Here is a 71,179-nt window from a genome sequence, read left to right as displayed (position 1 = left end):
TTTTGACAGGTACTCATTATGATCATGTAGCATATCTCACCAAGTGCCATTTGATTTTTCACCAGAACCAGCAGCTCTGGCAAAACCAAGAATCTTCAGCTCATATGAGTACCATGACAGATTCCATGTGGAATTTGTGGGTTGTGGGTGCAAGCTGTGCTGCTATATCAGGAATGACTCTGCTTTGGTGGCTGAAGAAGAGAAATTCAGCAAAGGTAAGGCCTTGTGAAAATGCCAGTTATTGCATAACTATGGCTTTTGCTTATTATTGGAAGGTGCATTCAGTTATGGAAAAGCATTATGTATTGCCATTTTTCTTTGCCACATATTATGCTTCACTAATGTTAACATCTATTTGAGGTTTCAAAGTTCCTTGCTGTAGCCAGCTCGGTGACACAGCCTAATAAGCCCCCCACAAGCCAAGGCAAGTTATGTGACCCCGTCAGGCGGCCTGCTATGCCCAGGCTCGGTGCTGAGATTGCGACATCTCTGGCAGCCGGAGTACTACGCACGGGTCGAGCGGCGTTTGGAGCTGGAGCGGCAGCGACGTGTCCAGTTGACCAAACACCTTCTGGTTGATGGTAACCTGATCACCGAGGAGAGGATGGACATCCTGGAGCTGCCTCTGCTGCAACTGATCGAACAGTTGCAGGTGGGGCAGTTGAAGGCCGTCCAGGTACTCAGAGCTTACCAGGCCAAGGTGAGTGTTTGGCAAGTGTATTTCTAAGCTCTGGTGGGTGTATTTCTGTGCTCTGTCTGAGACCATTGATATGTAGATGTTTCCATTTGCAGTGTACCCATCTGAGGATGATGTGCTGTTGAACATTGACATAATTTGTTGACTTTGTACTTTCTTGTGTGACATACATGCACTATTTTCAGGCTCTGCAAGCATCAGCAAAATACAACTGTGTTACAGAATTTGTTGCAACTGCTGAGGTGAGACTTGTACTATAATGACAATGTTTAACACCTGTATGCTTTCATTAATCAAGATGATGTTTCCTGACACTTCAATTCAAAGTCATCATAATTATTGTAAATGTCGTGAGGGAAGGATGAACACAGGGCAAATGACAATGCAGTGCAGATCTGACTACCAAAAGTGAAATAATATACTAATCACCTGATTGAGTGACTAAATTTGCTCAATGGCACACCTGACCAATGAGTTGTGACTTGTGACAGTGCTGCACACTGGCCTGTGCTGGTACTCGTGACCTGGCACTCTGCCGCTGACTGGTGCCGATGTCGCTAGAGCCGGGCATCGGTGCTGGACCGCCTGCCGGCGGCGGCGCGCGGCCCTCTGCACGGCCTTCCCTTCAGCGTGAAGGACTGCGTCGACCTGGAGGGCTACGACTCAACAGCCGGGCTGGCCAAGCACCTGGGCCAGCCGGCGTCGCGCTCGGCGCCTGTCGTGCAGACGCTCATCGACCTGGGCGGCGTGCCCTTCTGCAAGACCAATGTCCCACAGACCATGATCAGGTGAGCACTCGCTCGCCGGCCGGGCGAAAACGACAGCGCGTGTGCACCCACACGTGCGCGCGTCCGCGTGCGTTAGCGTGCGTGTGCACGTGCTAGTGCGTGTGCGTATGCACCACCTTACGGTGAAGGTCTATGAAGAAACCTTCGCGCCGCCGACACAAGGTGGCGAACGGCAGTCGGCCGGCCGGCGGGAGAGGCGGCGACAAGCCGTGCTCGAGCAGGTGCAGAATGTCATTAATAAAGCAATGTGGTGGAGAACAAATGCTCGGCGTGCATGCAAAGAGCTTACTGGGGGCCTGACGGGCACAACTTCCTGCAGTAGTAGGTGCGACCGTCTTGTCGTCTTCCAGTCCGAAAATTGGCTTTCTTCATGCGCTCCGCGTGGGTGGCGGCTGCTTGGCTGAGAGTCGCCGCGTGTCTAACAGCACCCTTCCCTGCGGATCACCTGCAATATCGCCGAAACTGTTAAAAACGTAGCACACGTGCCGGTATGTGAAAATTGTAGAGCAGTGCCGGCCGTTCTATCGCATTTGGGTCCGAAAATCCCGCTAGAGAAGTGGTTGAGGCGGATGGCGGCCGCCTGACCGAAAATTGCTTCGGGTCTAGTAACGTACCTCCTTGCAGATAAGGCAAAACCATCTAGATAGGTAGAGATCTGATGCCTTTCTTCTCGCCTCCATCGAATCCACCTGGAGTCTAGTCGAGTACAATAAGTTAAGGGTTGAGCTAGACGAGGTGGCTATAACCAACGCTAGATACGCCTAAAAGGATTTCTTACTGAATTTCACTCACTTTCCTCTCAGGATTCGAGGAAGTGGTTCGCAGCCCTCCCAACTGAGTAAAGCTACGCCCCTGGAGTCGAGTTTTGTCTTGCGACCTCGACCCCCCATTTCACAGGTCCGGCTGCAGTGACCGGAACCCCTTGCCTTTGAACCTAACTCGCTTCTCGCAGGTTCGGCTGTGCCTACCCGGCTTCACCTTGTGACCCCTACCTGGGACGCATGGCCTTAAGTTCTCACCGGAATTTGGTACTGTAACCCGATATACCCCTGCCTCGCAGATCGGTTGCAGCACGCCCGATGTACCCTTGCCTCGCAAGTTTCGGTTGCCGTAACCCCATGTACTCTTGCCCTCGCATTGTCGTTGCAGTAGCCCGATGTACTCTTGGCCTCACAGCTTCGGCTGTAGGTAACCCAATATACCCTGCCTCACAGGTTCGGTTGCAGTAAACCTGATGTACTCTTGCCTCGCAGCTCGGTTTGCAGTAACCCGATGTACCCTTGCCCCCGTAGTATTTCGGTTGCAGTAACCCGATGCACTCTTGCCTCGCGATTTGGTTTGCAGTAACCAATGTACCTTGCCTTGCAGTGTCGGTTGCAGCTAACCCGATTGTACTCTTGCCCTCGCAGTTCCGGTTGCTAGTAACCGATGTATCCTTGCCTCGCAGTTTTGGTTGCAGTAAACCGATATACCTTGCCTCACAGCTTCGGTTGCGTAACCCGATGTACCCTTGCCTCGCAGCTTCGGTTGCAGTAACCCTGATGTACCCTTGCCTCGCAGATTCGGTTGCAGTAACCCGATGTATCCTTGCCTCGGCAGCTTCGGTTGCAGTAACCCGGTTTGGGGCGTCACGACCACATCTACGACGGCCGGCGCGTACCGGGCGGCTCTTCGGGCGGCGAGGGCGTGCTGGTGGCGGCCGGCGGCTCGCCCCTCGGTGTCGGCACAGACGTGGGCGGCAGCGTGCGCGTGCCAGCGCTCTTCTCCGGCTGCTACGGCTTCAAGCCCACCTGCGGACGCCTCAGGTCAGTCGGCGTCTGCTGGCAGGCGTGCGGGCGTCAGGCGAGGCTGTCCGTGGCGAGAGACGGTCTCTTGCTGTGACAGCCCTGTCGTGGCAGCTCAGGGCCCATTACCTGACTATCAAGTGGTGAACAGAGTCCCCGTACTTGTCAGCTTTGCTATCATGTGATAAACGGATTTTCTTTCCTTTCCACCATGTTTTGGAGGCTTTGTGAGAGATCAGTCACATTTGTTTTGATGAATACCTTCTAGTGGCCAGCTTTTTCACATGAGTTTGTTTGATCTCCGACGCATGCCCAACCGACGTGGTCATGAGCTTCCAGCCCTGCACATCGGCTGTTACAACGGGGCCAGAGCTAGACAGCATTATCATGCACCGAATTAAAACTCACCCCGCGATCTAAAGGCCGTTTTGCTGCGCCGATCGCGGCTAGTTCTCCGTGTGTGAGCGTGGCCTGGGACGGCGATTTGTGTGCAGATGACCACGGGGCCTGCTTAGATGAAACTGCCCCACCCGGGCCGTTGTCTCGCGGTCTCTGGTGAAAACCGGCGGAGTCATTCGAAGCTACCAGTCATTTGCGTACGTGCCAATCGTCACTTCTAAGCAGCGCGGGGCTAGCCAGATGCTGTCAGACCGGATCTGCACGCCGCCCTCGCTGGGCAAGGCGTTTTTGTGCTGGCCGATACAGATGACGCCGGCGTGCCGTGCTGCCGCAGATGGCCATGTGGCTGGGTGTGCGGCGCGGGCCCCGTGGCTGACGGCCGGTCGGTGTGGTTTTCAGCTGCGTCGGTCTGCGCGCGGTGCTGCCGGCCACGTTCGGAGGTGAGAGCGCCAGCCGGTGCCGCTGCCCGCCGCGTGCGCGCCCGTCTCACTGTCTCTGCCGCAGGGCGGAGCACGACTGTGCGGCGGGTCTGGTCTCGTCTCTCTCAATGGCTCTGTCCACCAAAGCCAGAACTGATGTGTTGTGTGGATTGGTCAGACCAGTCGCGTGTGGTCAGACGCTTCTGCGGCAGGGCGGTGATGTAACGGATGTTCGCACCGGCATGCCACCTTCCGTTTGATAGCCACGCATATGTATCTACAAATGCTAATGTGTGCGTGTATTTGGCGTCAAAAGGAACCGAACGCTGCATATGTTTTTTGTGTTGTTGTTGCTGTTGTTGACAATTTTGGTCCTTGTCCCCCGCCCACAATGAGTTTTGTGAACTTAACATGTGCTAACAAGTGTTTACACTGTGAACCAACACTAGAACTTACGTCGAATCGTAGGCCAGACTGTTGAAAGGCATTATCAGAGCCTTTTCCCGGAGCACCTGATCCAGGTGTTTGCTTCGGGCAGAAATGTGCATTTATACACGGGTGGTTTGAAGACGGAAGCAGGCGCAGGATGTGGTTTGATTTGCAGCGGCTGGGCGAAGGGTGTTGCACTCCTCAGCCTCGCCCAGTTTATACTTCCGAACTTCATGCAGTTAGAGAAGCGTTGGTTTGGGCGGAGGAACACCGAGTGGGGGGGGGGGGGGGGGGGGGAAGGGGGCTATGTTTGACCGCATCAGACCGTTGAGGCAATGTTTCATCCATCAAGCACCTGAAAACTGAGCAAGCCCTACTGAGTAAGATCTGACGACAGGTGATAGTTCTTAACTCGGTCGAAAAGCGCGTGGTCTTTGTTAGGGTACCAGGACTGGTTGGTGGTGAGAAGGCCGATACTTCTGCCAAGGAGGCCGCAGCTGGCCCACGACCTAGTTCTGCTCGCGCACCACACTCTGATATTAAACAGCTGCTTTTGACAGTTACTTTCCGCCCTTCTGAAAGAAAAAGGGCAACAATCTGGGGACCAGGGGAGCACAGACAGCCATGGCGATGCGAGAAATAGGCTTAGGGCAGTACAGGACAGAGTGGTTAACTGGACCTCCGCACACCACAAAAGCAGGAAGGAGGAGGTCAGTCTCTGTTGCCTCCGTATCGGCCACACCTACGCAGCGCACGGTTTTCTTCCGTCCGGAGGTCAAGCGTCATCGTGTCCCAGATGCGGTAACTCACTGTCAGTTGGCCAAGTGCTCGTGCAGTGGCCTTACCTAGAAGCTGAGCGCCAGTGTTATTTCGGCCCCCACGCACGGTGGAGACTGTCTCTGCTCGCCTTCATTGGGAAGAACCGGTCGCTTACATTAAGATCGTTTTATATTTAATCATGCATGCAACTTTTGATGCAATCTAATCACCTCTTAATGCCCTGTGACTGTGTCTGACTCTAACTTTGGTACGCCTAACTTAGGCTCCGCGACTTAGACCGCTTAACGCACGGTACGCACGCCTCGCTGAAATGAAGACCGTCTGCCCAAGTCATGGGCGCAGAATAGCCGCTCCAACCGACGCGCCCATGAAACCAAAATACCATCCCATACTACTTCGACGCACGCGCCTCTGCACTCACTATAAAGGTGTGTAGTGTTGGCTGCAGTTGGGCCGACACGCCTCACGCCACGTCACGTGCCCACTGTACGCGCCACAGTCGGCTTTCTCAGACGCCTGACGGCACGTTACGTGCCCACGGTACGCGCCACAGTCGGCTTGCTCAGATGCCTTACGGCACGTCACGTGCCCACGGTATGCGCCACAGTCGGGTTTCTCAGACGCCTGACGGTGCGTCACGTGCCCACAGTACGCGCCACAGTCGGCTTTCTCAGACGCCTAACGGTGCGTCACGTGTCCACAGTACGCGCCACAGTCGGCTTCCTCAGCCGTGAGATAGCCGGCCTGCAGAAGGTGATGGAGCTCCTGACCTCGCCACTCGAGGCGGCGGACATGTACCGGCTGGACCCACTGGTGCCGCGAGTCTACTGGAACAGCCAGGTGGGGCAGACGGCCATCGGCTGTCGGTGACGGTGGCTCAGCTCCAATGGCGGGACTGCCGGTGGCGTCAGTATGGTTCCAATGGCTGGAACTGTTGGTGGCGGTGGCTGGGTTCCAATGGCGGGACTTCGGTGGCGTTGGATGGGTTCCAATGGCTGGGACTGTCTGTGGCGTTGGGTGGGTTCCAATGGCGGGACTGTCTGTGGCGTTGGCAGGGCTTTCATGGCTGGGACTGTCAGTGGCGTTGGCTGGATTTTAACGGGTTTGCGGGTCCAGCACAGGCTCGAACGGGGTATTTGCTCTGTCAAGCTTACACCCAGTGTGTTGATTTGGTGTGGTAACATTGTGAGATATTGGTTGGTTCGAATCGAGGGCCCCTTTTGTTGTGCGTGTGCTGGAGACATCGTTGATACAGACGTTGCTTCCCTGTCTGGCCAGCTGACCCATTCTTCGGATCACACACTTGGCGCTTCCCGAAGCGCGCAAATGGCCAGGCGTTAGCAGCCACCATAGCTGGTCGGCGGGGCGCTGCCGGTGTTGGCAGCCACTATGGCTGGTCGATTGGGAGCCCTGCTGTCGGAGCTGTTGTTGGCAGCCACTATGGCTGGTCGGCGGGGCCCTGCCGGTGTTGGCAGCCACTATGGCTGGTCGGCGAGGCCCTGCCGGTGTTGGCAGCCACTATGGCTGGTCGGCGAGGCCCTGCCGGTGTTGGCAGCCACCATGGCTGGTCGGCGGGGCCCTGCCGGTGTTGGCAGCCACTATGGCTGGTCGGTGGAGCCCTGCCGGTGTTGGCAGCCACTATGGCTGGTCGGCGCTGGCGACGGCTGACAGTCGGTGTCGCTCCGTCGCAGATGGCCGGCGGCCGGCGCCGCTGGCGGGTCGGCTACGTGGCGGACCTGCCCACGTTCCCGAGCACGCCCGGCTGCCGGCGCGTGCTGACAGAGACCGTGCAGGCGCTGGAGGCGGCCGGCCACGAGACGGCACCCTTCCACCTGGAGGCGGACCACGCCGCCATGGATATTATCATGCGGACGGTGATACCGGATAACGGGGTCTACATGACGCGCGCTGTGTGAGTGGAAGGGAGGGATGCACGGGAGGGGCGGGGGGAGGGGGGGGGGGAGCATCCTTGAGCGGGAGCACCACCTCAAGGGGACCCATCTCACACTTGGGTGGTTGCTACCTAGCCGCCTGTAAGCTGGCTGAGGCAGGCTGTCAAGTAGGAGGCTCTTGTGCGTGTACAGTCGCTCGGACTGGACGGCCGCCTGTGAAGGGAGGCGTGGAGGGGGGAGGGGGGGGGGGGGAGGCGTTGTGTGGACACAGCGAATGGGAGCACCGGACGAGCGGAATACTTTTGTTTTTTTGGGGGGGGATGCGACAAAATGGGGGGGTTTCTCGACGATTGGGGTGTGGACAATGGTACTGTGGATTTGGCCTCCTGCGTTACTGGGGCGTAGGTGAGGATGGCACCTTATGTGAATACTGAGTAGAAGCTCATGCGAACCGTCGCAATTTTTGACAATCATGTCACCTTTTGGTGACGGGGATGAAAAAGGGATCCTGCATCGCAGCACTTCTACCCTATCCTCTCCCGTCTCCCTCTCCGTCTCCCTCTCCGTCTCCGTCTCCGTCTACATCTCCCTCTCTCTTTCTTCCTCCCCTCTCCCTCCTCCTCCCCCTCATCCTCTTCAATCCATCTCCCTCCCATCTCCCTCCCCTCCCCGTCTCCCTCTCTCTCCCTCGCCCTACCCCGCTTCCTCTCTCCTCTCCCTGCCCTCCTCTCTCACCTACTCCCTCTCCCTCTCCGGCTCCGTCTCCGTCTCCCCTCCGTCTCCTCTCGCCTCTCTCCCTCCGTCTCCCTCCCCATCTCGCTCTCCCTCCCTTCCCTCTCCCTCTCCCCTCTCCCTCTCCCTCTCCCTCTCCCTCTCCCTCTCCTCTCCCTCTCCCTCTCCCTCTCCCTCCCCTCCCTCTCCCTCTCCCCTCCCTCTCCCTCTCCCTCTCCCTCTCCCTCTCCCTCTCCCTCTCCCTCTCCCTCTTCATCTCCCTCTCCCTCTCTCTCCCTCTCCCTCTCTCCTCTCCCCTCCCTCTCCCTCGCCCTCTCCCTCTCCCTCCCTCCCTCCCTACCTCCCTCCCTCCCTCCCTACCAGTGGCTGCGCGGGCCAACCGCCCGGCGGTGGTGGTCAGTGGATGGACGGCCTTGCTTCGGGGCGTCCCTCACCAACCGCCGTCGCCCCCGCAGCGGCTGATGAGGAGGCTGGACAAGAGCATCGAGACGCTCGTGGCCATGCTGCTGCGTCCCGCGCTGGCTGCGCGTCCTCATCGCCTGGGGCACCAGCAACAACTTCCGCTACCTTGGGACGCGACTGAAAGGTTGGTCTCAGGACATCACGTGGACGGCAGGATGGATTGGAGTTTTCGGACGCTATGTTATTAGAGCGTACAATTTTAGTGATGGAAGGTTACGTCCGTCGGGTAGCCTGCTGCTGAGAGTGACGGAAAAATCAACAAATGATTGGACAACCAGGGGCATAGTCAACCAATGTGCCCCACATATTGTGCTGGTTGCTCGGGTTATTTCAAGCTACTGCCACAATCACTTCTGAAATTTGGGTGAAGGAGCATGTGCGTGTGTGCGTGTGTATGCGGTGTGTGCGCTAGCGTGGCCTGCGTTTGCGTGCGTGCGTGTGGTGTGCGTGCGTACGTGTGTGCGTGCGCGCGCATGCTTGAACAACGGCGGACGTAAAGACTGGGTTGCATTCTGAATCCTTCTACGAAAGAAAGCGGTGGTTTTTATCAGCTGCCCCACGCTCTGCTGCTGTGTCCGGGGCCCGTGAGAGCGCGGGGAATGACCAGGACCAGGGTAACCGCAGCGATCGGAGGGAGGGGTGGGGGACCGACGGACGGCGTTTGCCTCGAGTAGCGCCGTGCATCGCTTCACTCTTGTCCGGATTTCGGAGTCAGCTTGTGCGAATGACAGAGTTTTGTTTATATATATATATATATATATATATATATATATAGTTTATATATAATATGTTAGAGTTTTGGCGTGGCGGAAGGTTACCGGAACTGAGTCAGGTTCGCAACCGCCTGTCAGCGTTGAGACATTGCGAAGACAGTTATTGACACGCACTGACACGAGACACTTATCCAGAGTCGACCAAACTAATTGCACCCGTGACCCTCTCTGACCTGTCCTTGATAAAGTCTTACTGACACTAGCGTGTCGTTTTTTATATTTGTTAGCTCGCTGTGGTCATGTTGTAAAACCTCAAGAGGACCGCCAAGTCACAAGCGATCAGATTCGGATTGCCGCTAGCGTTGCACGTCGTACCTCGCCCTGCCATTCAGGAAAACGACCCCTAACGATACGTCTCTGCCTCCAGGCCTTTCGCTAGAAACATTGCCTACGTCAGCCGAATGAGCAGAATTACCGTGAGACGCACCATGCCCGGAGCGAACAAGTGCTGACCAGCTCACAGTGACCTCGTGCATGCCACTGAGTCGGAGTCGGTCCAGTTCAGCCTCCTCTGCCCTGGCCCGACAGCCTGGACGGGCACCACGGTGGAGGCGGTGCAACTGAAGCTCGCCTGGAATCAGCTGGTCGACCGTACTCTGAAGCAGTGGCGCGCCGCCCGCCTCGACCTGCTCGTGCTGCCCGGCTTCATGTGTCCGGCGCCGCCGCATGACATGATCAGCAATCTGGTCGGTGGGTGACGCTGCGGGCCAGTGGCCGGGCCAGTTGACTGAGCGCCAGCGGCTGAGCGCGTGCGGGAGGTGGGGTGGGGTGGAGTGAGATGAGATGAGATGAGATGAGATGAGATGAGATGAGACGATGAGATGAGATGAGAATGAGATGAGATGAGATGAGATATGGGATGGATGGATGGGATGGGATGGGATGGGATGGGTGATGGGATGGGATGGAAATGGGATGGGATGGAAGGGATGGATGGGATGGGATGGGATGGGTGTGGGGGAGGGGGGGGGGGGCTGGATGACGTGGCACCGGCAGGGTGAGTGGAACACCCTCAGGAATTAGGTTTTATGAAGAATAACGTGGCCTTATGAGAAGCAAGTTGCTTTAAGACGTTTGCAAAGATCTGAGTTGTACCTGGAGTTTTGATTGCTGGGCCCGATGTGCCTGTATCCCGCATCTGGCTTGTCGTCAATGTCGGCATGTCGGCCCTTCTGCGTTTTCAGTAAGTGATGGACCTTGGCGCCGGCTGCCAAACGTACTGACACATCACCGCCATGTGGCCGGCAGTGGGCGGTGTCTACACTTTCCATTTTCAACGTGCTGAACTTCCCGGCGGGCGTGGTAAACGTGGGTCACGAGACGGCCTGAAGACCAGACCGCCCTGGAGGAGTACCCCACACCCTCACGTGGAGCTGCGCTGGGTGGTCGAGGTGAGGGATCGCGGACTCATCAGCTTCTCCCCGGTGTGAATGGTACGAATGGGGTCCTGGCGGCGACCACCCTGTCAGTGTATATCTTGATATATATAATATATTATATATATATATGTATATATATATATATATATATATATATATAATATATATATATAGTATATATATATATATATATATATATGTATATATATATATATTTATATATAATATATATATATTATATATATATTATTATATATATATGCATGCATGTGTTACGATGCCTTTGACTTCTGTACTTTGTAATTCTATTATTGCAATTACGTTCTGTCCAGTCCTGAACACGCACCTGTGAAAGCCGCTATTGTGTCTTTTGGATGATAGTCACGACGTTGTCCATTTGCTGAGCACAGTATTGTACTGGTGTATAAGTGCATCTACAACTCTGCTGCTATTTTTGCCATGCCGCAGCGCGTCGGCGAGCGCGGCCGTGTGAAATAAGACTGTGATTTAAGCTATGGGATGAAGGCAGGGGATGTGGCTGAGCCCTATAAAAGGCCATCAACACAAGCAGCCGGGACGTTGGATCACGCAGCACTGACGAGTTATGTAACTCGTCGAACAGCACTGCAGCCTTTGTGTCTACTGAACGCGTACCCTGTGTGGGCACCTCACCGTCTCCGCCGTGTGGATCCAGGCCGCACCGGGCGTGTCTTCGGCTGGCCGGTACCTTGTCCGGGCCCGGTCCGACACCTGACCCGCGACCGTGTCCGGCAGCTGACCACGACTGTGTCCGGCTGGCTGACCACGACCGTGTCCGGCCAGCCGACCACGACCGTGTCCGCAGCTGCTTACGGCCGTGTCCGGGCCCAATCTGACACCTGACCGCGACTGTGTCCGGCAGCCGACCACGACCGTGTCCGGTAGCTACCTACGAACCGTGTCCGGCAGCTGCTTACGGCCGTGTCCGGCAGCTGACCAGCGACCGTGTCTGGCAGCTGCTTACGACCGTGTCCGTGCCCAGTCCAACACCTGACCGCGGACTGTGTCCCGACAACTAACCACGACCGTATCTGGCACCTAACCACGGTGTCGCCGTTCTCAGGCGACGCGGGGCGCACTAGGTCAGCCACTGGGCGTGCAGGTGGTCGGCCTGCCCTGGATGGAGAGACAGGTGCTGGCCGGCATGGCCGAGGTGGAGCGCGCGCTGGCCGAGCACAAGCAGTGGAAGCGGCCGGGCGGGACCTGACGGCCCAGGGTGCCGTCGGCCGAGGACGGCTGGACATGTGCCTGTGAATTTGGGCCGAGTGAGGACGGGCTGGGTGCTGACTGACCGATAGATAAGGCTGGTGGAGGGGTGGCTACCACATGCGTTAGGCGACCGGAGTCGGGAATGGTATATTTTGATAACTGTGTAGAGGTTGCTGGGTGTCATGGTGGTTTGCCCTCATGTATGGGAATGCGTTCGGACCAGTCCATGGCGCTGTATGGTCTTCTTCCCTGCAGAAGCACCTTATTGGCGACGCGCTTTTCGACATTTGTCCGGTCCCAGGACTCAGTTGTTGGTTGAGCGCCTATCTTCCGATCTTCCCACCCGTGGGGTGGGTTTGAGTCGGTTAAGACGCTCGCTGTTGCACTCGATATGTATGACATGCGACTGATGGCAGCGGCCGCACTAAAGGTCAGGTGACGTCAGAGGGCAAGGAAGACCGTGTCGAGCGTCGCGGTGCGTTCAACCTCCGCCGCCACGTCGCGTGGCTGGCCTACGGCGTCTATGCCTGCGCTTATGAGTATTCCGATGCTTGAAAAGCTAAATAATCGGGCCAGAAGGGTTGTTGATATGAAGTTAGGGGTCCTTTCACCCTGCTTTGACCTGAAAGGTCACATGATAGTGTAAATAGATTGGTATTTTATAGTCTCTCGTGCCATAATTAATCATCGCACGTAACCATTATATAGCGAAGTCAGAACTCGTCGCTGAATAAATCGCTGAATAAATCGCCTGCTTTAAGGATATTGTATTTGCGACACAAATGTCTGATAGAATTGGAGACACTCATTCCCATATGTTGACACCAAAAACAGACATTTGTGGTTTCTGTGAAAAAACGTTCCTTTTATAGGAGTTGCACAGCAAGTCTTCTGCTGGCTGGGTGGTGGTCGGAAACCCCCTGTGGGCCAATCACGAGCGGTGGATACGACACTCACATGTCCTTTCTCGCCTCTCATCACTGAAATCTGCTTAAAGCACACAAAAACATTATCCTAAAGTACCGAGAAGGAAACAACGACACCTTATACGGTTTTACTGTGAACATGCGGCAAAGCTTCGTGAATATTGGCATGTGAAGATGAAATAGTCCGCTTTTCTGAAAAATGGCATTTTACGTGGCCTAGTTCGGTCAAATATTTATCCAATGGCGCAATGACTTGCAACGTCACTAGAAAAGACAATAACCCATACGGCCCCCCCCCCCCCCAAACCCGCTGTCTCTCATACTGTCCCCAAAACCCGCTGTCGCCACAATGAGTCGCCCAAATGTCCCATCTCCTACGGAGTCACTTTTGGGGAGCGGTGTAAACACCTAGTCAAGATGTAATCAAGCCGTTTGACTACCAAAAATACGGCCACCAAAACCCCAGTGGCAGGGGCGGCAAATCGCTTCCTGGCAATGTCTTTTTAGGGAGAGTTGTCACCTCTTTAAGGAGCATAAAGGCATACTGTGACAATAAGGTGGTTGTCCATTTGACCTGCCAATGATACCCTGAAATTGGAATACACTGTAATGGGTCGCGTTTGTTCACCATTGCATTCCCGTCATGTGGCCAATCGACCGTCAGAGCTATACAACTTGCATTTGTTTTGATCAGACATACGATGTCAAAAGATGAGGGTGTATTTTTACTTTAAAACACCAAGCCCTGCCATTCTTAAGACGTAAGAGCCGTCTAGTTTCTGAGATACTTGCTCGGGAAGATGTGCAGCCTATTTTCTGAAGCCATTCAGGCATGCATGACGCCCGTAGCAACGCCGTTCAAATCCATTTTTGCCTAGTTATTGTGTTATGTGTGATACAATATAATAAGACTTGTCATCAGATAACTTAGGAAAAGCGCCACGGCAGAGCATGCAACTGCAACACAAAAATCCTTAACCTCGCATAATACGCAAGGAGCCATGAGAAAGGGTCAAAGCATGAAACATAACAATATTTTTGGGCCCAGCGAACACTTTCAGCACTTGTGCTGCCATCCTCTCGATGGGCTTGAAGTGCTTCAAGTGAGTGCAACGGTGGCTGGTTTGGCAGCACGTCAACGCCATACAAACGTTCCATGACGCAATCAAATAATGCCAGTGCAGAGCATATTTATTTCAGGCGAACTGCTTTCTAGAACAGCCTTTTCCCTCCTAAAAGTATGCAAAAGTTATAAGTGATATAATTCGTCATACCCAATGTTAACTTCGATATCTTCCAAAGTAGGACACTTCCTTTAACGGAATGTTTCGCATTTGGAGATATCAAATCTAGCGTCAGATATGATGAAACAAGCTCTCTTTTACCCAGTTGTACGCTTTTTAACTGGAAATGACTGCTTTTAGGCAACATCATTTTGGTCTTTAGGAAAATGCGCTTCTCAATACGCCATTGTTTAATTACGCCCATCGTACCTTGCACATCATTGATTGAGAGCCAGCTGACGGCGGTCATGTGTGGAAATCGTGCTCGCGAACACCATATATGAACAACTCGGCAAATGCGCTTCGTGGCCTTGATTCCCGCATGGCTATGTATGGAATTCGGCCGGCGTTATTTTGACGTCATGGGTGCTTGGGGTAACCTGGAAATAGTCCCCCCGGAAAAATTCTGCTTATCTTCGCGGGCGTGTATCTCAGAAAGTAGACGAGTTTAGGACATAAGAAGGACAAGAATGCCAAATTGCACCGCATGATCTTCAAGATTGACTATTTCAGTTCAAAAACACCGTACAAATGTGGAACACTCCTTTATTTTGCGTGATTTTGGAAAGGCATTCTATAAGTAGTTACTTCAGGTTGGAATGGTAATGACAAAAGACTCCCTACATATGCGTTTCTAGAATAATTGAGACGCCTTTTTAGAAGCTTTGCTCCCTGGGAAGTACGCTTTTGCCGCTGCCGTTGCCGTTGGGTTGCCGGTGCAAATTGAAAAGGACCTCGATTGCTGACATCAGCTGCTTGCCTGCGTTCACTAATGTATTCAAACATTCCTTTTGCGTTAGCGCTTTAACTGTCAACAGACGTCTTGTTGTCCATAACCAACGTAATTGTCTTGCGTCATGAAATACCAACAACGACACGCGGCATCTTTAACGCGAGCACCTCTGCGACCCTCCGTGTCTTTGATTGCTGCGTTCTTGCAACCACACTCTAATTCATACTTCCGAGCCCAATTCAGTTCCCATTTGAACGGTATCGATCGTCGAGGAAGCCTCGTTTAGTGTCTCACGCTTAAAGCAAAACCAACATCTGTGGAGCCCCGGGAACGAATACACGGATGAGTCTAGCCAAAGTTTTGCACGCCAGATGGTAAAATCACAGCATTCATTACCCGCCGGTCGCTCGGCCCAATGAAAACACTGCCTCCTGATGCTGTATTTTGTGAACGACTTGAGCGTTACCGGTTCCTCAGCCCCTTCGGAGTGTTCTCCTTCCCCTGGTCCGGGAGTCGCCGTCAACTGCTTGCATCATGTGCCTAACCTTACCCCACCCCCCCCCCCCCCCCAGCTTCGTGCTCGGTGAATCCACCTCACGGTCGGCTGACCGCAGCCGTCCCACATACACTGCCAGATATAAAATCCGTGGCTAGCCGGTTCAGTTCGTTGCAGCCCAGCCTGTCCGGCGAGGGGCGCCACCATTCCGACGTCTCCTTCGCTTTTCCTCGGCTCAGCAGCGGTGCCGTCTGGACGGGGTAAGTTGCGCAGCATGCTGGATGCGCTGGGTTCCGTTGATTGCGGGAGATGTGCAGGAGTTGGAGTTGGCCCCAACCCAAGTACTTGTCAGGTTTTCAGGGAAGAAGCTGCTAAGATTTGTGTCAGCAGGAGGCATGGTTTCGCATATATGATGTAAGGGTGCCAGTAGTGTAGTGGTTAACGCGTCTGCGTCAACCACTGCGCGTCTGGGAAACCAGGGGTACGGGGTTCGAGTCCCCGCGGTACCCGCCCTTCCTGCCAGGGTGAGAGACAGGCGACGCAATATAGCCTCAGCAGCCGAGTGCGCCGTAGGGCATCAATGACACACATCAATGACACACGATGTAAAGCTGAAAAGCGCGGTTTTCGCGAAAATCGGTTCTTTGACCTGGCATAGTGCGATATAAAACTAGCATATCAAACTGGTACCAATCGCAAGATTTCGTTGAGACCTCTCTGTTAGTTTAGAAACGCCGGAGGTCCACATCGCCCCCCCCCCCTTCCAGCCAGTCCGCATCATGCAAATCGGCGGGGGTTGAGTCAGGAACACGCGAACGGAGTAAAACATGGTCTTGTAAAACAAGGATGCATTGCCTCTCCTTGTTGATTAAAGCTATCTGCTTAGCTGCATATTGATGGATCTGCATATCATTGATGTGTGTACTGATCACTTGCCTGATTACTTGGCTGCACACTTGATGTTTTCAGTCATTGATGCGCCTTTATTGAAACCTCTGACTGGAGTAACTTTATGCCAAATACGAATGAAAGCCGATCAAGTGAAAACTGTGTACTAATTGCAGTGCAAGTTATGCCTGCGGTATGCGTACGTTCTTTATTTCTCCGGCGCAGCTTGATCATGACCCAAGAACTCCACTACAGTTTGTCCCACGATGAACTTCACTACTTTGGTCCCATGATCTGAAAATGATGTTGATGCGGTCGATCATGACAAAACATGTTTGCGAATGTGGGTGTCATAAGCTCCTCATGTAAGAACGGTCGGACATTTTTATCTGGCTTGACCTTTAATAACCTAACCCGCCGACTTAAACAAAAACATTATCGACATCACGGACATCAAAGTAGATAATATTTAGAAGATGACCGTCTAACACATCCCAGCTACCAGCAAGTGAGCCGTTTGGTCAATTTGGCAAAGACACCCAACTGATATTGGCCTCCACAATAGTACATGGCTGACGACAAAGTCGACTAAAAACAAATGTCACTAGAGGATGCCCATGGGCATTTACATATTGAAGAGCACCACAATACGAGTTTTTAAAACAATAGTTATCATGCCGTTCTAGGCCGCTCTTTTCATACGTGGGGTCATCAAGATGTTTGGTAGTGCGCCTCCTAGCCGTTCCGGGATTAAAACAGCTATGGTTGATCACATATTCCACCTCCAACATGCTTTGCATCCAATAGGACGGCTGTTATTCACTTTTCGCATGATTATCACCCCGTCACAAACCGTTTCGGCCTTGCAATCAAGATACGGTCACTTCATACCGGTGACATGTATAAACACACGGTCCGCTCGATCGGAGGAAAACGTCCGAGTTTGCAGCCAATAAGCAGGCGACAGCGGCTGTATTCAATGTCAAGAAACGCACTGGGAATTTTCCTGGCCGGATGGACCGGAAAGGCACGTACAATCTGAGTCCGCATAATACCGGTGGTGGGAATGCCTGGATCTTTTTTCAATACCCGCATGCACTTGGAAACTGAGGCCTTCCAACACATATCTTGGGTACAAATCCCGTTTTTAGACTGCTCCGTCTGTGCACCGCCACAGCCAAACCTACGTTAAGTTGTTTGCAATCTTAGGCCAATGCAGCTATGACGCAAAATTCATGGTAGTGAAGATGACAACTGTGTAGACGCTCAAATGCGGTTAAAAAACGACGACCGGGCCTTCGCACGTCATTCTAGTCAGATGCTGTGTCCAGGGTGCTTAGATAGATAGGCTTGCAGCAGGGGCAAAGGGGTTCCGCTGTAGAAAAGTCTCAAAGCATATGTTGCATCCTACTTCGTTGACCGTCAGTCCCCACTTCGAGCCTACTCCGTCGTGGTGGTTATAGGGGGGGGGGGGGGGGGGAGGGGGGGAGCACCAAGGACAACGGAACTGTTGACAGTGTCTCAGTATCTCGTGCGGGGGACCAATGTCCTGCGGAGGACGAAGCCTGCCGATCTGCATCGATGGCAGGAACGGCTGCTGGACTTCTGAGCACTGTTACTGGTGAGGCGATTTGGCCTATGCTGATGCTCACGAGTCTATCGAGGAGTGGAAAAGACATGAAATTGATGTAAGAAGAAAGGTCTTTAGCTCCTGGTTTTGGAAATTATCCGTTGAAATATTGCGTTGAGTTAACGACCCGTAACGTATGACATTTTGAACTCAGATATTCATTTTTAAGATCATTCAGCACAATTGACGGCCATGCCCTTTTAAGACTTAAAACCCTCTGGTCTTCGGGCTTAACGCCCCTGCACTTCTGCGGGCAATTTCGTGTAGGCCATTTCAAGGCCATCCAGATACATATCCTCTTAGAGACGTCCCTCGAATACTGCCACCTCATTGGCCATGTAGTGCTCAAAGTCAACGAAAACGTGATCATCGAATTATTCAGATTTGGCTTACGTCAGCGCAATTTCTGCCATCAACGGACATCTGTAGATTCTCAACCAATAGCATTCATTGACTGCAAGTTTCGGATACGAGTCACGTTTTGTGCTGCATAATAAGAACTGGGCAGAGGTACGAGTCATGAGAAAATAAGACTGAAAGGATAACGCCGAGTCCAGCAAACCCAGCGGTATTCGGGTTCACCAAACACTCTCCAGCAAACACGAAGCATTACAAGTGGATCAGCCCGTCCGACACAGTGGTAATTCTGACACAGTCAGGCCGGCCGGGACTCTGACGTCATAAAGACTTGAGTCTTTTAAGCTAAAAGTATACTAATAATCACAAGTTAGCTTATTTCATCATGTATGATGCTTGGTTCAATATATTCTAGTGTGGGACATTTCCTTTACAGGAAGTATGTCGCATGTTTTGGTACTTTTCACGAATTGTTGGATCAAACGCTTGCAAATTGATCAGCCATACCAGTTTCACGAAATCCTGCTGACTAGTTCCGGATTTTGATTTGAAGTAGCCACTTCTGCGCGGACGTTCAAATTGGGGTCACTGCTCACCACTGCGAGAGTAATTCATTTAGTTGCCCACTTCGATCGTGTGTTTTGTTGTAATGTTTGCAGCACACGTATTTGCCAAAACGTTTTTGTATGAATAAGATGACAAGCTTGAAGCACTGTTTAGCCAAAAACATAAGCAAACATGAAGCTATTATCCCGCTATTAGCTATATTCCTAAATTGAAGCTATTAAGCTATATTCCCGAACACAACGAAACGTCCCACTATGACTTTTGATTTCTCTCCTACGGCGTTATCCGCAGTGGCTTTTCGAGGCTCACATTGACTTTGGAAATGTTATTATCACATGGTCCATAGTGACGTACTGGTTCAAACTTCAACCAATGTGTTCTCGACAAAAGGCCCTTGGCACTCGCTGGGCCAATCACAAACAGTTTTTTATTCGCACCACAAGAGGTGCCACGGCGGGTGTCATGACGTAACTGGCCTTGGTGGTTGTGACAACTGCAGCTGCAATGACACTGTCCAGCGCTATTATCAGACATAACTGGCCTTGAGATTTTTTTTTTAAAAAGACTGCTTTTGAAATATGCCCCACAGGTGGGACCTTCGCGTTAACGATCGGCTGGCAGTGCAGCGGTCTTCCGCCATCTCGTTGCTGCCATCTTAGTCTGCCGGCCGCGATCGGTGTATTGATGCTGACCGGTGTGTGGGTGATGGTGTGCGCGGCTCGATCAAAACCTTGTGGTGGCGTTTGTCTCGCATTTTCGCGCATTGCGTGCGGCGGCGACCGGAAACTAACAAATCCATTGTGCGAGTGCCTCGGCTTTCGCAAGTGTCGAGGGTATCCCGCCACTATTGGGCTGTTATGCCTGGGTAGGGCTATTTTTAAATAAGTATTATGTGTCTTAAGAGTATTAAGCACCGTTGGTTTGCAGCTTAGCTAGTTTTTAATAATGCGACCTGTTCCGGGACTTACTCTAAAATCGTCTCTCCGTTCTTGTCGAGGCTATATGCCAGCTTTATCATGCTGGAAGACGAATGTGCTTGCTTCCGCATTGACCAAACCTGTACCCAGTGAGCAATTATCACCTTGTGCTCTACCAATAGCGAAACAAAATTGGTATGGATAGGTCAAGGGTTGGGCGCTGCATGACCTACAGCAGTCGATGTGCCCTAAAACCCCAAATCATCATCATCATCGGAGAGTTCAAGGGAGTATCCCACATTGGTATGAGGTTTTGAGCTGAGATAGCCATCCTGAAGATGCATCTTGAAGATTCTAGACATTCGGCACAGTTCGTGGCGCTGCCCTTCTTAAGACCAAAGCTCCTCTAGTTTCTGAGCCGCGCGCCCGCGACGATGTGCAGACTTTGTCAGGGAGACCGTTTCAAGGTCACCTCGGCATCCATGACGTCATAATAACGTCATTTAAATCATGCCATGTCACTAGCCATGCGGTCATCAAGGCCAAACAAAAAAATGTAGTCGTCGAGTCGCTCATATCTGACCTTCGTAAGCACATTTCCAGACACAACGGCAGTCAGTTAGTTGGCTCTGAATCAGCGCCGTGCAAGATATGGTGCCGTATCGAACACTGCCGTATTGGGAATCATATTTACTGAACAGAAAAACTGTGCTGTTTAAAGCAGAATTTTCCTTGCATTCTTGTAGTACTACCGAGTATCCTTGGGTAGGCTCCGCCGCTTCATGTGCTGAGGAAGGCCACAACGGTTCTGCAGTGCACTTCGAGAAATTACGCGCTTCGTGATGTCCCTACTGCCGTCTCTGGCAGGTCGATGGCGCGTTGCCAACGCTTCGTCGGCTATCCGCAATACGCTGGCAATCCATCCGCATTACAGCCGCTGTCACTGGGATGAGCATCGGCCAGCCAGGACATCTTCCAATACCACATAACTTCTGCCAAAGACTCCGCATGCTTTTCACTTTATTAAAAAAGAAGCATCCATGCACATCTACAGCAGCCTCAGCTCCCAGCACCCTAGTGCGGGACTCAACACCGCCCCCGAGTGTCTGGAAACAACCAGACACCGATGAACAACACCGCCGTACAACAACGCCTTGCGCATCTGGAAACGTGGACACGAAGGCACGGTCGCTCACTGAAGCACGAGTCTCCAAATGGGGGTTGGACAGTTTCGGAAAATTTTGTACTGATAATGAGCGAGACATTGATAACGATGAGACCTGAGTATTACGTAAGTCAACGATTCATTCAAAGTGCAAAAGGAGCCAACGCATCGGAAATAAATCCTTTCACTCGTCCCTGATCAGCGCAGACAGTACACGGTTGCGTGGGGGGGGACACAGACCACCTCCTGCATTCGCAGTGCGTCGTCAGCAGCCACCGGCCCTGCCAGCCAGCCTCAGCGACCGTCTCCCACTGGTGCCGGTCCGCCTCGTCCGCCTGTCGCCCTCCTCGGACTGGGCGTGACCGAGAGCCGTGCTACTGCAAAGAACCGCTGGCGTCTCCTCGCACGAGGCCGACTTCTTAGTCCGCTTAGCCGCACGCGTGCTCTTCTCAGGGTCGCTTATTTTATGCGGGATCTTAGTATTTTCGCGCGATGAGACCTTGGCACGTTTGTTCACGAGGTTCTTGGCTCGATCCGAATACTCAGGCTCCTCGGACTTCGGCACCATTGACGAAGTCCTTTTACGCGAGTTGCTAGCCGCCTTCGTCCTTTTGCCCGCTGCTGCTTTGGCACCTCTTTGCACGAGGTCATCCTCATTGTTTTCCTCCCCTCGCTTCTTGGACTTCGGAACCTTGGACGAAGCCCTTTTCTTCGGCGAATGGCGAGCTTTACCATCTGACAAAATTGGCAGACAATTCAGACGATTATTCACGTAACAAATCCAAACTTATCGTAAGCAAAAAGCTTTAAGTCACTTCGCGTACGCAGTGAAGCGTGCCAAACAGCCTGTCACGCGGCACTATAGACAGCAAGCAATCCAAATGAAGACGTTGCACACAGCGCCCATGGTTTCGCTATAGCAACAAGGGCCACTCTGGTAAGCCTCCTGCAGTTTTCCTGGGTATCCAGTGAGTGCGCACGGCAGCTGGTCCCCTGCCGTGCCGCTGCTCAGAGGAAGCGAGCGCCTGACGAGGCCGGTTCGCACCGCTGCAGCCTTTAGGGGCGGGCGCAACAGCGGCTGGCACCCGGAGTCGAGCCGGGCGTGATGCGTGCAACAACTTTAGCCCAGGTGTGCTTGCAACTAGAAGTCGGGGTCTCTTGTGATACTGTGTCTATATTGACATATTTCATGAATACCCACCGGTAGAGGGCACACGCAATAAATAACAACGAAAAAACGGATGCAAGGCAGTACCTTTAGGCGCTCGTGGCCCAGGGCTGCCTGCGAACCATATCGTCCTGCCGTTATTATCCACCAGATTCTTCATGCCGGGCTGGTGGTAGCACTGCAGCCAGGCCTGAAACAAAATTAGCGCGCTTCGAAAATCTCCCGACGTCAGGTTTGTTGGTGTAAGCGTGCCATTTTCCGAGCGGGTTCGAACCTCAATGATGCCATGTGCCTTCAGCGCCAATATGGACGCTTTAGTCGCTTGTGCTCCAGAAGGGGGGGGGGGGAGGGGAGGGAGCGGCGGCGCGCATCGAGTTTCTTTTTTTGCAGAAAAAAGCGACGTGTGTTCGTGGGTGTGCTGGCGCGCCCGTAGCAATTCTTGGTGTCAAGCTCGCCTCAAAGCATCTCTCCACCATTCCGAACGCCAACCAATGCTTCCCAAGGAAGCAAGGCCCCACAGAACTCTGCACCCTCTCACCTCGAATGCGTCAACCTCATCCCCTTCTTCCTTCTTGACGGCCGGCTGCGGTTCCAGCGCCTCCAGCTGCACGTCGTAGCGTTTACCGCCGCCCATGGTGACCACCTCGGTGGCCAGCTGGTGGCACATGTGCAGCACGTCCGTCTGACCCACCTTCAGCTCTAGCGGCAGCGGCGCCAGCACGTCCCGTGCGCTCTCAAACGGGCGTACAGACAGCCTGGTCAAACAGACAGGTGGGTCACGGCGGCGGAACGTAGGAATCCGACTGGTGTGAGCAAATATGGCGACACATAGTTAACATTTTGGCCCAATCGGGCTACTTTCTATCCTTTTCTTACTTCGAACACCTGTTTTTCTCATTTCGGCGTGAGCTGGTGGGGTACATTCAGGCTCGGCCTTTCCGAAAATACATTATGTAAATGCCTCTGCATGTTTCAACACCTGGTCTTCACCCGGTACCTGAAGCATTCATTCTTCGCCGTACGTTTCACCACTCGGTACCCAACACAGCATTGTCTGTACACCATTTGTCTTAATTCTGCATTTCAGGAACAGACAGTAGCTACGCAACAAAATAACTCCATTAGTTTTGGCGGGATTAAGTCGTATAAAAACATCAAATCATGTTCTGCTAGCCTTTTTGCAAGAGTTTCTGTAGCTGGTTTGAGCTACGACCAGACTTGCGCCAGGCTCCTAAGATTTCCTCCCGGTATACGTTCCTAGTTCTAGAAGCAAGAATAACTCAGTACTGGTTTGGAGTGAAATCGAAGGCCTAAGCAAAGCCAGGATCCAACACTGAACTTTGTTGAGGGAACCAGCGGGAACCAGGATCCAATACCGACCACTTCAATTGTTCTGCAGGAAACAGCAGGAACCAGGATCCAGCCTGACACTAAACCAGGGATCTTGCAAGAACCAAGATCCGACTTGTAATATGCACAAGAATCAAAACGAAGTAAGGCCCAGTCTGCAATTATGCCGAGATATCTAGCAAAAACCAAGGTCCAACACGGAATACGGCCTGACGGCGTGTATCTGGCAAGAACCCAAATACAGCCTGGAATGATACTAAAGACATAAGAGCCATGATCCACTTTACGCTCAGCGAAGACAGCAAAAACCAGGATCTCACCAAAAATTCCTGCCAGGAACCAGTGTGCACCGCTACCTGTACCTATATTTCGCGCGTGGCACGAGTAAATATTACAGGACATATGCAGGCTATCTTATATTTCAGCTGGCATGCCTTCCATCGCAGGTGATAATCAAAAGATAACCCATGCTGGCGGTTGCGAATGAGCCAACGAGTCTGTGACAAACCAATCGTAACCAGGAACCAGACCCTAGTCTGTGTGAAGGAACTAGGATCCTTGATTTGTTTATGAAAAAAGCAATGGAAATCAGGAATGAGTGACCGGGGTTTGCAACACGGTCCATTGAATCAAGGAGCCCGGAGGTTATAGTTACCAAACAACCAGCTGAAATCAGGATCAAAGATCTTGCGTCCATTACGTAAATGTGGAAACTAGGCATACGTCTGGTTGCACACAACCTCCAGAACTGATTACGACTAACTGGTTGTAAAGCGCCCAGAGCTGGTATCGTCATCCCAGCTCGAAAGTTATATAAGAGATGTTGCGGATGCCGAGGCATGTAGGGAGCAGCATATTGCTGGCATCACGGCGTTGCTGAGACTACATGGCGTCGCCTGTCCCTCGCCCTGGGCAATAAAGGGGCGGGAGTAACGCAGGGAATCGAACCACGTCCCTCTAGTTTCCCAAACGCGCAGCTCGCCCGATGCACTACCACCATTACCCTGCCAAGATATGAGCGGGGAACGTCTTTATCTTGATCGATGTAAACAACAATGCTCGTGCTCATGCTCAAACGAGCTCATGCGTTATAACAAATTACGGCATTTTAGAAATGATGTCAGCCAGCTCTCGTTCTAAACATGCTGGCTCAATGCTCAGTGCTCCATGCCAAGACTAAGGGATTAGCATGCAACTTATCTTTAAATTTTGCTGCTTCACTTTCCTACATTGGCCTATAACTTGTGCAATCCTCGGAGTTTTACTAAGTTCCGCAATTTTCGTCCCTAGGACTTTCTATCAGCCGCGTCTAACCACTAAAAACGAGCTGTCAGAAGGTGCTACAGCCAGTTGCTGCCAACCTTACTACCAGGCCGCCACCTCACGTTGCCCACCTGTGCAGGACCTCAGCGCGCAGGTAGTTGCCGACCCCGTTGAAGTAGCGCTGATCCAGCATGGCCTCGCATATAGGCTTGTTGAAGACGGAGACGGCCAGATTGTCGAGCACGTTGGCACGGAAGAGGTCGGCCTCCTGCAGGATGCACGGGCCGCGGTCCTTCGACCACTCGGGACTCGCTACCCACCGGCCGAAGCCGCGCATGTCCACGAAGCTCAGCGTGTAGGACGGCTCGCCGGCCGTGCGGAAGCTGAAGCAGCAGTCGCAGTCGATCTCTGCTCCGATACCGACCCTCGGGCCGTGCGAGGCGCCATCAGTGATCAGACTCATCTTCTGAGACGAACTAAGCACAATACTATTACCTGTGCGTTGGTGAAACGAAACAAACAGCGTTGTTTCTATCGGGGAAACCCTTTGATAAAACGTGCACCCGTGCCCACATAACACCCCCACTGCACTTTTTAAGGTCGCGTTTAAGGATTCCGTCCCTCGTAAGCTACGTTACACATGGATAAAAAAGGGGGAAGAGCACGACCGAAACGGAACCAGGGGCGATGGGCGTTTTGGATAACATAACGCTACACTCAGGTGTGATTACAGCTCATGTTAAAATACTTTATATTGCACATCTTAAAAAAACGGTTTACGGACGACAGCGCATGACGCTCAGATTTAATCTAACTTTCAAATAGGTGTAGAAGGACCCTACGCCAGCATTCCACGAGGTCCAAGCCTTAATGTTACCCGAGGTCACTGATTTAAGTTGACTTCAGTTAACTACTTCGGGCCATGGGCCAACTCGATGGTATTTTGGGACACTGATTTCGAATTTGACTCCTATTACATATCATTCTCACCCATTCATCTTTCTATCACAACCACATGACGTGATGTTAACTTTAACGCCATGATGTGGCGTTAACTTCACGCCACTACAAACTAGTCATGCGTTGTTATCTAATCTGACCTGTTAATTAAAACGAAATTATGCTCAATGGCTGCATTAGATGCGCAAAGCTTCAATGAGTCTTGCGCATCTTATTGCTTAGTGGTCATCCACAGAGAGTGCTTCCTGATATTTGGAAACAATACCTGCTGCAGGACACTACCTGCTAACCTCGAAGCTTTAAGTTGGATATCGGCAAATCCCACCACGGTAAACAACACACTCTCCTTCGCCCCGTGAATCTTACCTACGGGGCGATGTCACACCGTTCCCGGTAAGACGATGGGGAATGTCAGGATAAGTGCTGCCCTTTCGCACCGCGTGTGGCACTTTCGGTCAAACGCGAGACAAAATTCTGGTTGTGCCAGCTGAGTGACCCATTCCGTCAATCTAGAATCTCTGCAAGAATGATTGGCCTGAAATGTCGGTGACCAGCAAACGTTAGACTACAAATGCCACTTATGATGTAAATTGAGACCAGACAAAGTGTAACTTGACAAAACATTTACCTTCCGGGAGTTTTGAGCACTTCTCGTGGTCGGCTGGAATCAATGACCAAAGTGACCTCGGGTGACTCTTTTGACCTCGTTTTATCTCCAAGGTATGTTGGACGCGGATTCCGCTTTGAAAACCTATTTCGGACAATTTCCACTCATCTGGCCAACGTTACTCCACTTCTCAGGCCCCATTTATATGACGTGAGTATGTGACACAAGTCTACATGAATGTCAATTTTAATCATGCTGAAAATATCTCCGAACTACGATCATTCAGGTTGATGACGGGTCATTTGCGCATGATGGGGCAATCTGATGTTTTGCTTCAACTTACCATACTTTGGCATGCTTGGGTGTGTCAGCAGTCTTCGTGAATTTGAAGCACCCAGTCATTCCAAAATTGAAGCGAATTGTCCATTCCTCCGGTTTGTAGGATGCATTTGGATATTTCGATTTAAGTGGCTTCACTGTCAACATAAGCTCTTTCCCTCGAGACCATGACGTCAGAGTGTAACACGCGTTGTCACCGAGGCGTTTGTTGAAATCCACCAGCCTTGGCTCTCTGTTGGCGGGCAGCCGCTCCACAATTTTGCCGATGAATGATTTTGAATCACTCACTCTCTTGATAAACAGCGAAGATAGATGGAGCTCCGGACCTTCAGGCATGACTGCGTCTGTCTGGACCACCCTGGAACATGAAAACGCTTGGTAGGTTCTCATGGCAACCATAATTGAAAAATACTCAAAATAATAGCATAACTTAAACATTTTTTCAACGACCAGTCCTTGCGGTGCTAAGTGAAGGAGCTGACACACTGAACACGCACGCAAAGACACCTTGCGTTGAGTGGACGATATAAGTGTGCATTATTTTTGGATGCCTTTAACATCATAACAGGTTTTTCTGACTGATCCGACCCCTGGCTGCCGGGATACCTGACAGGAACCGGGTGTGATGTGATGAGTACCAGGGACGCATGCGGGTTGTCGGAAACAAACTCCATGTTGGCGACCGCCCTCCCCCGCCATGGCGTGTAATGGAACCTGATAAAAATGCCGGCATGGCGTTTACTGATTTTTTGTCATAAAATAAATACGTCGAGGCTATTGAGGCGCATGTAGCACCATAATTAATCTAGAAGACTCTTCTCAGGCATTTCTCTGAAACCAGCGTACGACCTGCTTACTAAGACAAAATCAGCGATCGTCCAGCTGTCATATCTTGTTCTCCAAGTGTCCACTGCAAGGTCAGTGTCGTCAGACATTCTTAGGAGTCCAAGGAAACCGCCCATGCTTCCATTGCCAGAGCCGGATTAATGTTCGCCTAATTTCGCCACTACTATTGCCAGCGCCGCTGTAATGAATCTGTCTTGTTTCCACAGCGTACCTCGTGAGAACAGTGGGCGTGCTCTTTTGCCGTAGCAGCGGGCTTCGCTTAAAAATGACTAAATTTCGCGACTTCTTATTACACTCGTTATAAATTATTCTGGGCTGGATATGTGTGGTCTCCCTGACATTCCTAACAGCAAGAATTTAAGCAATGCGTTCAATCGCCACTGGCGCTCACTTTTTTCGCCACAACGAATGAATAACTTACTTAATAGGTTACGTAGCCTGAGTAGGTTACTGCTGCCGACCGCAGGCGCGCGTGCGCGGTTCGTCGCTCTTACTTAAGACGCTCGCCGACGGCGACCGAGCTATCAGCCGGCGACATTTTGATGACGCAAAAATGTGCAACGGCAATCTTATAGCTGAATTAATCCTTGAGCGGGATAGCGCACAGAGAGACGAATAAGTACATGGTAAACGCGGAAAGTAAGTCGGCGTATGCAGCGATGTACATTTCGCGGCGACCCTGGCTACAGATTAAGCGACAGCCTGTTGCATTTGATACCGTTTTTTCGAGATGCGGATACTCCTGCCGTACCTGCCGTATTGCTGGCGCCATGAAAAGTCACGCGAATTCGCGTTGATCCCATGAATTGCGGACGGTACGTTGGTCGGCGCTCCGAAACTAGAATTACGCATCCACCCTTACTGGCTGCCAAGCGCGGTATGAAACGTCCGCCAGCTGTGGGTGCCGAGGTATGGCATGGAACGTCCGCCAGCTCTGGTTACCGAGGTACGGCATGGAACGTCCGCCAGCTGTGGGTGCCGAGGCATGGCATGAAACGCGACACCCAGCCAGCACAGGGAAACCGTCCTAACCGCTTCCTTGCACGGGACATGGGACCCGAGCGACGTGAATCTGCCACCACGCGTTTTCCTTTTTATTACCCAGCACTATGTGCCAATGGTCGCTCCGACCTGAGGTTACCGACATGTGGGAAGGGCTGCGAACGGCTGCTTGGCTGTTTCGCGCCACTCGCATTCCACCGCTACCAGTACAAAACCAATGGACGAAGGAGCACCTTGCTTCAAGTGCCACGCGCCAGCCGCCAGCCGCGTGCCCAAGAAACTCGGCACGGCGCGGTATTTCATGCGCACGTGCATCATATCCGAATGATGCCATTTGCCGACTCGCCGTGCGGCCCGAGCACGACGAAGAATGGGACAGACGGGACAGATACACGCCAAACCAAACAATATATGGACAAAATTGACCCACCCCTTCGCTGGACAACTGTTGATCTGGTTTGGGGGTGCGCTTACTATTACCTGGACAGTTCTCAGTCAGCTAATTGCTATTATTTGTCAGATTTACCTAAACACGACCGGAAACATGACTCCTCAACCTCTCGTCCTGTGTTGATAGCATATCCCGTCTAGCTTAATTACCACGCTTCGTTTGGTTTACAATAGTAATTTCACAAACTGACAGGACAGCTTAAGTAAACCTTGATTCAATAACTCACAGCGTAAGAAGCGGAGAAACATATAGCGAAGCGACGAGCGATATTCCATCATATTCCGCCTGGCACCATGGATGAATGGGCAGCGGAACTCCGACTAAAATAGAGTAATTTTGCTGACCACCCGTCGCAGCGCGTGCTCCGGGAACGTTAACACGGACAATGAGGCCTGATTATTGTTTCTGAATGACGCCGTAGATGGATGGAGATGGCACCAATGAAAACTTGGGTTGAACGGTTCCATAGAGTACACAGGTGCCAATCTTGGTCTTACGGCCAAGCCGATGGGGCACCAAGCCGCCATGATACGGAAATACTTTATGTAATCATCCGAGGATTACAACTGCAAACGTTACATGACCGAATTCCTAGTTCCGTGTTCAGCTTTCATATCAAGCTCCCAAATTCCTCACTGCGGTTGCGGTTGCCGCTAGGTTTCGTTGCGCACTCCTGACCCTTAAGAAATCCGCTCTGATCGTCACTGCCCACGCCGATTCAGCGTTGGCAGCAACAGCATCCATAGATGACTGTAGACGCTCCCCAACGTCGCCGCGAAGCATCTGTCGCTCTCCGCAGCCTCTTCAAAGCGCATTCCGGCGCATCCCTTGAAGTTAGGTACTACAGGAACGGAACCTTCTTTCAAGGTAGGCAACCCGAAACAAGCCCAGGGCGGCTTACTTCAAGTATTCGGCGGCGGCGACTCAACGTAGATCGGTGGTATTCGGCTACATGGGATAATACACGGAACGACAACTGGGTCGTAAATCCGGGCAATGAAGCGGCGCATGTGGTGATGTAATGATCCAGATGATAGTTTCGGCGACAGCGTGGTGCGTTCGCCACCGCTTTTCGAAATGCCTACAATCCCGACTGATTACTGGCGCAACCGTGCGTCGCGCAGTCTCGCGTTCGCCACACAAATCGTGCAGTGCGTTGGTCAGCGCTTTGAAGTTAGATTGAGTCACCACCGGCTTTAGCTGCCGAGACGTAGCATTAAACGTGGAAAACCAGCTGTCGTAAACGGGCAAATCTAGATGGACAGCTCGCGTGCGCGTGATGTCCGGTCCGTGCAATCGCACACCTGGCCTCACCTGGCGCGTGACGCCAGGTGTAGTGACGGCAAGCTAGGGCAAATGTGGTCAGTTCCTTTCCAGCAAATCACAGATTTCACATTCAAAAGCTTAGACCGAATCACACATGGCAAATCCGACCTGGCTTATCAAAGATGACCTGGCGTAGCCGAGGCGATAGTACCGGAACGTAAGTAATGCGCTGCGGAGTGGCATAGATACAAGAAGCCTGAGACGCTCTTACGATTTTCCTAAGACAAATCAGCGTTATTCAGTGTTGAATCTCTTTGACATCTGGGGGGAAAACGACACCTTTTCATTGTTTTTTATGCATCCTCACACCATTTGTTCCATCTTTTCCACCAAAAAACAGATCAATAAACATTTTTCTAAAGGCACTATTGACTGCCATTCAGAGCTTAGCAAAGGATTTGAGCTATAGGCTAAAGTTCCCACATTTCATATGGGCAATGTTTGCATCATGTGGTGCATTCAATGGCTACGATCTGATTTCACGTTTCAGGCGATCCAACAGAAGAACCAGGGCCCATACTTCATGATATCCCGCATCCTGCAAAATGTCATCTACAGGAAATGGGGGGGATGCTGCCTACTCCCTGGACCATCATGCTGTGCATCCTACATGTCTCATGCGGTCTTTGACCTGACCTGACCTTGATCTGTGCACCATAATATAATCCTTAGGCCCAATGCATCTTCTTTTAGTTCATGACGAATTTAAATGAGCCACATGCCTACAGAACATGTATTGTAGGCTCACATAGAGAAACATGCTAAAAATGAACAATATTTGATGACAACAAGGCAGCAAGCATCAACAAACTCTATCAGCATGGAATGAGGCTGGAAGCTGCAATCTACATGCTAATAGCATATCCAACATCGTTGAAGTGTTCTATCACATCACACGGTCATGGGCCATGGAGATACAAACACACCACAAGGTAATGACGGGGGTATTTATTATTTGGAGACAATTGCAACCAGTCCAAATGCAGTATAACTTAAAATGTCACTGATCAGACGCGCTGGTGTAGTTCTAACGTGCCTTGATCTGTCCACAACCCACCGATCCACAGCCACGCTCAAAGCAAGGCGATATACAAAATAAACGACTCGGGATCGTGACACGAGCGCCAGATTAGCCCCCCCCCCCCCCCCCCCGATAGTTTCATCCACCCCGACAGCGAATGTCGATTGCCACCCTAGACGCGGCACCGACTTACGCCTGTCAGCGAGACCGGATGAAGTTCTTAGGCGTATGAAACGATACCTCGGAGTTTGGTCATGTAGTTCAGTAAAACTGAGTCAAAATAATCGTGGTTTTATACGTACATTTACTTACCCCCTAACACCATGCATTTTTTGTGGTTTCCGGCCGCATTTTTTCAGATGAGTAGGGGCCCGTTTTAAAGCTGCTCTTTGTGGCTTATATGACTGAACTGAAGCCAACTACAGGCTAACAACATTTTATCGAAATGATAAATCACGTTGCATAGAAACCGTTGAAGTATTGTTTTTGCCCTAACTGTAATGGGAGGATGCATCTTTTACCATTCGTCGCTGCTGCGTTCAAGTGTCACCCAGACCTCCATCCTAGGTTTTTATCGGCTATCTAACAGCCATTTGTAAAAAAACAAACTATGGATCAAAGAAAGTGCGTTACTGTTTTCTCTACGTCTTTGAAATGTCAAGTTGTTCCACGCGAGTTTTGGGGCACTACAATGACTTGTGACAATGACAAGTGGATTCTGACAAAATTTTGATTTAGCAGCACTGGATGCGACCTGAAAAAACGCGGGGCGCACGTTGAACGGACGTACAGATTTGTGTGGGGTCCTGCATAGGTGAAAGGTATAGTGTTTGATTTATGCAATGGCACATTGGTGGAACAACCATCAAAATGTGCCCATCCATGGTGCCCTTGGTTAAATTTTCTGAGACCTGGCGTTGAGGAATGCATATCATTTAGGTGAATAGTTTACTTAAACGACGCCTCCGGGCCGCTTGTACACAGTCAGGTCAGGCCCCCAGCCTCAAAGACCATAGTGCACCATGCACACCTACGAATACGGGTGGGACGAATACTGAGAGTAGGTCAGTGCTGGGCTGTGAGCTGTGTGTGGATGCCATTTTTTCAACCGACCTCAATATAATAGGCATGTAGTATTCTATGCAGCGGTGGAGGCTCCCCTAACTTGGTTTCGGACTGTGCACCCAATCTTGTACAAGAGCATGCGGCATGGAAAATCCATCTGTGAACATATTTTGTGGGAACATTTGGTTATTTCTCACTAAGCGGTCCTCCCCAACATGTTTCAAAATTATGTCCGTCATATGTACATCAGTTTTTGTGTAGCCAGTGAGTATCAGTATGTTCCAGTATGACCGGAACATACGTCAGATTTGAATATTACCATCGCGGAAAGCATTCGGAATACAATTGGCTTTTTGGACCATCAGTCGATGGTTTAGATAGATCCTTTGCAAGCAGCGTCCACCGAAAGCCCAGTGACGCCGGCAAATGCCTAATTGGTGGAGGTAGACGTCCCGACAGGCACCGACCCAATGTGACACGGGATAACATCCATCGTGCCATTCAATACTGCCTGCCATGGCCCCTCGTACACAGGAGCTTATGCGAGTCCAGCCAATCCCTGCCGCCGATTATGACGAGCGTACTGTGGAGGATCGCATCAACCGGCCCACGTCACAGTCTGTAGCACTGAAAAACAACAAACCAAAACAGATCACCAGAACACGCATCGAACGTCCTTAAAAAAGACAACGATGCCCTTGGCTTCAAAGCTGGTGAGAAAAACTGCACAACGTCGTCCATCACAACTGCCAAAACAAAAGATCCAATTGATATCTTCCAATATAGAAGTTATTACCAGTCCAACTACAACCCCTCTGGTCATGAAAGATCAATTTTCCCGTGATACGGCTCCATTTAAAGAAAACGACGTCACATATCATCTTCACTTTGACCACATGCGCGTAAAACCGTTAATCTGTATGGACGTGTTAGGATGTCCTAATGGTCCTAATTTTATCACGTCCATTAGGACGTGTAGCACCGGATCGTCGAGTGTTTTTTCTTTATGTCGCTGATGAATGCCGTTGCCTGTCACAGACGTGCGTATGTGGTCCACGAAAATGTAGGCCTGTATTGCGATATACATGTGGTATGATTGCATTATGTCTGCATTGCAAAGACTGATAAGCCTACGCGTGGAATCTGTGTTAAACCTGTACCGTGATAACTTGAATGTTGCAAATATGTCATTATATCAACTCTGTCCAAAACAGTCACTACAAAAAGCCGAATGCAGAACGGAACGTTGGCCATGGTTGATTCTTTATGGTTGGCAATGTCATACAACATAACAACCTATGCCTTCTTTTTGCAAGAGCTTTGGTGACATTTTAAACGAAAGATTGCAATAAGCGTACGTAAGCCCGTGCATAAACGTCCCGTGCAGTGGCTCGAATCTCATCAAAGATCATAAGAGATGACATCTGCGTCAGATCGTATATCTTAGATATCAGATACAACCATCAGATCTGATATCTCCATCAGTCATCAGAAAGATAGCCATCTGATCGATCCAAAAAACTTCCAAGAAGATCATCCATGCTGAGTCCACCGTCTTTTTTAATGTATGCATGATATACCCATAACATCGTGCTTGAGGACTCAACGGGTTGGTTAACTCATGTGAACCCATATGGAATGGAGGGAAATGATTACATTGGGTAGTGTTTTGTAAGACGAAGGTCGTGGGCACAGGCGGGTGTGGATGGGAGGATGTCGGGCTTTGCGCCGTTTGCGCCGCTTTCGTTATAATCGGTCCCACTCATACACAGCATGGTAGACATGCTCTTCAGCCATGATAAACGTAAATAAATAAGTCTTCCGGCGTACTTTACTGAAACTTGTCCATTACTTGAACTCAAGTTCTGGAAAATGCAAACGGCTGAGTAGCGCGTGAGCACAGCTGATTAGGAATGGGCAGCGGGTGGACGTGGGCACACCGTGGGTGGCGAGCGAAATCGGCCATGGACATTATACCCGTGAAAGTCCACAGTACACACGACTCTGGCTGTTGCTACTTTGGTCAAACTACTTTATTTGTGCTCTAAGGGCGCGTCGACTATGCTGGTCATTTTGTGCCCTCAATGAGCTATCAGACCATGCATTTGGTCAAGTCACGAAGTATCCTTCAGTCACGTCACTCTCAGCAAACTAAAATTGAGATAAAAATCAAGTGCCTTCATGCACGAATGCAGCTTCACATATATGGAGTCTGTCGACAGTGATCCAGGACGTCTGCGAATCCCACACATCGACGTAAGATAACAATGCTACGAGGAGTTTTACATCGCTGCAGGGAGCTTATCCAGCCAGCTGCGCAGGGGCCGCTGTCCAAAAGTACTGCACCTCACTGCACCGTTTTCACGGAGAGCTACTACTACGTCCTCGAGCGCGAGCCGTTCATCGTACCCATCACACACTGAGGCGCGCTGGCGCCCGGAAGAAACGAACGGTTTGTGTACGCCTGGCCCAGTCGCAGTCTACCTAGACCTCCCATCTGCTCTTGCGGTGTGAAGCGTCCCACTCGTTAGGCGTTTAAATTCCTTCAAGGGGCTGCTGGTGGCATTCCGCCTCCTCCGCCGCGTTTTTGCACACCTTCCGTAACAGCCTTCTGCGGGTCGCGGGCTGGCGGATCAATAAAAAGTGGACGGCACTGACTGCTAGCCACCAGCGCAGCCTCGTCTGCACGTTCGTTCACAGAAATTCCAGCATGGCTGAGAATCCACATGAATTTAACAAAAAGCCCTAGTCGCTCGCAAGTCGAAAGCCGCCCCACATTGAGCAGACACGTGGGAATAACCGCTTGACTCGGAGGTCGGGTCTAGAGATAAAAGTGAGCCCGTCGAATCACTGAGGATACAAACGTGCTTCGCGATATCACTAAACCTGCGGCGCTGCAAGAATGGCGGTGAACTCAGTCGAAAACATAGCCATTCGAGATGGTGGCCACGACAACTATCACCTAAGACAAGAGCACATCCAGTTCCAGCTGATCCCATAAAACCATCCGTAAAAATCTTCAACAGATCCGTCCTTTAAGGAGATTCCTTCCGCTGCATGCTGCTCAAACCTCACCCGGGATGAGGATCCTCTCTGGTATAAGCGTAGGGTCTGATCACACACTGGACATGAAAGCACATTGATTAAAGGCGGCTGCTGCTGATCTGATGGCATCATCGCGATCTCGTATATCTGGATGCCTGTCTCCTGCATCCCGCCTCTGATGTGAAGAAGCATCGGCTTTGAATAGCTTTTTCGCCCTCTCCGAAAGAAGACGAGCAGGCGCGAGAACAACAAACCATACACCAGGCGAGCCTGGAACTTCGCTTCTTTGACCGCGTAGTCAATGCAACTCTCGCCCCAGAGCCAGGGGTGGCTCTTTAGCTTCCACCAGCGAAAAGAAAAGGCTGTCTGAAACACTTAAGCTCGCTACAGACACAGGAATGGTGAAGAGTCTAGACGTTTTCCTTTTGGTTTGAGGCGCTGTCATATACAATGCAAGCATAACCGATCATTGGACGAACGCGTCTCCTGCACAGCTTCAAGAGACTATATCTGTTCCGTACGTGTTGCGGGAAATTGCTTAGCTGGCAAGAGCATGCATGCGCTTAAAGCACTTCGCCCTGAAGAGCCCAATATGAGGTTTGTACACAAGACGACGATCCAGTGTGAAGCCCGAAAACTTCGCATTAGTCGCAAACCAGGAAGGTCAGTACCATATCGATATGGTTCAGGGCTCCTGAGTTCTTTCATACGTACATAGAAGTGATTATGGTTGTTTTTTGCGGTCGAAAAATGGAGCCATTCGTCAAGCTCCGCTTTATCAGCGTGTTAAACCACGCCTGCAGCTGTTTCGCTACACATCATATTAATTCAAAAACACTAAATGGCAGCCATCCACAAACACAGCGATGAAAAACGACCATGAACCCACAGGGTGAAGCCCTGGCTCCCACGTCACGGAACCCACACGTAAGACGTTGGCAGAAAACACGTCCGTCCTAGCGCGCTGCCACGACAATATAAAGCTTGACGTGCTCGAAGCAGTGTGTCTGAGGCATAAGCCCATCCACCAACTGACGCATGCATCTGTGTTCCACTCTGTCTGTGTATGATAGCTCGCTCCGGGACGATGTTGCGAAGTGAAGTAAGGAGTGCAAAAGCATCTGCAACATGTGGTTTGAACGAGTGTGTCCATACGTGGATTGGATTGCACTAAAATGTTTACGGAATGGTAGTGTTCTTCCCTATCAGTGAGGATATACACGTGACGTTTGAGAAAAGGTGTCTTTACAGACATTTCTGAAGCACAACATCGCATTATTCAGGTCAACTATTCACACTTCAACTTGAAATAAAAGAACGAATCAAACCTCAATTAACGTCAGCTGCATGCTGACTGCCGGAAGACGGTATTACAGATCAATGAGATGTTGCAGCACGGCTTTGGTTCCATGTTGTATGTACTTGCGCGCCTGAACGAAGAAAAATAGTGAAGTCTATTAAATAACTTATACTGTCGCTTTCTAGATGATCTGGGCTATTGTGACGCACTAACATGCTTTCATGTTCTTGCCGCACAACATCTCCCATTTCCGAGTTCTCCGCTTTACGTGTTGTCAGCAAACACATGCCGTCAGTGTAATGTGGTGTAAAACACCTTGAACGTCTCCAGCAAAGGCTATGGGTATACAATGTATGTAAATTTCAAATGAATGTACCATTGCAACACCTGCGTCACTCCATCTTTGATCACTGGCTGCCAAAAACGTTATACCAGGTTGTATACACCAAACATTTTCCCTGCAATGTACCCTCAATGCACACCTAGTGAATTTCTAGTTTAATGCTTGAGTGCTTTTTTTTTACTGAACTTTGTTCCACCCAGTACCTTTTAGCCTGGGGCCAGATGTGCTCCTGGCTCCCGTGGGGTGCAACTGCTGGGGGGGGGGGGGGAGGGGAAAGCGGTGACAGCATGTACCCAATTTTCACAAAATGGGATATTATCAGATCCAATTTTTTCTAAGCAGTATTTAAAATGCAATGTTCTAGTCAAACTGTCCAATCCAGATTCTAGTTAGAACCCTCCCATGCCAACTTGTTTTCTGAATGCCAAAAACATGGCTATATCCATGCTGGTAGCTGGTCCACACTCCCCTGTCCATGATAAAAATAAAACCCCTGGGTCCTTGGTTTCGCTGACTTTTACAAACATCAGCTCCTGGTTCCATGATCTCACTGGTTGTTTTGAGACACCAAACCCCAATTTCTGCACCCCACTGGTTCCTTGTCACTTTTTCAAACCCATAAAATAAAGTTTCTGTGTCTCATTGGTTTCCTGACAAACTATAGGTTTTTAGTTCCTGCTAGCTCCTTCATGAAGACCAGAATCTGGCTCCTCAGATCCTTGTTCATATTGGCTTCCTGCCACCAAACACTTCAAACTAATTCACAGTGGTTCAGCCATGAAGCACCACATCCATGATGGGCCTTAATGCTTGCTGAATCCCTGTGCATATTCCAAGCACAACCTTGAATAGTGTCAGGTCTGATAGCTTGGTGTCAAACTGTATTTCAGTTCTACCTGGTTTTCCCTACACACTTCAATGCAAGATCCTGCTTCTTTCTGGATTTCTGGCTTGAATGCTGATTTCAGGGTTATTCTGGTTCCATACCAGGAACTGGTTATGACAGAAACCTCAAGAGTGCTTGTGGTGGACTCATCCAAGCACATGCTTGGATGATGGTGCACCACAAGCAATCCTTCATCAAAATGGAATGAGCACATCTTCATCTGTCAGTGTTTTCAATTTGTCAGTCTCAGGTAGCACAAACTGAATGGCCAGCCTTTAAACACTATCTCAGACCTGTGAGCCCACACATCTAGCATGCAAAAATGCATCCTTGTAGTTGTAGTAGGATATGTGTGAGACTGATGCATAAAACTTGATGCTTGTATACAACAAGCCTGGTTTTTTACATTGAGCTGAATTATTTATATTTCACACCCGTGAACAAACAGACCCAGCCTGTGAAAACGTATTCTTGCAGTAACACTGATGCATGAAACATGATGCTTGCATTCAAGAAGCCTGGTTTTCCTTAAATTGAGCTGAATTTTAGGATCATTTTGCATGAAAATGGCATGCTAGCATATCTTGGTGGTATTTTGCTGAAAATAACAATGGTGGCATTATGATTCCTTAAAACATCAGCTCTTAATGCCCCAAATTTATGGTCTTGCACCTGTAGCATACTGAACCAGGCGCACACACAATAAGTGTACCAACCTAACTCAACACGTGACAAATCTGAGTGCAAATAGGCCACAACATCGCACTACGCCAGATTGCCCCGTCCTTTTGCAGTCTGACCTTGGGCTCAATGTGTTTAGCACGTGCGCCCACGTGGCGCCCCACACTCCACAGGCACGGACGTAGCCAGGATTTGTCTTCGGACGGGGAAGGCCACCTGCATGATGGAATTTGCAACGTGAACTCCAGCCCCATTCACGGCGACACACTACACACTCAACAGCTGAGGATGTCCCACACCCACCTCTCCCGCGGTTATTTCGGAGGCACAGGGCCTCGCAAAATCCTGCGTACGATGGAGTTACCACGAGATTTGTTCACACTGCGTGAGCTGCTATCTGACGTCACTGGATTCACTTCATCGGCGACTTGCCACAGACACCAAAACGCGCGGTCCGACTTACCAGATGCCGGAGATCGGATCTTTTCCGGACTTTTCCGGCTGTCGGCTGTTTCTAGGGCCAGAGTTTTTTTTTTACTTAGGGGGTAGCGGGTTTCAGGTCCCATTCGCCCCAACTTTGAGAAACAAGTGGGCCAAACTTGGAGAAAAGCCTGTTTATTGGAGAATTTTGAGGGTAGGCTTCATCGTTTTTCACGGTTCGATCCCCCAGGCAGACGTGGATCCACGATTTTACAAGGGGGCAGGCAAAATTGCTAGACTCCCCTAGACTAGACTAGACTAGTCTCCTAGACTTCAGGGCCCCTTCCACAAAATCCTCGGATTTCGGCGATCAAGCCATAAGGTGCTAATGTATGCTATTGTTTATACGGAAAACCATCTTCCTTTGCACAGCCATAGAAAACATGGCGTGATAAATATGGACACACATGATGGAGCACGTTCACTGAAGAGCCCGCGACCAACGTGTAAGGCCCCTGAGTCATAGGCAGGGGACGTCACTTTATGCTTTCGAGGGGGTGAGCTCCACCCAATACAGACTTGAGCCGCCTTGATGCATGTGAGTAAAGAGGAAATACTTGACCAAAAGAAACACAGAACACTTACCTGAACTATTAACATACTGGGTGGTAGGTAACTAAATACATCACTATCAGTATCAGCTAATTTTGGGCCAAATGCCGTGCAGTAGGTACCTAATGTTTTTATTACGCTAACTCCTTCACATGTTAGACAGTATACAAATGTTTGACAAGGTTTTCAAATAATAACGCCTATGTTGGGAAAAAAACAATTTGCTGCAATACATGTTAGCTTGAAAAGTGCAGAGAGGCCCACCTTAAAGTTAACGCATGTTTTCGCCAACAGTGGGAGGTGTTTCGTCGCATAATCGTGGCCGCGGTGGTTGCACAACACGATCAGCGGCAGTGGTAGCAATCAGTAGTCGTCGTCGTCAGTGGGGCTTTACGTCACACTCCGGTGCTGAGGCTTTGTGGCTTCGTCCGCCTCGCAGCCTGGCGGGAAGGGAGAATCCGCGGGATGATCGAATCATGTGTCTCTGGTTTTCCCAGGTGCGCAGTGGTTAGCGCAGACGCGTTAACATCACTGATCCTTTACTAAGGTTTGCTAAAATGTTGTTCTGTGAATTAAGCGCCGTTCTAAGCTTTTCACAGAAAGGCAACTCACATTAACTTGAAATGGGAAGTTATTTCTTCGCAGAGGGCAAATTTTAAATGTACAAAATAGTGAAACAAAGCTGGTTATTTCAGCATCAAAAATGTCAATTTTACTGGCCGAAATCCGGCGAAAATCATGTTTTGGGGGTCAGGTTAGGCTAATTCTTTCGGCTGAGCCCCCAGCCGATTTTAGAAAGTGAATAACCTGAACATAGGCGTAGGAACGTTTCAGAACGGGGGGGCAGGCCCAGAACATACTTGAGAACATTGCCCTAGAGGCAGAGGAGAAGTGCTTGCGTGGTGTGAGGTTAAGTGACGTGCTTACGATTGCACGCAGGCACGCACATCCTGTGCGTGTCTGAACTGACCAACAGTGACTGGCTGTCGCCAGACAACGGGTCCATGTCCCACAAGTCGCCACGTGTGGGGATTATACACCTGTGTGGAACCGCACGAGATCACGCAGTGACCCTTCTGCGCCCTGATGTTAGGCCCCTGTGTCGTTTGCCACAGTTCCGTCCCACACGTCGTGGCCTCCCGTTTCCGAGGCATGGAACCGCGCCATTGCGATGATGCACGTCATGATGGTGGACGCGATGCTGAGCACGCGCCGTGGATCACTGCAAGCGGAACAATGCCGCGTCGCCCCGGGTGTCCAGATCGCGCAGCACCGACCTCCGGACCCGGGCCGCCTCGCTACTCAGTTCGGACCGCTCCCAATCGATCTCCAGTAGCAGCTCTCGGCTCTCGCCAAACAGGTTCAAGATCCGCTGGCTGGCTTTGCACGGCCCGGCCAACGTGCCGGCGGCGAGGAACTGACACAAGATGTGAAGGACAGCCAGGTAACCGTTTTTCCGTGCCGAAAAAGGTTGACCAGAGATATCATCAGCGTGATCTAAATAATGATGGCAGCCGACATGCTTGCGATCGGCTCCGCTGTCACGGCGCTCGTGAGACGAGAGAAGTTTTGTGAGGGACGCCTCTGCAGAAGGCCAATCTGCTGGAGCTAAAGACAGCTCGGCTGGCGACCCACGACGATCAGGGCCCTGATCTCGGCGTTCACGGCCTTGTAGCCGGTCGTCAACAGGTTTGCGGCAAAACACGAACTTGAACGGAATCAGCATGGTTCAGAACGAGCTGATGCCGTACAGCACGGCAATTGTCAAAGCCTCTGTGCGTTAAGAGTTAGCACCTGGCAGCTAGGTAAGCCTCCACTGATGACAAACGAAACGGCCATGGTGAAAGCAGCTAAAGAAGCATGCATGATGTGCAGATAAATGGCAGTCTGTTTGGACTTGCTGATCTTTTCAACGTACCGTAGCATCTGGACCATTTGATGGAGACAGGCGTGGACATGACCCACAGCAGATTGGTAGCGTTGCCGTCCCCAAGTAAACACAACGGTAAAGGCAAGCCATCTTATCACAAATGAAGCCTTCGCGCCACCCCTGTGACCTGGCCAGGCCGCTGGGTCGCCTCCCCGGCGCCGTCTCCGTCTCCGGCCTGACTGCAGGCGCGCTGCACCATAGTGACGTCACAACAACTGATCCCGATGCGTTGGGTTAGCCACTACGCGTGCTTCCGTCGCCGATAGCCTGCTATGCTGGCAACAGCGCGTATCAGATGGATGGCTCCAGCTTCAATCCACCACCAGCCGGCTACCACCAGCGCGGCGCGAGCTGCTCTCTGGCGGCGGCTGTGTGCTCGGGTGGAGATCGAGGCGGAGAGAACCCGTCCCGCGGCGTGGGCTGCTCTCTGGCGGCAGCTGTGTGCTCGGGCGGAGATCGGGGCGGAGACAACCCATCCCGCGGCGTGGGCTGCTCTCTGGCGGCGGCTGTGTGCTCGGGCGGAGATCGAGGCGGAGAGAACACGTCCCAGCCGCGTACGAGTGCACCGTCCTGATCACCGTCCCCCAGCCGTCTCACACCGTCTCCCATTTGTCTGGGCCGCGTGCCAGTGGCGCGCCCTTCGGTCACCAGGGCCATGCAACGCTGCTGCGCCAAGCCGATATGCGATGTGAATAAAGCTGTTTGCGATGCAATTTATTAGCCGCTGTGGCCGTCGCGAATAATCTTTTAAACATGCTCTGACAGCTGGCGGCAGCAGGGATGATCGCTGATCTTGCGCATGCTCTGACGGCTGGCGGCAACAGGGATGGACGCTGATCTTGCGCAAGCTCTCAGTGGGGAGGACGCTAATGACGTATTGTGTGTGCGGGCTCTTTTGAAGGCTCCACCACTTGCCCCGTTTATATAAGTCGACCAAACGTGTTCTGTTCTCACCGGCTGGACCTTAGCTCGACTCGCTTAGCTGGATCTCAGCTTCCGAGCCTCGCGAGTAATAGTCTCGTCGTTCCAGGATGAGACTGCGCTGACCATGCAGACGAGCTTCCATCGTGTCGATAATAGTAGTCAGGTTGGCATTCGGAGCGGGCTGGAAACTGTACAGAACTGTCCGTGTCCACTCGTCGTCATGCAGCGACATCAGGGCCGCCTTCATTTCCGCGACGAGCAGTCTCCAGACGGGTCAGGAGTCAAGTCGGTGAACCTCTGGTGCCATGCGCCGAATTCCTTGAGGGTCACGGACGAGGTCAGGTGTGCTGCGACCGCTGCTGGCTGGAAAGCACTCGCTCCAGCATGGAGGTGAGCCGCTCCTCCCGCTGCGCCGCATGCTCGGATTGCTGCATCATCAGCTCCGCCGAGCGCTCGGGCTGCTCGCCTCCACTTATGACTGATGCGAGCGGTCCAGCATGACTGCACGTAGGTCGCTGGTGACTCACTACCGCTTAAAATCGGCTTTACGCAAGCACACAACCGATTGTCGTGCCGACCGCGCATGTTCTGTTCTCATCGGCTGGATCTAGGCCAGACTCGTATATTACCTCATGACAGCGATCCCCACGCGCGGCCGTCCGGATGAACACTGCCGCGCAGGCTCGGGTGCGATTTGTCTGGTGAGAACAGAATAAAATGGGCGATTTTACGGCGGTCGTAAAACGACGCGTTTTCCGCTCCTATAAACGTGCTTAGCGTCACCGTGACAATCACGTATTGTATCGTGAGTTTACGATGACGGAAGGTGAATTTACGATCCGCGTAAATCTCACACAATGATACGCAACGCCTGCCTGAACATACATTTTTTTGGAAAGGGACCCAGGGCTAATAAAAACTTACAAAATAAGAGAATAACAAGCAAACAAGTTTACTGCAGTCTAGTTGGCTTCACTTCAACCTGAAGTTTTCTGAGTTTTGAAATTTGAGCATGTCCCCATCGTTATTTTCTTTCATCGTTATTATCTCGCCTTGTGTTTCCGGACTGTTCACCAAGCTCGCCAAGATACAGCTGGCCTGTCAGCGTTGATGCTTCATGCGTTTTTTGTGAGTGTGCAATGCAATCGCTACAACAAGAGAGGATGGTGCTGGCGATTGTTCAGGAGAACAGACTTTTGTCGGCCATCGACGTAAGAAAAGTGCGAAACGCGCAGGTTTAGTATGATCATGTGGCACGCCCACAACAAGTCCAACAAAGAAACAGAGAAAGCGTAAACTGCAATGTGATTGTCAATTCAGTGCGGCTGACGGAGCTCGACAACCTTTAAAGCTTCGTGTTCGTACCATGTTTACTACAGCGTTTCGTGTTTTTTCGCATTCTACATGTTTTAATTGCAAGGTTCACATGTCTTGTTAACTCTGGTATAGTTGCGTGTTATTGCCTGAATGTTTTGGAATCATTCATCAATGTTCAAGTATATATACTGCAACAAGCTGCGATCGATACAATATTTCACCACGACGCGTTATCGGAGAATTAAAACATACCGGTCGAATATGAGCAGCCAAAAACGTAACGAATTTACTAGACGCTTCGTTCGGAAGTATCCTTGAGATGTGCCACCTCCACTTCGACGTGGGTATTCCACGAAACAGTACGAAATCCTGCCGATGGACACCACGCGACAACACCGACAGCGCAAATCGTCCGACAATGATCAGCAAAACAACAGTAATTCATGACAGCCTTGAAAAGCCGCGCACAACAATTCGCATCCTTTGTTTCCGAACCAATTTACGTTCAACAACGTCTAAAGCCACATAACATCGACCCAGCGTGGGTTGCCGAAATATGGTTTCGACCAACAAGACCCAACCAATGATAACGATGCCAAACGACACCATCCTACGGCGAGATAGAGCGCGGAAATATATTCCTATTCAGCTGGCGAAAACTCTCTGACTCTCTAGCTTTGGGAGGAAATTAGCTCAAATCCGAGGTGAGACCTGTGTTTAAGTGTATTCTAGGGGAACGTTTAATCATTTTTCCCGCTCAGTGCCCCAAACCTGTTTTACGAAACTAAACCTCTGTGGTGGAGGCTCCATGGCCGCCGTACGCGACAGATTCCCACCACACAGTACCTCTCGCCCGTTCCGAAGCACCGCTCTAAAGTGGAAAGCGCCTGAGTCAAGAGGCACGTGGATCGAAATCACTGTGAGATGATCGCCAGCTGGCACGCGGCGATGTCACATTGGCGATGGATTCATATGAATGTATGCTCTTGAGCGATCGAAAGTGTTTGACCAGATGGAGGTACAAGGTGGGTCATCCGAGCAAGTCTGAGGTGTCCAGGACCAATGAGGCGGGCGTCCTGTGCGGTGAAGAGTGCCTGTGTAGAAAGAGTGCTCACAATAGTGAAGTGTCCTCTGCAGAAGAGATCGACTGGAACGTGTTCTAGAGCAATGGAGGGGCCTCCAATTCAAATGGAGGGGCCCCCCCTTAGCTTCGAGTGCCTCGGTGCGTTAATTTAAATGGGCCCCAGCAATAGCACAGGTCTTTCCGAGCAAGTGGGAAAAACCCGAGACCGATGTGAAGGGTCCCTGGGCAACCGAGAGTACCCCGTCTGGTAAACGAATGGGCTCCCCAGCACTAGCGTAAGAAGCCTTTCGAGTAAATAGAAGGAATCATTGGAGGGCCCGTGATCGATCAAGAGTGTCCTGGCAAGTTAACATATTGTCAACAACAAGCAAGATATCGACAACAGCGTAGGGCCGTCCAAGCAGATGCTGAGAAATCAAGAGCAGCGCGGAAGGCTCCTTAGCGATCGGATTGACCCGGCAAGTTGACACATACTGCTTCCAACAGCAGCGTAGGGACCCTAGACAGCGAAATAAGCCTGAAAACCTCGCGAATACCCACTCTCTCAACCAGCGAAAGATTAGTTTTTGCCTGTTCAGAGGCTCTTTAATGTCATTTACGTGCGTTCCGTACCTGGCGTACCATCCGGTACGGAGGTACCTGAGCGATCCGACGCCTGCGCCGCAGCAACCGACCGTGACCGGACCAGGACCCCGCCGCCGTCCGTTCACGTGCACCCACCGCCCTGCCATAAGTCAGCGAGCACCTCGTGGTGTGCCGGCACGGACCGACTGTGGCCCGTGGCCTTGGGCGGGCGAGCGGGCACGTGCTTAAGACTTGCGTAGCTCCAGGAGACCGTGCGCGCAGATAGGGCAGGTCGGTTCGACCACAGCCGCAGGCTCCCAGTCAGCTTTTCATAGGTCCGGCCGGTCCCAGGTGGACGGACTGGGTGGGGGGAGGCCGGGTGCCCAGCATGGCCCCAGATGGCTTTACAAAGGTCCTTACAGCATTTTTGTTGACGGGCTGCGGCGTGGCCACTACTGGGCTGTCTGCCCGCTGCCTAGCTGCGCGCCACCCGGGCACATGCTGGGCGAGTACATGAACATCAGCTTGGCTTGGGCAGGCGCTGGGCTCCAGCTGACACCCGGTCAGGACCCAGCTGTTATATACGCTGCGTTCCAGCTGGGCACAAGTCCGTGCCAGGGTTGGACCCAGGTGGACTGGAGGCAAGAAACCAGCACATGCGGAGCATGACACACGCTGGGCTTGAGAAGGGTAGAAGGTGGACTTCAGCACGACGTCATCTGGGCTCATCCCAGGGGATGGCCAGGTTGCCCAGGTGGGGCTCAGCCGGGCTTGGCCTTTTTTGTTCAGACCGTCCAGGGATAATTTCTCACGTAGTGCACTGCTGATGCCGCTACTTGACATTTTCAGGCTCGAATGAAGAAGTAAATGCTTGGAAATTGAGGACTGCGGGTGTCGATTTGTGATATTTTGAGAGGCCCTTCCTCTTATGGAATCGCCTTCCCCCCAATGATGAGTTGCTCCCCGCCATGTTGACTCGGGCCCACTAAATGTTTTTGGCCTAAAATATCATTTTTGGGAAGGATTTCCAGGGGGCTTCTGAACAAAACGAGACCTCAAGGTGGTGGTGGGGGGGGGGGGGGGGGGGGGGGGGGCTCCTGGGCAGTGCCATATTAAAGGGGAGCAGCGCCGAGGAAATATGCTCCCTTATCAAATTGTTAAATGCATCATATCTAGGTAAATAAATGTTGACACTTAACAAAATCCAATAAGGGGCCTTCCGACTACTCACCTATGGGTCTCCACCATCCTAAAACAGGTTCTCCTGTTCCAGAAAAGGGCTTGCTGATGCATAGAGAGACCTCTTAGTCCAGAACAGGGTGCTTCCAATTCACGAAGGAGCCTCCAAATCTAGCCAATGAGCCTCATTATCTCCAAACAGGGTATCCTGAAGCGGAAATACGGTCATTTGATACATGAAAAAGTCCTCCTGTTTTAGAAATGGGGCAGGCACCACCTTCTCAATAAAGGTGGTGCCTCCTAACTCAGAACAGGGGCCTCCTGGTTCCTCCTAAGGGCCTCGCTCGACAGCATAGGGACTTCCTTACCACAATGTTGAGTTTACTGATCTGAACTGTGGGCTACCTTGTTAATAAACGTGGCCTTACGATCCAGGAAAGCGAGCCTCTTCATGTCGGAAACGGCCTTCTGAGCCCAACTTATTGCCCTCTAGCCCAGTTATGAAGCCTCCTTGATCGCAACTGGGTTATCTTCGGGTAGCTACAGTGCCTTTCGTTTGGGTAAAAAGGCCCCCCTTAAATTTGGAGGGGGCAAAAGCTTTCTCTTGTTCACGGTGCCGCGTCGCCATCGGCGGTGAATATTGCTCACCATCGAACTACAGGAATGCGGGACTTGACGTGTGTACCGCGCGAGAGCAAATCGAGGCTTGACCGCGGCGCGTGATGGTGCTGATATGTGGCACATAGACGGCAGAATCATCATACGATGCATTCGATTTCTGTCGTATACTGGGCGCTTCAGCCTACAGGTTCGGTTATTCTGCATGGGCGTCTTTGAAACTTAAATGTATTCTTCCAATACTTGTTTGTCTGGTATGTGGCGTGTTTTGGAAACTTGAACGTCTTGGAAGGCTTTTCGTGCGTATTTTTCAGTCATCATCGGTGTGCTTTCACAAAACCCGTCAGCCAAAGCGCTCATGTGACCCTTGGGGGCACTTTTATTTCTTAAGAACATCTTTGCCGCCCTCGTGACACCTTCAGCCGCCGAGGACGCACTTTTAGTGTACTGAGACACTTATCCAGAACTGGAAGCATCATGCCAGTCCTTATGGCGTTCTAACCCAATGGGCAATTGACGGACTTTACGGGAATGACTACATAGTTTTGCCCAGGTTTTTCCCGTCTGCTTAATACTCAAGAGTATTTTCCGCCCCACGGGCAACTTTTGAGCATTTGGCTGACACCCCAAGATTGTTTCTTGAATATGTCCTTCTCACCATCGGGACACATTTCCAAACCTCAGGGATGCTGTCACAATCCTAATGGGCGACTCAATTTGGGCGCCCTTCTCTTCTCTTCTTTCTCGGAACATGCTCCTCCCCAAAAGTTATTTCACTCTAAAAAAAATGGTTTGCATACGTCAGTTGCACCCTATGGGCCAAGCAGGAGCCCCTCCAGATTTTGGGAAACCCAGCTCTTCGAGGGGGTTATTCTAGTCCTCGAAGCACATGTTCACCCCCTAGTAACCTATGTTGAGTCCTCATTGGCGCTTCTTTATGGTGCGAGACATATTTTCATGCTTAAATGTGTTTTAGCCTAGACCTCAGGGCATATTATCATCCCACAGACACCCCATTTAAGCTCTCAGGCATATGCCGCCAATGTTTGGGACCATTTTATTTTTTAAAGGCCTGTAATCCTGTAATCCTGTAATCGTGAATAGGCGGATGTAATCTCAAGACACGTTTTGGATGCTAGCGGTAAACTTTGAGCCATCGGCCTCACTCCCAGCGTTTGAGCCACCCTTCTATTGTTTGAAACATTACGGTTGAGACTAGAAAAGTCCGCATCGTCGTTGCTGCTGACACGATCGTTGTACATAAGCGTAGCTCGCTTGGAATATTCTCACTTTCCATGGCTGTTTTTCCTTCTTGGGACGAGAAAGGGGTACATGACTAGATTGACGAATACCGCGCTCGCATTTTTCATGATTGTGGGAGAGCTGAGAACGCAAAAGCCTTGACTCACGTTGGTGAATGCTTCGTGTAAGAGGCATGTATGAAAGAAGTCAATAAACTTTTGAGCATAATGGCAATCAAACCGTCGCAGGAAACATGACCAAATTTACGTCGTCCGAAGATCAGCCTGGCCACAAAGTTCAACACAGTCTATAATTTGACAACAGTTATGCTGTTCGTGTGTCCATAAACTTGAGCGCAGTAACTGGCAAGGAAGAACACAAGCGCTTCAGTAATGCGTGACAGGAGACTGGCGGGAAACACGTATTTGACATTCAGAAGAGCGACAAGGGTGCCAAGATCAACGCCAAATGACATGGCTCATATACAGATCCCATGGCATTGCATAATCCATGATCACGCCTACATTTTTAACGCCGTCTGAGCATCGCCGACACTTATCCGTAGACGCGACAGCGGGCGACTCAAGGATCTGGCCGAGTTGGCGCCTGACTCCTCATGGTAAAAATTCCGCCCTATCAGCTTTAGCCATCATGCCATGCTGGAAAAACCACGTGCACGTTATATCCAGGACAGTCTCCAAGACTTGCCGCAGATTTGACAGCCTGCCACGTGGTTCAGTGACGGCGATAACGTCAGTTACGTCAGTTCAGTTAACGTCAGTTCGGTTACGTCAGCGTAACGGATGCCGTTACACGTCAGCCAGTAATGTCTGACGGTACGTGGTCAGAAGTTCATTACTTGTTGCCTTGTAGACCGAAGGGCCGAGAAAGGAACCCTGGAATGCGTCATTACTGATGTTCAATGAATTAGAAAGCGTTTTCCCGCTCTCACGCGCCGCGCGTGGCCGTCCAGATAGCTCTTCATTCATCCGTTTAAATATAGGCCCACTGGAGCTTCGTAAAAAGGGTAGAGTGATTCCCCACATAGCGATTCCCCACAACAGCGGCTTATGTATGTAAGAAGCATTCCTTCGGATCGGCCGATGTCATGCAAAATTTCGCCTTTAACACTTAAAGGAGGATACAGGTTGAGTGACATTCCATGGATCTGTGCTGCACGGCGCTAGAAGGCTTTGGTGCCTCAGATAAAACGTGAATTATTGGTGAACGAGCTTTTCCACAATTTTGCATATAGCTGAAATCGGCGCGATGGACCTAAATTTTGCAGCTGCACACGGATGGTTTGTTATGAAGTGATATTACAATGACGCTTGTCCAGCTAACAGGCACCATTTCTGAGACGGTACAGTATTTACAATGCGGAGCAAGATCCAACCGATCACGCTGAAACTGATTTTCAAGATGTTAAGTGGCGTGTCACATTCCACACTTGATACCTTGTTTGGTTGTGAAAATTCATTGCACCCGTGCTAACACGAGGGAAACGGATGCGTAATTTTTCGCGTCCCAAACGACGAAAGGCGGAGATGGCCTTGCCCTGAGTCTCGGGATCGATGGAAACAAAAAGACATTCAGTTTGTCCGGTGTGAGATTCACAGGTTAGATGGGTAGGCCGTTTAGGTGCTATGGCAGGCTGTAGTTGACAGCACGTCATCGATGGAGGTGCACAATTTATGCGCTGGATGACCACTTCTCGCGAGCATCTTGTAATGGTTCTAATGGCTGTTGGGGGGGGGGGGGGGGGGGAGGGCGGGGGGATTGCTGAAGGCTCTCACCCGCAACTGAACAGGAAAAAACTATACCCTAGAGCGAGGAGATCGCAAGGAAGGTCACGCACTCGAGTGCTCGTCACATTGTTTTTTTTTTTTTTTAAACAGGTCGGACGGCTCGGGACAGCCTTTTTCCGCGAGCGAGTGGAAATCCTTCCAGCGATGCATCTTGCAACTTGTGCGCAATGTGAGCGCGGTCACGTGACCGTCTGCAGTACTGCGCTGGGGCTCTGGCGTGGGGCATGCGATGTCTAGCACGCGCTGGCCTGGGCCACCGCGCGCCAGATATCTCCAGCACACCGCAAACTCCCTTTAACTGCCGCCCGATGTCGACACCGGTCACCACGACAACAACGGAAAACGGCGCGGATGTGTTCGTTGGGTTTCTGGTTTCCAATAATTATGTGAGATATTGCAGAAGAAATGTAAAATCTAACATTGCGAAGTTAAGTTTATGTGATGAACTATTATTAAAATGGCACCCCCAAAAAGTATCAGTTCTACCAATGTCGTACCCACGGCTCCCATTACTCCACAAACAGATGGCCTCACGGGGACGACGTCGGGCTGCCGTTGGCCTTACGTCGGGATGGCGTCGGCCTTACGTCGGAGCGGCGTCGGCCTTACGTCCGGGTGGCGTCAGCCTTACGTCGGGGTGGCGTCAGCCTTACGTCGAGGTGGCGTCAGCATTACGTCGAGGGGCGTCAGGCCATTACGTCGGGCTGCGTCTGGCACTTACGTCGGGCTGCCGTCGGCCTTACGTCGGGCTGCGTCGGCCTTACGTCGCGGTGGCGTCGGCCTTACGTCGAGGTGGCGTCAGCCTTACGTCGAGGTGGCGTCAGCATTACGTCGAGGCGGCGTTGGCCTTACTTCGGGCTGCCGTCGGCCTTACGTCGGGGTGGCGTCGGCCTTACGTCGGGGTGGCGTCGGCCTTACGTCGGGCTGCCGTCGGCCTTACGTCGGAGTGGCGTCGGCATTACGTCTGGGTGCCGGGTTGTCCATTATACTGGGATGCCGACAGCCGGCTGATGTCGGCCCGACACAAGCATGGCGCTTACGACATCTCGATGTCACCTGACGTCTGCTAACGTCGACATGTACGCTGGGCTTGCAGTGTCTCCAAAACGGAAATTCTCGCAAAATAAATGTTAATGACACAAAACAATATTTCGTTGAGACAATTGGCCGTTGCCAGCTCATGTCCCGCAAATCCCAAGCGACACCCCATCCATTTAGACAGTGATTTGAGCTGGAGCCAGTCCAGAGAGTTTTGCCAGAGCAACGAACGGCACGGAACTATTCGCGCTTGTCATTTAACGCATCACTGATATCATCAAATGCGTTTGTTATGCTCTGTCCAGAGCTGCCAGCACATGCACGGCGCATGCGCTTAGATTGCTTCTAATCTGTCCCGTCAGTGACAGATTAGGAGCAATCTAAATGTATGCGCCAGGCAACTTGCCTTCCGAGGACATCACAGCCGCGCAAAGCATATTTAGGATTTCAGTCCAGCCGCACTTACTTCGCTCACAGTCACAGCAAAAAGCTCATGATTCAAAATTTTAGGTTTCATGGGTTTCATAACTTTTTGCGGTGCTGTCCCCCCCCCCCCCCAGCCAACTCACCATGCGAAACTAGAACCCTGTGTATCAAGATGCAAAGAGATTGACAGGAACGGACATAACAGGCCTCTTAACCTCCAGACCCCGCCTCAACTTGGGCTCCCCTCCCCAGCACCGAGGAGAAAGTGGTTCAAATTCGGATAGAAATCCGTATTTTGGTACATTTCTGGATTGGGTTTCGTCATTTTCCCTGTTCAGTCCCTTCCCTCCCACCCAACTCATTTCGCGAAACTACACGCCTGACAATAATAAAATAATGTACTCCTGGTGCAAACCCAAGGTATAGGCATCTAACTTTCGGCAAACTTGCAATCAAGCATGCAAAAACTACATGAACCTAAACATTACAGCAAACGAGCTCGACCTGACGGTGATTACTGTACTCTACAGCTAGACTTGAACCAAACGCTCTGTCAAACACAAACTTGTGTGGGTGGCGAGAAATTTCAGAGGCTTGCGGTAATTGGCAGCAGTCCTTAGTTCACATATGGTGTTTGCACTACGCCTGTGTTGTATTTTCAGGCAGTCATGCTTACAGAGTTCAACATTTCAATACACGCGCCGATATCTGTGGCTATCCGCCGATCTGTCACGTGGCCACCAGATTGCGGGATTATAGTTAATAGGATCACGGCGAGAAAGCCGTGCTCGGCCCCAGAGAAGACCTCATTTGAGCTGAAACACCCGTCAGCTCAGCAGTAGATGATCAAGCTGGCTCTTTGATATTGAGGGCGCCCCAAAGTAGTAACCTCCGGGAACGCTTTGACCTTTTGGATGCTGTTTGGTCAGTCTTGGCTCTTTGACTGCAAATCAGTGGTCAGAGCCGCAACCGCAGTGTAATAGTTGGCGGCTCCATGAGGTGACCTCATGGGCGGGTGTTACAGCCGTGGAATGATGGCGTGACGCTTCCGCGCTGCCATGAAGGCTATTTTCACGACTCTAGTGGCGGGCCGGTCACCCGTATGGATAGCGAGGAGCTAGTCAGAGCTCGTCTCATCTGCGTGCTACCTGATTCCTGCCCTCGCCATGTGTCACCATTCCGAAACTGGTGGACTGATGACCTCCGATCATATGCCAACCCTGCAGATCGACGATGGACCCCCGGTAGGGCGGGGGGGGGGAGGAGGGGGCAAACGCCGACTCTCCAACCTATCTCAGTCTCCTCTCTCCCAAAGCGGTGATCATTAAGCTGCGCCTTCGCTACAGTTCTAGAGCTGCCTTTCTCAACGAAGCCCTTGATCACATTCCGTGTTTATTTGCTGTCGTTGTCGTTGTCGTGTTTATTTGCTGTCGTTAATATACGTCTGCGTTGACTCCTGACCAACGGCGGGTTCAAAATCAGGCACGGCTGGAGGGCACTCACCAGCGGCGCAACACATTGGAGCGACGGGACAAAATTGCATAACAATTCACTTTGATGACGTTGAAGGTGTGGTTGTTTGTTTCAGCTTTCTCAACGCTTCTGAGAATCCTCATTAAAAAATATAAATGGATTCGAACTGCGTGCAAACAGGACATAATTGTGAACAACTGGCTAGTCAGTGGCCGTAGTCACGAACGCCATAAACGAACGCAAACTGTTTATGGACTGTTGGTGAGCATGAAGCATTGCAGTGAAATGCCAAAACAAATTAGTTGCTTTTCCTTTCATCAGGAACTTTGCAGTGCTGTGGGATTGCTGTAATGGTCTTATCGTCTTAATCTTTCAAATCGCCACCATTTCTGCCAATTATAAGGCGTTGGTCTCGGTGCCACTCCTGTGCGCGCACTCGCCATTGCCTGGGACGCCCGAGCGTGCAGCCAAGCTGCTGAGGCGAGTACCCACGAAACGTTGAATAGAAAGCATAAAAAACTGCATACCAGCAAGCGCATAGCACGTTTGTCTCCAAATCGCCGATCCTCATGAATGAAGCAAACAAGCACGAATACAATTCCGTCAGATTTCAGCAACGAGAGAAAACTGAGGCCCAAGTTTTTCCTCTCCTGGCCCTCCATCGGGCTGACCACCGAACAAAACATGAACGGAAACAAACGAGCGCGAGCACAGTTCCATCAAATTCCAGCCACGGCACGGCTGATTGGGAGCCGCCGCTCTTCGTCCCTGGCCCCTCACTAGGTCGACAGCAGTTCAACCAAATTGCTGGTTGGCGGGCGACTTGTTCCAGATTTCCAAATTTCCGTTAGTTCCATATGATTTTTCCTTACCCTCTCCGCAATCCACATTTTTAACGGTTGCCGCTGACATAAGTGCTGCCTTTGAACAACGTAGCCATTTAAGTGCCACCTTTTTCGATATTGAGGGGTTACGGGTCCACATTGACGTCATGAACGCCATGGATATTCAGTTAAAGGGAATGCTTCACATTTGAAGACATTGAAGCAAGCATCAAACATGATGAAAACAGCTCAGATATAACTATTGGTATTCTTTTTAAGTGGAAAACTGTTCTAAGCAACATAATTCTCTGTTTAGTAAATATGCTACGCAATGCGTCATGGTTTCATTACGTCATCGCACCCTGCACAACATTGTTTAAGAGCCAGTTGACAGCTGTTGTATCTGAAAATCGTGCTCACGAACGCCAGATATGAACGCCTCAACGTTTTTTCTTAGCCTTGGTCACCGCATGCATGGCTTATGGAATTCCAGGGTTTTCATGACGTTATTATGACATCATGAATGCCAAGGTGACTTTGAAATACTATCCCCGAAATACTCTACCCCAATTTCGCGGGCGTTTAGCTCAGATGCCAGGGGGCTTGGGCCCAAAGAAGGGCATGGTTGTGAATAACACCGAAAGCTATTCAATACTACTATTTCAGCCCAAAACGCCATATAAATGTGGAACACTCCCTTAAAGCCCTTTAAACAAGGCATTCATGACCTGCGGGAACATAAAAGAAAACTTTCTGTCGGGGCGTAAGAGTGGCCAACTCTTACGCGTCTTTCCGCGTAAGGCGGACGAAATACCGCAAGAAAGTGTTTAAGGCGTGGTATTATTCGCTATCATGATGCCTGATATTGACACGACGCTTCTGCAATCTATCGGCCGATCAATTTGTATACGATTTTGCTACCTGGTCATATGCACCAAAGGCAACGACCATGCAGTTACAGATGGTCGTCTGGCGCCTAGAGGACTGGGACACACTCAACGGACTGCAGGTCCTGACGGCAAAGACGTTAGGTGTCCAATTAATCGACTTTACCATTGTCCCAACATGCAAATTCGGGCATACATGCAGCTAATACCATTCCAACCAATTGCGCGTTTTTGGGAATTCAGCTTGATATCCATCTGCCATACCGCCAGCTTGTTCAAACTCTCTGGGAAAGGTGCTTGGATCTCAGAAAATGTTATCATCATTCGCGCGAACATCTTACGAGGCTGCTAGAAAACGCTTTTATTCTTGCACCGCTCTCTAATACGCTTTAAGCTGGGTGATGGCTGTTTTGTATATAATGGTGCCTCTGAGTCCGCAAAAATACCTTAAATGCGGCTCATTCCGCTGCGCTAAGAGTCAGCACTGGGGCTTTTCGGACGTCTCCGGGAGCTAGCTAGCTCGTTGAAGCAAATGAAACACCACTAGCGATGCTAAGAAAGTTGCTCTGGTTAGGGTACGCTGGCAAACAGACACAATTCCCGGGTCACCCCACACATAGTGCTACGTTTTTACGCCAAACATTAAACGTTTTCCACAGCGAGCGATCACGAAGCGCCGGGCGTTTTTTCCGCCTTGCTCACGAGAGCTTTCGTGAGAGTGAATTGAGTCTTAGGGGCGTAATAACAGCCTTGCAGCATATCACAACGAATCGGGGATGTAAGACCACATACACGGACGGCTCTAAAACGGATAAGGGCGCTGGTTGCGTTTTTATGTGCAACCATCACACAATGTTATTTGTGCTTCGGGCATATTCATTTGTTTATACGGCAGAACCCGACGCCATCAGTCAGCCACACTACTTTATACACATGGGTGAAGGTGCCATCCAACGCATCTTATCAGATGCACCAAGCAGTAGTTTGGCATTAAGACGTTTAAATCCCACAAACCGCTTAAGCAGGATATTTTATTGCATCTTGACTTCTCGTACCAGGCCGGGAAGTTCACATAGCATTGTGTTAGATTCCAAGCCGAGTAGGAATCGCTGGAAATGCGCTTGCCACCGCCGCCGAATAGTGTGCTACGCTTCGTCCGTGCCCGGAGGCGTATCCAATGTCAGGCACGGACTGAAACCCCGCCATCCCGTCCTTTTTACATGGACGGTGGCAAGGCACATGGAATAAGGTGGGCACCAGCACACTGAAAGTAATTAAGCCAGTTCCTATGAATGACAGCCATCCTATGGAAAGACAAGGCGGGCTATACCTACGCCACCCATAGATACATCTTGCGTCGCAATGAACCAACTCGGTGTCGCTAATGTAACAGGATGCTTACTGTGCGTCATGTGCTCGTTTCTTGCTCCGCATCACGTGCTAAACGTCTAGGTACCTCTGCCCGACTACAGCGCCTCTCACGCTCTCCGACTTCCGCGGCAATGACGCAATATACATCGAGCACCTCTTCAAATATTTTTCGAATATTAACTTCTGTTCTAATTCCACACCAATTCAAATCGTTTGTGCCATTTAAAGAAAATGTTTCGCCATTTAAAGATATTGAAACAAGCATCAGATATGATAAGCTCATTTATAACTATTGTCATATTTTGAAGTGGAAAAGACTGCTCTAGACAGCATAACTCTCCGTTAAGTAAATACGTTTCTCAATGCGTCATGGTTTGATCACATCATCATGCATTTCACTATAACGATTAAGAGCCAATTGACGGCCGTTATATCTGGAAATCGCCTTCACGAACGCCGTATATGAACGCCTCGACAATCGTGTTTTTCTTAGCCTTGATCGCCGCATGGCCCATGAGATGGTGGGATTTGAGTGACGCTATTATGACGTCATGAATGCCAAGGTGACTTTAAAATGCTCTCCCCGATATACCTTACTCATTTTCGCGGGCGTTTAGCCCAGACGCTAGAAGGGCTTAGGTCTTAGTAAGGGCATGATTGTTGAAACAGTATCAAAAGGGTTGCTTATTGGTTGAGGAATCAACGATCCTCCCAAAGGAAGACCAGGAGTGTCGAATGATTGGTGGAAACAGAACTGAAAAATATTCAAGATGGCTTTCAGTTTAAAACCCTATATAAATGTGAGGCACTCCCTTTAAGAGTCCACTTCGAAGATTTAGAGCGACTTTGATTATGGTATGCGTTATGGCCTCGATATCACCGCGCGGACGACATGTTCCAACACCCAATTACTTCTACAGTGGAAACATGCCACCATTTCTGTACATTTCACTTGCTGCTAGATCAGACGCGTACGACTTGTTCAATAGAAACAGTTTTCTCAAAATCATTCCGAGTAGCAGTGCGGTGTGTGATGATGCAATGCTAAGAAGGCTGGAAGACAAAGCCTTGTGGGAGGTCGATGGGATTTGGCCGGAGCAAAGGAGGCACAGACGTAGATTTCGTGAGAGGATCAATCTGAAGTGGCCTATGGCAGGAGCATTCCGGTAGGTTTACGTACCGTTGCTGAAGATGACAGTATTAGTACCTGTAATGACGTAAACAAGCTATATAAGCTATTTCCAATCCAACTTTGTTTGCTCTTAAATTAAACAACATAATTTCGCACTTGAAACAAATCATACCTGCTGTTGCTATTACTAACATCTGCTGCTACTAATGAATGTTGCGTTTATCATGATTTTGTTCTTACTAGGGGAATGTGCCCAGGAGCGCTTGCCTGCCCATGGTGTATTTCGCATTTTATTTGCCCAGTTCCCTTTTAATGCAGAAGTTTTATGGCTTTGTTTCATATCCATGCTAAAATAGTAATACTACCAGGGCTGACAACTTGATTCGAGTAACACTGTTTAACGCTGATTCGAGTAACACTGTTTACATCACAGGGATCGATTTCGGGTGTGTCCAGAAACAGCGCAGAAACTAGAAAATCAGGGTTGCTCGCCCAAAACACTGGCCGTAATATCATCCTGATTCCGCAATAATAACTGCAATAGAAGCAGCTATTGTAAACCTTCAGATGACTGGATATAATATTTTATCATTTGTACGAATATTCATAAACAATTTACGTAACATGCAATGAAAGCGGCTGCAAGTATCTTCATTAACATGAACAGTTTACATTTAAGTAGCTTTTAGTACCGCGATAAGAAGGCCGTTGAGCTCCAGTCAGCAGCTCAACCTTGTAAAACGTCAAACTTAACTCCGCCCTCGCTTTACATTTCACAGGTGCCTGGCCACGGGAATTTTTGACTCAGCGCTTGATGACGTCCAAGGACATCACCAGCGGACCGTATGTCAGACTGAAGTTAGAAGGGCTCGCCCAGCCCCCGTAGTTAGAAGGGCTCGCCCAGCCCCCGTAGATGGAAGGGCTCGCCCAGCCCCCGTAGATGGAAGGGCTCGCCCAGCCCCCGCGGCTGGAAGGGCTCGCCCAGCCCCCGTAGTTAGAAGGGCTCGCCCAGCCCCCGTAGATGGAAGGGCTCGCCCAGCCCCCGTAGTTAGAAGGGCTCGCCCAGCCCCCGTAGATGGAAGGGCTCGCCCAGCCCCCGTAGATGGAAGGGCTCGCCCAGCCCCCGCGGCTGGAAGAGCTCGCCCAGCCCCCGTAGTTAGAAGGGCTCGCCCAGCCCCCGTAGATGGAGGGGCTCGCCCAGCCCCCGCAGTTGGATGGGTGATCCCAGCGATGCTGATGACCACGTGGCGTGGTTAGCGGCGTGGTCTGCTAGCGTGACCCCGACGAGTGAAGTGCCGCTGTCACAAGGAAACGGGCTGCCGGATGTTGTTACTATGCTAAGTTGCTTTGGTTTACTGGCATGTTGATCTTCCATAACCCAATGGCACAGTGGCTTTCTTCTCATTTTGTATTGTGGTTGAGGCGATTTTGGGTCTGCGTTGAATAGGGTGTGCTGGATTCTTAGCATTTTGTTATTGGTGGTTGTAATTTGCTGTTAATGTGACCACTAAGCCTACAGATTCATCAGTTAGGACTGCTGAGCGAGCTGCCGGATGTGTGGCACATGATTTAGCACATGATTTATAAGGTTACACACCATACTCAGTAATAACTCAAAAGATGCAAAACAGGGATGCATTGTCTACGTTTTAACATCATCGGTTTACCATACCAAATGGAACAAAATTATTCATTTTATCAACAACATTGCAATATGTGTCTCGTAAGTTGACTGCGTCGAGCATTGAGGCACGTAAATCGTTCCCCACAAAGTTGTGTCGTTGAACTGATATCGCATGCCAGTATGTCATGACAGGTATGCATGACCTGGGCTCATAGAGCAAACACTGATTAACAAATTCTCTGATCTCTTAGAATCATCCAATCAAGGGATCAAACTAAATCTTTTAAAAAAGCAATGCGTCAGCTGCGGGTAAGGCGGACCCAGTTCCAATTTCATCGTCCTGGGTGACAGTGCCTCCAGAGTAACGCCCTGGCAGATGACGCCGATCTCAAACTCCACCACTGCAGAGCGTGGACGCGGCCAAGGGTAAATGGAAGGTGTTTAAGAGTGGCGTTCTTTTTAAAATGAACTTTGAGAGTAGTGCACGAATGAAGAATGGCCATTGGACGTCACTTACCACTTTCCAACTCATCATGCGTATTATTTCGAGATGTATTTCCCGGTTATTCAGATGCGACCAGGCCCATTCACGCAGCTGTGCTCTGGTTCAGGACGCTTTTTAAATTTTGAAGCGCCTCTTCCCTACCTTGTCGCTGGGTCTGAGGTATGCCAAAGTCCAACAACTTAGGTTCTGAACACTGAAGCTGTACGTTCTTTGATGTCTTAGCCGCGTATGCCGATCTGCACCTAAACAAACTACTAATGGTCGCTTTCCATTTAGTTGTTTTATTTGTCCCCGTTGTATCATTACATTCGATAGCGTATATATATATATATATATATATATATATATATATATAAGTACATATATTAACATGCATATGGTGTGTGTGTGTGTGTGTGTGTGTGTGTGTGTGTGTGTGTGTGTGTGTGTGTGTGTGTGTGTGTGTGTGTGTGTGTGTGTGTGTGTGTGTGTGTGTGTGTGTGTGTGTGTGTGTGTGCGTGTGTGTTTGCGTATGCGTGTACACCTTGTTATGCACAGACGTATACAGAAGCATTCCTTTTTCTCGTGGCTTTTTAATGGGGAATAAGATTCAATTACTGCTGTTTTAAGTTCAGAAGTGTGATGCAAATATCTGCTGGTTTCGCAACAATTCTTACGATCGGTCGCCTACTTTCTACATTTCAGAGCCAGGATCTTCCCGCACAGCGTGTACTGCAGAGGGCGATTTTGGCGAACAATTGCTTGGTGGAGCAGACAGGGATCTAGAAAAACACGTGACGAGCAGCCAGCTGGTGCCGGAAGCCAGGAGCGCCGGCGAACTGAGAGGCCGCGAGCTCATACGGCTGTTCCAATACGCAGCTGTGACAGCCAAGTGGCAGCGAGCTGCCGCCGCCGCTGCCGTCTCTGCCGCTCTCTTTGATCGGTCCATGTACATAATGGCGCTCTTTTGTGCACTCACTCTGCTACTCGGCTATCCGGCGAAGGCGCTCGCTTTCGCTCTGCGATGCCGGACCCACTCCCCGTGACCGCTGTTGAGCATTTTCCTCGTCCGCCCCCGCGTACGCAGCGGTCATTTAACCATTGGTTTGTTGGCAGGATTTCGATAAATGAATGTGTGCCTTTTGGCCCTGTGTCTTTTGGTGACTGGAACCGTGTCAGCCAATGCTCTTGGCGTTGACCAATGTTGGCATGACTGTCAGTGACCAACATCCGAAACCCAGGCAACAACAGCCAACTGCCAGCGTAAATAGTGTCTAGTGCAGTATTTAGTAGTGCTTTTAAGCCAGTCACCGCAAACCCTCAAGCACCCTTCACAGCCAAGTGTCAACACCACGGCAATAGGTAGCAATATGTGAGTAGGTGTGGTGCGCAGCTGAAACAATTTTTCAGTGCACCAGGACAGACCAACAACCATATCTCATTAATACGCAAAGTACTTCACGCTTTAGCGTTTGTGGGAGTATGCTAGTCTGTGCGCAGTGCATGGGGACTCTCAATGGGGCTGAGGCTCGCTCGTAAAAATCGTCCACCCCATTCGCAAATCGTGGTAGCCCAGCCACCACAAATTCTAGTTGCGTCCGAAGAGGAAGATCAAAATGTCAACCCCAATGATCAAAATAGCATCGCAGGGTGCTTTTAGACCCTGAACGGTCGTGAGTGGACAAAATGCTTTTGTCTTGCACGATGAAAACACCTGTGCAAGTGTTTGTCTTTCCGATCATCACACACCTTTCCAGGCTGGGCTGCACCGACGTGGCATCATCACCACGTTGCCACCATCTCACCATATATAAGACTGTGGAAACACCGCTCACTTGCCCCCGGATCGGCAATGCATCAAATCTGCCACGATTCTGGCGAGTATCGAGACCTCCGACTCCAGAAGAGCGCGTCAATCCAAAAACATCTGCGACACAAAACGTGCTGGCGAGCTCCGTGAGAGGTATTGCTGGAGCGGGGCAAAACACATTTCGAAGGGAGAGTGGCCGCAGGATTTCTCTTGGGCCTCTCCTGAATTATTTCAGCATTGGGGTTGACATGTTCTTACGGCCCCTCAAAGAGATACATGCTCCACCCGGGCACGGCATCTTCATCTATATCGCGCCCTGATGAATATAAATTGGTACCTACCATACGGAATGAGCCGATGTGACCGATTGCGATGCGCTCCCGTGCGGCCTCGGTACAGTTCGATGCTGGAAAGTCCAAGCGCATCAGTGCAGCCGGGAGGTCAACCAGAGAATAGCGCCCGTCACCGTCTGGGTCAGGCACGTTAAGCCGTCTCCCGGGATGTGTAACAGACTGGTGTAACATCTGTGACAACACCAAGAGTAGAAGACATTTACCGGCAAACGGTGCTGGTGTCCGACTGTAAAAAAGCCAACTGCCCGATGCAGTGCCAGGACAGTATGCAGGCACGCGCAGCCCTTATTAACTTATATGCATTAGCAGATCCAGGACTGGGCATCTTGGATGGTATGTGTTGTTCTTCGGGCCTTTCCCATAGTCCAGACATCCGAACATGATTTCTGTGGCGTATTCCAGATATTGCGTACCCCACAAATGATCTTCACCTGTGTACGTAGCCTTTAAAAAAATATTTGCATGCCTGAATGGACCACGCAGAGATGTGTCGCAAATGAAATGACAAGAGAACAAATAATTTGCAATGTGGCACTATTTCTTACAATCGGCTTCGCCAGAAACAGCCCCGAAAACTGCATGGCGCGTGCCCTAACGTACACGATATGTAGCTGGGGGCCTCCAGGGACAATATTTAAGCTCACTTTTAAACAGGTCGGGCCGCTTAGTGCTCGCAGGCGCATCGAGCGTGCTGCTGCACGTTACATAAGGCAGACTACGCTGGATTTAGCCAGAGACAAGCGGCAGATGTCTGCGCGATAATCCCTCGGAGCGCTGCGATCTGTCGCATCAGAGTTCTCCCGGCAGTTGTGAAAGGACTTGGCGCTGCTGACCAGATCAAGATGGAATACTCTTAGCGTTAGTTGGGACATCGAGTGTTGCGGTGAGTGAGGAGACGCGAGGATTTCCCTAGTATGCCGTCGGACGCGAGGATTTCCCTAGTATGTCGTCGGACGCGAGGATTTCCCTAGTATGCCGTCGGACGCGAGGATTTCCCTAGCATGCCGTCGGACGCGAGGATTTCCCTAGTATGCCGTCGGACGCGAGGATTTCCCTAGTATGCCGTCGGATTTTGGTCCCGTCAAGAGGATTCCCCTAGTATACCGGCGGATTTTGGTCTCGTCAGAGATGCAGGGAACGTTTTGAAGGAATGTCAGTAGACTGTTTGACGCAGACAACCACATGGATCAGCACAGCCTCACCCAGCCGTATCTACATATTGTCAGGGTCACTCACCAGCAACGGGCACTATAACGACACCGTTTGGTGCTGTAAACCTGTCCCAGCTGCCGAGGTTCCGTAACTTATGCTGTACGTGAGCGCTACCTTAGCTTTAACCCCATTTTGAGAAGGCGAATTCCGCTTTAGTTTTGTGCGTGTGGGTCACTTTGGCGCCATGTGGTCACAAATATAACGGTCAGATTGTTCGTTCTGGAGTTCAAGCTGACTGCCGGAGCGTTAACCCACCTTCGACATACACGATTTTGAAAGATGTCGGCACCGATACAGATACGTATTGGTGGAGATGTATTTCAATGTTTGGCACCGATATGTTATGGCACCGATATGTTCATTTCATATACCGCGATGCGCAGGTTGGCTCAGGGGAGGAGAAGCGTTCCTTTGCTTGGTCTATGACAAATTACTTACTCCTTGGTAGCAGTTGAAAGCATACCGAACTTCCTAGGATCGTGGATTGTAGATTGTATGATTGCTCATTACCAACGTCAATAAAATAACAGCATTACTATTGTAATTACACGTGATGCTCTTAGCCATTCTGAAGAACTGAACAAGCATGAAAACCAGCTAACTGCGCTGAGGTGCTACCAGAAATCTCGCTCCCTGAAGCCTCCTGGTTTTATCCAACAACTTCCAACCGACTTAGAATGTATGGTATCTTCAATCGTCTTGCGGGATTTAAGGGAGTCCTACGCATTTGAAGATACTGAAGCCAGCATCAGATATGACGAAAAAAGCTCAGAATTGGTAGTATACTCCTAAGTGGAAAGGATTGCTATAGACAATAAAATTCCTCCTTTTAGGTGAATATTTACCGTAATACGTCATTGTTTGATTACGCCTTGCAACGTTTGTTTAACGTTGAGGTGCTGGGAAACTAGCCGTTCGAAAATGACACTCTAGCACTCACTTGCAGTTCTTCAAACTCCCCGAGAAATGGCATTGGCGGTGCTGGAAGTGTTTACTGAACCAATTTTGTTATGTGTTCGTATTTGGTTCGTTTTCGTGTTTTCTTGCACATTCTTTATTGAGCTCAACATTTATACTTATATAATATGCCAGGTTATGACGATATTCCCAAGATATTCGATTACAAGCCTTATTTCGGTAATGGCTGGCAATTATATCCAACTCCTCACACTACGTAGCACAAAACGTGGCTCGTGATTCGAACTTGCGCAGCATTTTCAACATTGATTGAAAACCAGATGACGTCCACGATATTTGGAAATCGTGCTCACGGACGCCAGATCTGAACGGTTCGACGACAATGTGTGTGTATGACGACAATAACGATAATGTAAGGCGATGTATTCAGTGGTGTCGTGGTGACAAACTGTTCTCGAACGTAACGGGGAGGGGGGCGAAGGCTAAAGGCCCATGTGCCCCCATCCCTTGGCTGCGTTCTGTCTCCCGAGCTTTTCAGACATTTTAGACCGGCCGCGAAAACTTTCGGTACCTTGAAGGGATCAACATCACACATTGCAGGAGATAATTAGGTCACTTCTACGCTATGCAATGGAAATATGACGGCTTTAATAAATGCCTATAATGTGTGCTTGTAGAGCCTGCACTTAAAAGTCTCATGTCTCGTTTTAGTCTTGCGACTCGTCTCACCATGACGTCCACGTGAAGCCGGTACACTATGGAAGTAGCTGTACATCAGCATTGCGGCAGCGGTTCTGGCCATATCACATGGCATTAAGGCGTCGTCAAGCGGAGCAAGAATTGCTATAGTGACAGCATCTTCGTTGTCTGGCGAATGTTGGGTAGACAAAGGGGTATTTGAAAACACGTTTTCCTTTTTCACGTTTTTTTTGCAGTTGGAAACGTTTTTAGGATTATTCAGCTCGTTCATTCCTTTTTAGGAAGTTTTCGGGGGTCAGGGTAGATACGTAACATTTTAACCCACCATCCCACCAAACCATTCCCAACATGAACCCGTGAGTAGTTGGCTGGACAGTGAACCAGATTTGTCAGGTTTTGACGGGTCACCAATTTTGACAAGCAGAACAACGCACTCTTTGCCAGTGCTTATTATTGCTAAAACATTTCATAGCATAAGATGCGTTATAGCACACTATACGGTTATAAACAACAATCACTGATGAATTTTTCTAGCAAGGTCCCAATTGACAGAAAATTCAGTGATACATGCTTAACAACAACTAACATTAAATACCCAGTAAGACGAATGTGTAATTTCAGTAATAAAAGTCTTCAGGCCTTTTTTACTACTGTCCCGGCACCACCACTGGTGTTGGACAAACAGCGTTGGGCGTTATATGTCACTAGTCGCATATTCTCGTGCACAATTTATGCACAATCTCAAAAGTAAGAACACGTTACGATACGATACACCGACTTCACTTAAGTTAGTACTTGCGGACATATACCGGGGTTAGCATGATGGCACGAAAGGATTTTTTAAAAGATTTATTTCGAGTCTTTTGAATGGATGGATTTATGGGATCACATCTCACGCTAAGCAGTGTTTGTTGTGTGGGCACTGACTCCTGCCATCCAATCATACAATTCCAGACCAACGGCGAGAGCCCATGACACAATTTAAGCGTGCGGAAATGCCCTGCACGATGCGTTCTTTCTTCTGACGTCAGCTGACCCTTTAGCGCGGTCACTGCTACTGACCTCAGGTCATAGCCAAAGGCAGATAGTGAGCGTCTGTAGAGACTTGACCCCACCCCGCCACGAATGAGTGGATCGAAAAACAGGAGCTCTAACCAACCGGGCTATTAGGACGGACTGGGGTTCAAGGCTGGATTCCTAACTGGCCGCGGCGGGGCGGGTTGCGGGCTGACATGGTTCAGCCCGTGGGTTACGAACGGACTTTTAGGGGAAAAAGTTGCGTCTTTATTTTGAAACTAGCGTGAGCAGGGAGAGAAAAATCATCTAACATGAGCATGGGGGACATGGGGTTCCCTTCAAACCATATTATGCACCTGGTAATATAGTACATTATACACCAGCTATCACGAACAGCGCAGAAAGGGCACCGATTGTTTATTTGACATGACGCATTTCATTGAGGCCGAGAGGCTGTGCTTGCCGGTCGCCGATGCCGGAAACTCCCAGCTAGCAGCAAACATACCAGTTACATGTGCGTGCATGGGTCTCGGGGCCTGTCCATGCAATGCCGTCACGAGGAACACCTCATGGCCTGCTGAACAGAGAAAACAATCTCCTTTAATAACAATGGTTATTAAATTATGTAATGGTAAATGATGAAATGTTATGATGGTAAACGACGTTTTGAATTTTTGACGGATGTACTGGGGCAGTTAGTTACAAAGGTATTCCAAGAATCCAACAAATGTATGCTACTTGTTCAGCGATCATGCATAATTGGGCCAGAATGTGTGCAAATGATGACTTTTGCGCAGGAAAAAGGCTTCAGACTGAGCTCTGGGGTCCGTCCAGCATGCTTCATTTTAGTTTTTACATGAAGCTGGGGACATCTCAGCAGCTAGGTGTGGGTTTTGATATCTATTTTTAAGCATGTGGGTACTTTTTGTTGCCGCATTATGTTTGGTTTGCATTGCGTTTGAGAAGAATATAAATACGAATGTCTAAAATGAGAACAAAATGGTGGTACCACTTTTTGAGCTAACTTTATGCATTACAGTTTGACTGGTGTCTCGGAGAGTGAGTAGGCACGCCCCTATTTGCACGCCCGTGCGCCTAGAAATAATATCAGTTTTTTGTGCGAGTCACTGCACGGATGAGAGCACAGCCGAGGGCATTCAGATATGGGCAGGTTTGCGGGATTTTACCCTTGCCATGATCCACAGTTTTTCATGACGCTGGCCAACATGAAATGGAGGTAGGGGGTGGGGGAAGGCGATGCGACCTCCCTCCGTTCCAAGAGTATGAAAGATAGAGCCTCACAAAAGGACACAAACAAAGAAAAAACGGTGCACTGGTCTCTGCGAGATCTCGCGAGTGGCCACAAGTTTCCTGAAAATATCACCTTTTCACTTTTACTTGTTTGCACGTATAAGAGCACGCCGCGTGGCGACACGAAACTTAAATACAAGTGGTCCTTGTTTAATTCAGATCGTGTAGGCTTAGGAGTATGCCCAGACAGAGTGTGCAAGGTATGTGGTTTTATGTGCTTTGGGCATATGCTTACAATGCAGTCCTCCCTTAAGGTGACAGTGTCGGCCAACCGCGGGCGCTCCTCGGAGTCGTCGGTTGCCGCCCGCGCCGGCCGTTGATCTCCGTGCAGCGTTCCTAAACAAACTGTGAGGGCAAACTACTCAGAAACCAAAATGTCCAGAGACACGTTTTTGGTGCAAAACACGCGCAGTGCTTGCCGCAGAGGCACTCTAAGATTTGGGTGCGACGATGGTTAATGCCCAAATCCAGTTCCTGGTATTCAGACACATCCGTCTGGGGTCACGACAAGGATCGGAATTTGGAGGTGATAAGATTCAAGGCTGAAGGAGTGCGCGTCCTTAAAGGAAACGACTCGTTATTAGTGCTGGAAAGTGGAAACTCCTAACTGAAGGCCGTGTTAGTGTTCCCACCACTCAGCCTTGACAAGTCCGAGGATCAGTGGGTTTTTTTGGCTCGTCATGCTGCGCATTAGGGACAAGAACACCTCAGCCCTAAACCAATCATGATCTCGCCACCTGTACTTGCAGCTGAGCGACTAAGTTAACAAGCTCAAAAGGCGCTGTGGGGCCGTCCACAACTTATGTTACACACGGATAGGGGGAGAAGGGAAAAACAAATAAGTTCCTCTTCATCTGCCCAAGTGTAGTAGAAACCAAGTGTGATTCCGGCAACAAAAAGTACGCAAACGCAATAAAAACACGCATCTTGAACTACTGAATCATGGAATGGCGCTCTTAATGTCATATAAACGAAAGTGAAAAATGTTTCACAGGCCTCCAGGTTTCAGCCTGAAACTCTTCTGCTGCGCAAAAATCGTCCGATGAAACTCTTCTGCTGCACACATATCGTTGCAATTGGGCCAAACGGCGCATTTGCTCGAAGCAAATACTTTAGGCATGCTGTGTTCTTGGAATTCCTTCGTACCTAACAATCCCAGTCCGTCTCCAGAAAAGCACCCATTGTTAACGAAAGATAAAAAAATATATTTTTCTGTTCTGCAGGCCATAAGGCGTTCCTCCCAGCATCATTTCATGGCCAACCCCGAAAACCCTTGCAAGCACACGTAACCGGTCTTTTTGCTGCTAGCTGGGAACGTCCGGGATCGGCGGCTGGCGAGCCAACCGGCAAGCACAGCCTGCCGGCCCCAACGAAATGCATCACATTAAACGAAATGTCCCACCTTTGGGGCATACTTCAAAAACATACTTTGGTGAAAACTCAGGACCATTTACGTATAATCAGAGCACCGGGCAATGCCACTGCAGCATTGTCAGTTGACAGTAAGACCAATTTAATCATTTTCGAACCAAAAATACGCTGTAAACGCTTTGTAGCAGCAGTGCACCTTTTCTCTTCTAAGTAGCCCCAGAGTACGTCCGGAGTCCGCGACAACTGCATTTGTCACCACCGTCGTAATCATGACAACCGCCGTCCTCATGACGACGATAGAATCTGCTGAGAGCCGTGGTCAGCTGATACGGGTCAGAAGTGGCACTTGCGCTGTTTTAACCCTGGCATTGCAGGTTTGCGGGCTTAGAAGTGGCAGCTCTACTGGTACGCATGACGTCAGTACGAATGAACGCTTGTGATTGGCACGGCGGGCCGCAAGGACCAGTTACCGGGAAACGCATTGGTTGAAGTTGAAGCAGTGCGTGACTACAGACCATGTGATACTCTGTTTCCCAAAGACAAAGTACAGTTTGAAAAGAGTCACTGTGCTGAACGCCACAGGGGATAAATCAAAGCCATAGTACAACGCTTTGTCGAGTTCGTGGGATAATGCCTTGACGCTTGCTTATCTTTTTGTCTGAGGAGAAGGTTAAACAAAACACTCCTAGTATTTATTACCCAGGCATTTTAGTATGTGTGTCGCAAACATCTCAGAACACATACGTTGTAAACACAAACAAAGCAAATCAATTGGATTCCTTTCGTAACGGTGGCCAGGGGGTCCGATGAGACTTCACCCGCAGGGGTCGTTACTTCAAGTCTAACTTCTGAATTTGTGAGACGAATCTCGATGAAACTGGCATTGCCGATCAAATCGGACGCGTCTGATCCAGCAATCAGTGCGAAATACAGAAAAAGTGGCCTATGTTTTTCTGCACAAAAGCACTTCCCTTTCTACACCATTTGTAATAGCTCGACCAAGTGCTCAGCATAGCCTGACAGGGGAGAGGAGTCCGTACCGTCTCATGTCCATCTTTGTATGATTTTCTTTCCTCACTCACGCTAAGACGCAACTTTTCCAAAAAGTCAGCTCGCAGCGGCCGAAGCCCGCCCAGCTAAGAATCCAGCCTGCAAAAGCCTGCTGGGCTATCATGCTGATCCGACCTTAGCTCGCAAATAGCAGCTTAAGGTAGCGTTCCACTTGTGAAGACATTGAAGCAAACGTCAGATATGGTGATCTAATTTCACTGATAACTCTTGATATATGTTTTAAGTGGAAAAGGCTAATTCACATAACATAATGTCACCAGTTAGTGGATTACTCCCCAATACGGCATTGCTTGGCCGCGTCGTGGAACGTTTATGAAACGTTGAGGTGCTGCCATACTACCCGAGCGAAATTACCATTTAGCACTCACCTGTAGTACTTGAATCTCACCAGCGGTAGCTGTGTCAGTGCTATATATATATATATATATATATATATATATATATATATGTATGTATATGTAAATATAGCCAGCATATATGTAATATGGCGAAACCTCGCCTGGACTCGCCGTTTTTCTATAAAGTGAAAAGGGCGGGGTGGGTTGATGCAGCCCCACCAAGCCATTTACAGGCAGATCGAGCCTGGCGAAAACTGGGTTGGCTCTAAGGAGGTCTCGCGATTAGGTGCATGCTTTTTGCTGCTAGGTTAATGATGAACCACGCGGGCCCTCTCAAAGGCCAGTTATTTTCCCTGAAAATCAGTATATTTCAGCCGTACATGCCACCCTATACGAAAGCACTAAACGCAGCAGCGTGACCGTTCTACAGGCGTATTGTGTCATCCTCGCTATCCGTGATCCGTTGGCTCATCGATTCCCGGCCGCAGCCCATCTCGGTGCGCTCCTGGAGCGCGCACGAAATTCGGGCGGGAGCTATCACAAACACATGCGAATTCTACTGTAACGACTACTGATATGCCATTCATACGAAATACAAAGTTTTATTTCAAGTGAGCGGTACCATCGCACAAAAATGATTCGGCTCCGTCCATCCGAAAAACTCAATCCGCCCACTCAGTAAGCGCCATCAGCTCCGTTGATTAGAGCGCCAGTCTGATTCCCCCTCCTGTGGCAGGTGGAATCGAGCAGCTTTAGACGCCCGCTATTGGTCCCAGACTGGGACGGCCTGCGGCCGTTGGCAGCAGCCGCGCTGAAGGTCAGGTGACATCAGGGGGCAGGACGGACCGTGCTGGGCATTGCAACACGTTAGCCTGTCGGCGCAAAATTATGCCTGTAAACCGGAATTCACGATCGGATGATGTGGTCATCGGGTCAAGGCTCACGCAGCGAGCACTCCTTAGTGTAAGCGCTAATCCCAGAAATCCAGCTTATCAAAAGGGTTAGATCTAAATCTTAAGGCAATCTTAATTTCAAATCAGGTCAGCAACCACAACCTTCCCTAGTTGACAGTTTGCCGAACGTTGTCTCCAAAAAACGTCTCTTCTCAGAAACAAAAAACTAAAGAAACATGTTTGTCTCCAAACACGCGCAAGGAATATCCCATATCACAATGAAATTTCGCGCACAATTGCAGGACTTGCCAGGAGGACATTTGCTGGAAACCTCGCGGGGAGGGGTATCGCCCTAATCAGGGCGAGATTTAAACATGGCCCGCCGGGATCGACGGCTCAGGGCCCGAAAACAGCGAACGCAACGCGCCGGAGTAATATTGCGGAGTGTCACGGTCCTCCCCCAGGGACCTCCTCCATTCCCACGCCAACGATCAACTCGGTTGGTGGTCTTGTGTTGTTATCCGAGTAAGGAACGGTTTTCGCATCATGCGCCGAAGATGAACCACTCCGAAATGTTGTTGACCCATATCTCATCGCGTTCATCATCGACATGTTCCATATTTGTTTGCCTCAAGCAAATGGACCACGCCGCCCCGCTTGCTGCTTTTGTTTGAAATTTGAGACAATTTCTAAGTAAAAAGGTGGCTTTTGAACATTCAGCGTGGCAGCATGTTCTGCTCAGAGTGTCAACATTTAACTACGTTCCTCAGAGGGAGGGTCACGCTGCTCCGGTCAATTGCTTACTGAAGACGATGTTTCACGTTTCAAGATG

At 50.3% G+C, this 71,179-nt stretch overlaps 3 protein-coding genes across 8 annotated transcripts in view; 2 read left to right on the top strand and 1 right to left on the bottom strand.

Moving 5' to 3' along the window:
- Window positions 1–3,099, top strand: part of LOC119108428 (fatty-acid amide hydrolase 1) — a 4,176-nt gene extending 1,077 nt beyond the window's left edge. The window contains exons 2-7 of the mRNA XM_037231999.1: window positions 66–215; window positions 497–700; window positions 883–939; window positions 1,259–1,485; window positions 3,007–3,028; window positions 3,085–3,099. Of these exons, the coding sequence (XP_037087894.1) occupies window positions 105–215; window positions 497–700; window positions 883–939; window positions 1,259–1,485; window positions 3,007–3,028; window positions 3,085–3,099 (636 nt within the window). The 5' untranslated portion in view covers window positions 66–104. The remainder of the gene's footprint in view (window positions 1–65; window positions 216–496; window positions 701–882; window positions 940–1,258; window positions 1,486–3,006; window positions 3,029–3,084) is intronic.
- A 30-nt stretch (window positions 3,100–3,129) lies between these two features.
- LOC119108427 (fatty acid amide hydrolase 1) lies at window positions 3,130–11,780 on the top strand. The gene is made up of 9 exons (XM_037231998.1): window positions 3,130–3,290; window positions 4,068–4,108; window positions 6,000–6,136; window positions 6,988–7,208; window positions 8,400–8,506; window positions 9,684–9,845; window positions 10,404–10,546; window positions 11,309–11,392; window positions 11,637–11,780. Exons 3-9 carry the CDS (start codon window positions 6,053–6,055, stop codon window positions 11,778–11,780), a joined length of 945 nt encoding a protein of 314 aa, XP_037087893.1. The 5' UTR covers window positions 3,130–3,290; window positions 4,068–4,108; window positions 6,000–6,052.
- A 9,047-nt stretch (window positions 11,781–20,827) lies between these two features.
- Window positions 20,828–46,295, bottom strand: LOC119107795 (endonuclease 8-like 1). 6 transcript variants are annotated; one of them, XM_037231344.1, is made up of 7 exons: window positions 38,517–38,659; window positions 32,191–32,299; window positions 26,436–26,789; window positions 24,657–24,908; window positions 22,451–22,667; window positions 22,000–22,102; window positions 20,828–21,479 (listed from the first exon to the last, which is right to left on the bottom strand). In XM_037231344.1, the coding sequence occupies exons 2-7, from the start codon at window positions 32,205–32,207 to the stop codon at window positions 21,010–21,012; spliced, it is 1,413 nt and encodes a 470-aa protein (XP_037087239.1). In that variant the 5' UTR covers window positions 32,208–32,299; window positions 38,517–38,659; the 3' UTR covers window positions 20,828–21,009. The 6 variants fall into 6 exon arrangements, with proteins under 6 accessions (XP_037087239.1, XP_037087238.1, XP_037087241.1 ...); XM_037231343.1 differs by lacking the exons at window positions 32,191–32,299; window positions 38,517–38,659 and adding an exon at window positions 45,297–46,295; XM_037231346.1 differs by lacking the exons at window positions 32,191–32,299; window positions 38,517–38,659 and adding an exon at window positions 38,701–38,753.
- Window positions 46,296–71,179: the final 24,884 nt, after the last annotated feature.

The sequence above is a fragment of the Pollicipes pollicipes genome, unplaced genomic scaffold, assembly GCF_011947565.3.
Source record: "Pollicipes pollicipes isolate AB1234 unplaced genomic scaffold, Ppol_2.1 Scaffold_6686;HRSCAF=7923_pilon_pilon_pilon, whole genome shotgun sequence".
NCBI lineage: Eukaryota > Metazoa > Arthropoda > Thecostraca > Pollicipedomorpha > Pollicipedidae > Pollicipes > Pollicipes pollicipes.
Note: the sequence above shows the minus strand (reverse complement) of the source record. Positions and strands in the feature narration are given on the sequence as shown.

What these genes read in the sequence shown, in the direction of transcription:
- LOC119108427 (XM_037231998.1), top strand. Translation starts at nt 6,053, where the DNA reads ATGGAGCTCCTGACCTCGCCACTCGAGGCGGCGGACATGTACCGGCTG. An exon ending in CCTTGGGACGCGACTGAAAG is followed by an intron (nt 8,507 to 9,683) that starts GTTGGTCTCAGG and finishes CTGGCCCGACAG; the next exon opens with CCTGGACGGGCACCACGGTG. An exon ending in CATGATCAGCAATCTGGTCG is followed by an intron (nt 9,846 to 10,403) that starts GTGGGTGACGCT and finishes TGTGGCCGGCAG; the next exon opens with TGGGCGGTGTCTACACTTTC.
- LOC119107795 (XM_037231343.1), bottom strand. Translation starts at nt 45,415, where the DNA reads ATGGCAGGGCGGTGGGTGCACGTGAACGGACGGCGGCGGGGTCCTGGT. An exon ending in CGTACCGGATGGTACGCCAG is followed by an intron (nt 26,790 to 45,296) that starts GTACGGAACGCA and finishes TTCATGTTCCAG; the next exon opens with GGTGGTCCAGACAGACGCAG. An exon ending in ATGAGGTTGACGCATTCGAG is followed by an intron (nt 22,103 to 22,450) that starts GTGAGAGGGTGC and finishes ATTTTGTTTCAG; the next exon opens with GCCTGGCTGCAGTGCTACCA.